The sequence below is a fragment of the Pituophis catenifer genome, unplaced genomic scaffold (genome assembly GCF_029215685.1).
Source record: "Pituophis catenifer annectens isolate HBS135680 unplaced genomic scaffold, rPitCat1.0.hap2 SCAF_2, whole genome shotgun sequence".
NCBI classification, from domain to species: Eukaryota; Metazoa; Chordata; class Lepidosauria; order Squamata; family Colubridae; genus Pituophis; species Pituophis catenifer.
The window spans coordinates 125,804,208-125,876,296 of NW_027256882.1; the positions used below are offsets into that span (position 1 = coordinate 125,804,208).

At 38.5% G+C, this 72,089-nt stretch overlaps 2 protein-coding genes across 2 annotated transcripts; both read left to right on the forward strand.

The window, feature by feature from the left end:
• Window positions 1–1,228: 1,228 nt before the first annotated feature.
• On the forward strand, window positions 1,229–27,681 carry LOC139312572 (cytochrome P450 2C20-like). The gene is given in 10 exon segments (XM_070937475.1): window positions 1,229–1,330; window positions 1,333–1,530; window positions 2,033–2,195; window positions 10,071–10,220; window positions 11,564–11,724; window positions 16,812–16,988; window positions 19,296–19,437; window positions 20,616–20,803; window positions 26,920–27,061; window positions 27,190–27,681. Coding segments are annotated over 10 exon segments (1,623 nt in total). The 5' UTR covers window positions 1,229–1,231; the 3' UTR covers window positions 27,393–27,681.
• A 12,449-nt stretch (window positions 27,682–40,130) lies between these two features.
• LOC139312573 (cytochrome P450 2C20-like) lies at window positions 40,131–61,997 on the forward strand. The gene is made up of 9 exons (XM_070937476.1): window positions 40,131–40,407; window positions 40,910–41,072; window positions 42,864–43,013; window positions 44,648–44,808; window positions 49,928–50,104; window positions 58,106–58,241; window positions 60,721–60,908; window positions 61,235–61,376; window positions 61,503–61,997. Exons 1-9 carry the CDS (start codon window positions 40,234–40,236, stop codon window positions 61,703–61,705), a joined length of 1,494 nt encoding a protein of 497 aa, XP_070793577.1. The 5' UTR covers window positions 40,131–40,233; the 3' UTR covers window positions 61,706–61,997.
• The last annotated feature ends 10,092 nt before the right edge of the window (window positions 61,998–72,089 follow it).

A 72,089-nucleotide genomic window follows, 5' to 3' on the forward strand; every position in this document is an offset into this window, starting at 1 on the left:
GCAGGCATGGGTCTACTCATTTTTTTTTTAACACTGATCAGCTGTAGGTCAGCCCTTTGAAGCCCCGCGGCAAGAGTTTAAACAGTTTTTTTTCCCTCTAGCCATCAGCGGGGACTCAGGAGGCAGCCGGGCCTCAGGAGGCAGAATGAAAAATCGGGACTTTTTTAAAATGCCGCGGGACGCGGGACAAATTGCTCAAAAACAGGACTGTCCCGCCAAAAGCGGGACGTCTGGTCACCTTACCTTAAGATATAGATGACTGCAAATAGCTCAATTACAGTATGGGGCCCTGCTTTCTGGGACAATGCTCTCCAAATGAGAATTCCCTGCATCACTACAATTATGCTAACCTCCCCTGGTTTGTCTTTTTAGAGCAGAAAAAATCAGCCTAGCAACTTCATAGCAATAGCAATAAGCATTTAGTCTTTTATATGGCCCATAGTGATCTACAACACTCTCTGGGTGGCTTACAATGTAGAACATTATTTGCATATTGCCCCCAACAATCTGGTCCTCATTTTACTTATCTTGGAAGGATGAAAGACTGAGCCAACCATGAGCCCCATCAGGGTCAATTCTAGGCTGTGGGCAGAATTTGCCTGCACTACCAGGGCTCCTTCATCTTACATTGCATGATTATGTAATTAATCCTAATGTATAATCATCCTAATAACACTCAAGAACCACCTGTCGTTAACTTAAATGATTCAATTACATTAAGAACCATTTTCACCCCTTACATTGTAAATTCACCCTTTTAGTATCTCTTTCAATTTTGACATTAAACTATTCACAGGAACTTTACCAACAGGGAAAAGAAAAATGTGGGGGCAGTGCTCATCTCCATTTCAAAGCTGAAGAGCCAGCACTGTCCGAAGACGTCTCCATGGTCATGTGGCCAGCATGACTAAATGCCAAAAGCGCATGGGACGCTGTTACCTTCCCACCAAAGGTGGTCGCTATTTTTCCACTTGTATTTTTATGTGCTTTCGAACTGCTAGGTTGGCAAAAGCTGGGACAAGTAATGGGAACTCACATCTTTATGCAGCACTAGGGATTTGAACCACTGAACTGCCGAACTTTCAATCGACAAGCACTCCATATTTTCCTTCAAAACAAACAAACTGTAACTTACCTTTGTCCACAGTCCGAAGGTAAGAATGTTGATAAGTAACTTTCCTACACTAATAGAGGTGAAAGAATAATTTGAGCTGAATGTAAACAAGGAGGTATGAAAAGATTAGAGGAAGTGAAGAATTTATATGTGATTGGGGATCCAGTTGTCCCCCTTCTTTCAATCTTGTCTAATTTAAACAGCTTCTTGGATTTTTGAAGAGGAAAAGAACTCAGAAGAGGATGGAGCTGACATGGGCAGGAGTTCTGCTTCTTCTCTCTATAATTTTCACCCTTATCTCATCTTTCCGAATGTACAAGAAAAAAGGGCAGCTGCCCCCTGGACCTACTCCATGGCCTATTCTGGGGAACCTATTTCAACGAGATGTTTTACCTCTAAACAAATCCTTTAGAAAGGTAAGATTGGGTCACTGTTGTACTTTTTTGCTGTTTCAGGTGATTGTTTTGAAAGATAACTGCACATTTCCCTGATTTAAAGAGTTTGATTTATTCTATAAGAGTCCAATTTTATTAGGGGCTCATGTGCATCTTCAGTAGGAATTTTTACTTAAAGTCACCTTGTAACAATCTGATAAATAGACAATGGAGGTTACAAAGTTCATTAAAAGATGTGGTAACAAGAAAAACATGTTACCATATATTTTGAAGAACCAGATTACTTACAGAAATGTATTATACAGTCAAAATTTTGATTATCTCATTCCCATCACCTCATCAGCTAGCAATATAGCTAATCTAATTGATGTACTCGGTAGATATTAAGAATTATTAAAGCTTTGATTCAACATGTTCTCTCTATAGCAAATTTAAGAACTATTTCAAGCATGCTTTAGAATAAATTCATCAAAAAATGCTTTATCATTTAATTCACTGGGTTTCCATCTAATTTTACCTTTAGCTTACAGCGAAGTATGGACCTATATTTACTGTCTGGATTGGATCAAAACCAATGGTTGCTCTTTGTGGATATGAGATGGTAAAAGATGCTTTGATCAATCAAGCAGAAGAATTTGGTGCACGAACTCTTACGCCTTTGAACAGACGAGTATTCCAAAATAAAGGTTGATTCTCTTTAAATTATTTAAAATTATTTGAATTCTGTTAATATTATTGATAATTATGAAAGTTTTACTTGAAATGAAGTTTTGTTAAGATGTTGATTTGGTCATGTTTTTTGAAGAGGTCAGAACACATTTTTTTTCACCATTTTGCTTCTGCTGGTCACTTGTGAAATCTATGCTGGTTGTTCCTTACATGCAAGAAAAATAATCCCACTTCTAACCCATTCCCTTCAGAAGGAGACAAAAAGCTTTTGAAAGAGGAGAGTTCAACGATTTGGATTTTGAATAAGGAGGATAGAAAGAATATTAACCCCTCTGAGCTTTAATGTTGAACAAGACCCCTGAGAATATTGTGGACAGCCAAGAAGAACAAACAAATAGCTCATTGAGCAAATCAACTCAGAGTTCCCACTCAACACGGAAATGACCACAGTTGTTTCAATTTGACAGTCACAGTCAAATGATCATTCTTCAGACAGCTTCAGACCGATTCTACAAGTCTAGCTCCCTAGAGAAGGCTATAATGGCAGGAAAGATGAAGGAAAAGAAAGAAGATGGCCAGCTGCAACATCAATGGACTCAGTTAAAATGATGACAAATGTACCCTCACAAATCCTGAAGAATTAGGTTAGGGATAGATCATGTTGGATGAAATCTTATGGTTGCTAAGTGTTAGTAACTAAGTGCTAAGTAATTTGTTAGCACACAAGCAAGCAAGTAGCTAAGTAATTGCAAGTGACCTATTTTTGTCAATAAAGCCTCTACAGGAAAAAAAAATCCAGAATTCAAAACAACTCCCATTTTCTTTTGCTTACTGAAAATTGAATCTCAGTAAAGAAGTCTATGTAGATTCTCAGACTTTCAGGTCATGGTTGTCCCAAAGGTGCTTTTTCAGGAGGCAACTGGACTTTTCTTGTTTTTTCTTTGAAGACATTTCACTTCACAACCAAGAAGCTTCTTCAGCTCTGACGGAATGGTGGAGAATGAAAGGATTTATATTCCTTTGAGAAAACTGGTAATTTGCATTCTTTTAGAGAATCACTGAGGCACTTGTGGGTTTATCTGTGTCCTTTTGGGGCAACCATGACTTGGATGACTGAGAATCTTCACAGACTTTTAGCCTTGCATTTTGGGATGAACACCCTTCGAATGGTGTGGGAGTATGAATGGATTTCCAGAGGGAAAAAAATGTAGATTACAGGAACATTCACTCTACTCAGGTGAGGACACAGGTAAACCTCCAAGTACCTCAATAACTTTCTAAAAGGATGCAAATTACCAGCTGTCTGCAAGGAATATAAATTCTTCCATTCCCCACCATCCAGTCAGAGCTGAAGAAGCTTCTTGGATGAGAAGTGAAACATCTTCAGAGAAAACAAGAAAAGTCCAGCTGCCTTCTGAAAAAGCACATTTGGAATCTCAGTGTAGAGTTCCATATCTAGTGGAGGGATTTCTTTCTATCTAAAACACACTTACAGAAACTTGTGACATGATTTTCATAGCCTCATTCATTCTTCTAGTTGTATGACAGCAGTCAAGAATGGAAAGATGGAAATTGTGAAGTTTCCTTCTTTAGTATGTCATGGTAAATGTCTAACTACTACATCTCCCTGATCACCCGGACCTGCAAGGGTTAACTGACCACATATCCCATAACCCCTGTAACCACTCCTTACCTCTTTGCCCCTCCTCCTGGGTATAAAGGCTCCGACCATGTGGTCCACAGGGTATTCCAGATGTATACCTGAAAGAGAAAGGTACAAGGTCAGTGACCTCCAGTACCATTAAATCTATAATAAAGTTACAGAAAAGAATCGAAGTCTGTCTTTGAGTTATTGGGCTAGATCCAGCTTTCAACAAAATGGTAGCAGAGGTTGGTTGCCCATAACTCCAGATAATGACCTACCCTGAAGAAACAGACAGAGTACAGACCAGAGCTCTTACCAAGAAGATGGCTGAGAAACTTGCAACCAAAGCCACAGCCATGGAGGAGACAGAAGCTGGAAGCGAGCAGGACTCCAGCCTGGACTCACAATCAGATGAAGAGGGGCCATCCAAGGAGATCACCGCCCTGGAAGAAGAAACAGCACAGAAAATGAATAAATTCAAACTCTCCATCCTGAAACTGATGGAGGCAAGCAGCGACAAAGAAAACCTCATTGCGGACCTTCAAAGCCTCTTCGAGCAGCAAGAAGCAGTGATTGAGGCCCCAAAGACCACCGAGAGAGAAAAGCCAGCAAAAAAGGGTAAGCCACCCCAACCCGATGATCCTGAGCTGGCAGAATCCATTTTCGCGCCCTCTTCCCGGTGGCCATCTTGGGACGAGCACCAGCCAATGGGAAGCCAGGATTTGAATCCCTTGGCGCGAAAATGCCCGAACCCCGAAACAGACGAGGGGGACTCAGAAAGCGACAATGAAGAGCCCAACTCTGAAAGCGACCACGAAGAAACTACAATCACTAAGAAAAAAACACCTACCAATCTCGAGTTGCAAAAGACAATCGAGACCATCACCGCTGCCCTGGGCTCTGCTTTCGAGCCTCCTGCAGCACTCAAAAAATCAAAGAAAAATCCTGGAAAACACAAGAAGGCCAGGACAACCAACAACGACCAGGCAACCGAGTCACAGCCAACTAAAGACACCGCACACACCAACAACTGGCACAAAAGACCGCCCACCTGCTGGAAGGATCAACCGCAGGACTTGAACTTGCCACTCGCTACACCAACTATGCGAGGCCCGAGGGAGAAGAGAAGAACCGGCTACTCACCAACGCCACGACATCCACCAGGCCGATCCACGCGACCAGGGACCAGTGACCACGAGGGAGGATCCGCCACCGCCACCGCCTTTACCGCCGAGCCGCTGGGTGCAGGGAATCCTCAACCTACAACCTCTGCTGCTGCTGCGCCGCCGACCCGCGGAAGTCCTTGACTTACGACCGCGTCGCCTCCTCACCTTCTACCCTTCTTCGCCGGGGATCCGGCCATCCAGCAGTGGTGTCCACCTTCAGGAGGAATCTTCAGACCCACCGGGGGTGGGTCCAGCCTCCCACCAACAGGCCTAGGCCTAGGCCTGGGAGCTCCAGCAACAGGAACCTCACCCGATGGACTCCAGCGCGGAATGAATTTCGCGCATGCCCAGTACCTGCCTGTAACAAGAGAAGCAAGCTACATAGATCCAAGCAAGTACAGAATGGCCACAGACATCCCAAAGCCTTATTGTGAGTTCAATCACAGTTTGGACCATGGACAGCTCCCCCCAGTAAGTAACCTTACTAACATTTCTGGGGCAAATTATGCCAATTTGCCAAAATTACAGTTAGATGGGGGTAATGTTATAGAATGGAGTCAACAATTAAGAGTTGCTCTCATGAGAGAGAATGCACTGTTCCTAGCTAACAGACCTCCCCAAAAGCCCTGGTCACTGGAAATTGACTGTATTCATCACAGGGCATTTTGTATCATGTTAACCTCCATTCCATCTGCTATGTATTGAGGACAATCTGACTGTTTATGATGTTATGCAAAAACTATGTAACCTGTTTTATAGCCAGAGTAGAGCCACTACCACTAGAATATCTAGGGAGTTCCACTCCACCAAGCACAAGGCAGGGGTCCCCATGAGTGAGCACATTTTAAAGATGAATGCTACAAGGGCAGAGCTCATGCAGAGGGGGGGAATCATCACTGAAGAGAGCATGATAAGCATAATCATAAACTCTCTTGATAGCAGTTGGGACAGCTTCATAACCCAACTAAATAGCCTCAGCTTGCAATACCTAACACTAGGCGCATTGACCAGTCAGCTCGTTGCAGAGGACACTCTGAGGAGGGAACGCCAACTATCCAAAAGGGATCCTAGACCCACGAAGAGGGTGGATTTCCAAGATAGGGCCAGGGATACCTCAGAATGTTATTCTTGTGGGTCAAGGAACCACTTAAAGAGGGATTGCCCAGGAACCATAGGGACAGGGGACAGCACGACAGTAGAGGGGGGAAGTCACCTGAATGCAGGTACCCAAAGGAAAGGGGGCGAGGATGGTCACCCAACCCCAGGAAACACCACGAGCGCAGAGACCACTCCAGGGACAGTAACTCTGGCTCCATGTACGGGATCAGGCACGATGACCCAAATGACAAACATAAGGCAGAGAGAAACACATGGCTCCTGGACTCAGGGGCCACAAGTCACACTACTTGTAACCCAGAGCTGCTAGACTCACTCACAGAAGTAGACTCAGAAATAAAGGTGGCAAACCAAAGCAAGGTCAAAGTAGTGGGGAAAGGAAACGTACACATCACACAGATAGGGGATTTAAAAGGGGTACTGTACGTGCCAGAGATACCCCACAACGTGCTAGCCATCACAAAGCTGACACGGGACACAAACATAGAGCTAAAATTCAAAGATGGAAAGGCACACTTGATCAAGCAAGGGAAAGAGATAGGAAAGGTAACCATACACGAGGGACTCCCCTACTTCACACCCAACGCAAGGGAGGAAGAAGGCATTGATACCAACACGAACCACAAAGTAGATGAGTATCCAGAAATAGAGGGGGTGCAGCAAGAGGCAGGAAGTGGCCATGAGAAGGCCAACAAGTCTGTATCTATCGGTAAACCATTGCATGATAACTGCGCCCACCTCCTCCACAGGAGGCTGGGACACATAAGTTTCCCCATTGTAAAGAAAATGACGGAATGTACCGAGGGTCTCAAAGTAAAGAACTGCAAAAACTACTTGGAGTGTTCGGTCTGTAAGCATTCTAAGATCAAGGTTAAGGCCATCCCCAGGGGATCCAAACGAACCACAGAGTCCCCCTTCCAATTGGTGCATATGGACTTGGTAAGGCATTGAAACCCTCTGTAGGGCATAGGAAGCGATTCTTCCTCACGATTGTGGATGACTACACCAGATACGGGTATGTCTACTCCCTCAGACACAAAAATGAAGTATTCCAAAGGTTTAAAGAATTCCACAGAAGAATAGATATGCAACATAACATGAGAATAAGGCAGATAATGACAGACAGGGGCTCAGAATTCATGGCCAAGGAATTCACAAGGTGGCTGAGAGAACAGGGCATAGCGCATTACACCTCTTCACCTTTCTCCCCCTTCCAAAAGAACAGGGTATTGCAAACCATGATGAGGTGCGCCCTGGAGGATGCTGGGATGGGGCAGCATTTCTGGTCAGAGGTACTACACTACGCTAATTACACCCTGAATAGACTGTGGTCAAGCTCTATCAATAAGACACCATACAAGATGCTATACAACAGAAAGCCCAACATCGCACACTTACACATATTTGGCGCCCCAGCCGATGTCCACATCCCCAGACAATTAAGAAAGAAAGGGGAGAAATTATCAAAAAGACTGAGATTCGTGGGTTACGAACCAGGCACAAAGGGCTACAGATTTGTCGACAACAACAACCATTTTGTGGTTTTCAGGTCAGCCAGTTTCCACGAAAATGCAAACTGGTCGAGGGTACACTCCAATGACATTCCCACCAATAGGGTCACATTCGAACATGACCAAGGGGAAAAGGAGATCAGAGAGGTCGGAGGGCATAAAGTCAACAATCGCAAGGCGAGCATCAAAGAGTGGAAAGAAGGGCACCCTTCCCTGAAGATAGATGACCTGACAGACAAAGAGGCAGACAACATGCAGGAAACCGAGCCAACCCCCAGCAGGCCAATCAGAGAAACCAGAAACAAGCTGCCAAGGAGGCTGGAGGACTACGTTATGGCCATCCACAACACCCATTTCACGCCCAGCTCATACGAGGACATCCTCGGGCTCCCCCAGAAAGAGAAAGAAAAATGGATGTCTGCCATGGAGAAGGAGATGGAGAGCCTAAGAAACCTCCAAGTATACTCACCTGCCCAAATTCCAGAGGACAAAAAACCAATAGGAACCAAATGGGTGTTCAGAGTTAAGACATTAGAAGACAACAAGGTCCTGTACAAGGCAAGACTAGTCACACAGGGTTTCGCCCAAAGATACCCCGAAGACTATACAGACACCTACCCGCCAACCGTCAGGGCGGAGAGCGTCAAAAGCACCCTGGTGGTGGCCACCATCCTGGGCTTGGAGGTTTTCCAATTCGATGTACAAACAGCGTACCTGCACACCGAGTTGGACAAAGAGATATACGTTAAAGCACCGCCTGGGTACAACGAGGGCGGGAACCAAACCTGGCTGCTGAACAAAAGCCTGTACGGGCTCAAGCAGTCGGGCAAAAAGTGGTATGACTGCCTAGCCAAAGCTCTCAGATCCATGGGCTTCGAGGCCACCTCAGCCGACAAATGCTTCTTCACGAAGAGAGAAAACAACACATTTGAAGGTGTGCTCGTTTACGTGGACGACATCTTGTACATCAGCAAGCACAAGGACAGATGTGACAAGTTCGCCACTGAGCTGGGTAGCCACTTCTCCCTAAAGTCACTTGGAAAGATCGATAAATACCTAGGGGTCCAAGTGATAAAAACCAACAAGGGTTTCCGCCTCTCCCAGAGAGAAAAGATCATCGAGCTGCTGTCCAAATGCAACATGTCCGAAGCAAAACCCAGCGAGACCCCCATGCAACCAGAGTTCCTGAAGACCATGTACGAGGAATCTGAACTTTTCACAGACAATAAGTTGTATAGATCAACGATAGGGTCACTGCTGTATATATCCAACTGGACCAGGCCGTCAATCTACTGTCCAGACATGTAAGCAAACCCACGGTAACACACTGGAACGCCATCAAAAGACTACTTAGATACTTAAAATTCAGTGCGGATGCCCTACTCTGCCTAGAGCCAGAAACATCCCAGAAACCAAAGCTAACCTGCTATGCTGACGCTGACTGGGCTGGGGACATAGAGTGCAGAAAAAGCACCTCTGGCTACGTGCTACTACTCAACAATTGCCCCATCCATTGGTACATTGGAAAGCAAAAACTGGTGGCCACATCAACTATGGAAGCAGAATTTGTTTGCCTATCCAAGGCCGCAAACAACTTAGTATGGTTCGATGACCTGCTCTGCAACATCTGGGCTGAACCCTCATATCCAATAGTCATCCACGAAGACAACAAGGCAGTGATAGAGATCTCAAAGGCCGATGCTATAGGTCAGCGGTCTAGGCACATTGACATTAAATACAAACACGTCAGGCAGTTTTCAGAAATAGGTTTCATTAAGGCAGTACACTGTGACACAGAGGAGCAAACAGCAGATATTCTCACTAAACCCCTACCACATAAACAGCATGCGTACCTCATGTCTAAAATGCGTGTTTACATGTAATTCGTGCCTGTGCCTGTATATTCTCTGTTTGTATACAACTACTTCCCCAGGTACCCAGTTAGACATTTAGAGGGGGTTTTGTCATGGTAAATGTCTAACTACTACATCTCCCTGATCACCCGGACCTGCAAGGGTTAACTGACCACATATCCCATAACCCCTGTAACCACTCCTTACCTCTTTGCCCCTCCTCCTGGGTATAAAGGCTCCGACCATGTGGTCCACAGGGTATTCCAGATGTATGCCTGAAAGAGAAAGGTACAAGGTCAGTGACCTCCAGTACCATTAAATCTATAATAAAGTTACAGAAAAGAATCGAAGTCTGTCTTTGAGTTATTGGGCTAGATCCAGCTTTCAACATAGTATTTCAAACATCAAGCCTGGTTTACATTAAATATGAGGAAGGAACATTCTGTGATGCATAATTTATTGCAATGCAGTGACCTGTTTCGAACATGATTGAGACAAAGAATTGAAAAAGGAAAGTGCCTGTAACATCACATTATATCTAAATATCCTCCAAGCTGAGATTTGATGGACATTGTGATCCTTTTGATGTCTTTTATTTCAGGATTCGATACTACCGATGAGAGGAAATGGAAGGAGCTGCGACGGTTCACACTGTCCACCTTGAGAGATTTTGGGATGGGGAAGAAAAGAATGTCTGAGAGGGTTCAGGAGGAAGCCCTTTGTCTGGTGGAGGAAATCGCTGCAAAAAAAGGTTCTCTAAAGAAACTGAAAACTGTTCTCTCACACAAGAATCTTAGTAGGAAGAGTATTTAAAATATGAAAATGGAAAGGGCTTGTTGTACTATGTGAAGTTACAGGACAACTAGATTCTGAACTGAAACTCAAGTCCTCTGCACTTAAGTGCACAAAATAAAGAAAAACTTAGATAGGCAGTGAGTATCCCCAGGCCCTTTTCACAGTGGCATTCAAGAGAGAAGGCAAAAATACACACAGGAAATATAAAAGCTTTCAAGTTGTGTCTTTCTTTTCAATCCAGTGTCAGCCCTTGGCTTTGTAAAATTTGCTCAGAATTAGTGAAACCTTATTGTGGTTGTAGTAACTGAAGGAACATGCAATAGATTCTAGGGAATTAATTAATTTAGTAATTATACACAGAAAAAAAACATTTTAGTCCTGAATTCTTTTTAGAATGATCATGTTAAACCAGGCTTGAACATAATGTTAAATCATATATCAAGCAAATTCAGGAACCAACAAAATACATAACTGATAAATGAAATAGGTAAACGAAGTGAGGTAAGGAAAATATGGATAAGAATCGGCTGCATGAGTGATGGAAATCTGTGATGTGCCGTGGATTTGAATTAAGGTTATTGTAGGAGATGACTAGGTTGAACCTGAGGGAGGGGTCAAACAAATCATCAGTCATGAATCCCTTCATGCCCACAAGAGATCTAATTCCAGCCCACATTGAATTCCTGGATGGATGGATGGTTGGATGGATGGATGATGGATGGATGGATGGATGGATGGATGGATGGATGGATGAGAGATAGAATAGAAGGAGGAAGTGCTGAGGGAATAGAATCAGCAGCCAGAAAAGGAATTTATGGATGAATGAGATAGGAAATCTAAGGGCAAAAAGGAAAACATGGATAACAACTGCTCTTATAGGCATGGAGAGACAACAATAGGCAGTTTCTATGAGGGTGGAGAACTGAAATCCACTGTGGATCTGAATTAAATGGTCATAAATTAGTGTCCCTTTAGAGATTTGTGGCTCTTTTGAATTTAATCTTTAATGGACAAATCTCTGGAATCAGAAGGGAAAAGAGTGGGGAAAAAAGTGAGAAAACAATTCTTGACAGAAGAAAACAGCAATAAGGTTTCGAAGAAACCCTAAAGATCTAGGTTTTAATTTAATTACATATAAGCTCCCCTACTTAATATTATTTATCAAAAATTACCAGTAAAATCTTTGCATAACTTCTTTGACCCATATCATTTTTCCTTGCAGTTTTGTGGTGAGGATTGTGGAAGGGGAGATCCATATTCTGTAATCTCTCTCATAAATTTCTGTGGCTTCTGTTGCAGGGCAACCTTTTGACCTAAGAAGAAATGTTGCAAGTGCTGTTTCTAATGTGATCTGTGCAGTCGTCTTTGGCAATCGATTTGATTACAAAGATCACACCTTCATAGAAAACCAGCAGACTGTGGAGTCTCAAATAAGATTTTTTACTGGTTTCCTAGGACTGGTATGTTTTTCCTCTCTGATGCTCCTCCTGCCATAAACATTCATTTTTACTAGTGGGTTTTTTTTTCTCTGTGTGTAAATGTTAAAATAAAAGATGTGGAGATTAGATGTGATGAGCTCCTCAATTTCTGCCAAGATCTTCTTTTTCCATGTTTTTTGATCATATCTTAATATTTCTATGCTTATTTATATAAACAACAACTTCATTTGCCCTCAAATTCTAATTTTTCTATTTTTACTCATATTTATTCTCCTTTCTTTTTTAATAATTCATTCTTTATCCTAGTACATTTACACATGTTCAAGGTTGCCTTTCTTCCATTTCATCTTTCTTCTCATTCTCTTCCATCTCCCTCCCTTCTTTTATCCATCTTACATTCTTCTTCCTCCTCTCCTACTCCTTCAATACTTCCTCTTCCTTCTCCCCCTCCTCCTCTTTCTCCCTCTCTAACCTTCTCTCCTACTCTTATTTCCCCTCCCTTCCTTCCTCCCCTCTTCACTTTCTTCTATTCCTCTCTCTCCTTCTCCCTTCCTTCCATCCCTCTACTTCTTCTTTCATCTCTCTCTATTGCTGTATTTATTTTCCATTTACTATTTTCCACTGTGGTGTCCAGGTAACCCCGACTTTTCCTCCATTTATTAAATATATTTCTCAGAATTCCCCTCATAATTATTAACCATGTTTTTCAACTTATTCCTTTTATCTTAAAGCCTTTGCTAAGTTAGCCTTCCAACCCTTAGTCTATTTTATCTTTAACAATATATTTCTTCTATTTTACTTCTTACTTATATTTCATTTCATTCTTACTTACTTCATTTACTAACATTTCAATTTTGTTCAATTTTACATTTCAATTTTTCATCATAATTTCAATTAATTCCTTTGTTGTTCTCCATCTTTAAGACATACTTCTTTACCATCCACTATTATTTCTCTCCAATATGTACATCTTCAAACAGCAAAACATATAACCCGTTCTGTCTTTCACATTGTATCTACTGATCTATTTTACATTAAACCACATATTTCTTCTTTTTTCTTACCCACATTTCATTTCATCCTTATTCATATCCCTTTTACAATAATCTATATATTTCTTCTAATTTACTTTTTACGTACAATTTCTACTGCTAATATTCTTCTCTTAAATCAGCATATTAATATTTTAATTTTCTTTCTGCGCTCCTCTTTTAACCATTTTCTTTTAATCTCTCCAAAATTCCCATTCTTAATATTTTCCTCCCTTTCTCCCATTCTCTTATCTTCTTCTTTTTCTTATATCTCCCTTTTTGCCCCCTTTCTCTAGTTTTTACTTTTTTAATTTTCCTTCTCAATATTTCCCATTTCCTTCTCTCTTCTTCTTTTTTGAGAGAAATTCCCCCTTATCCATTTTTATTCTATCACTGTCAATCCCAGTGTAATCATCTATATCTTTATTTCAGGGGTGAAATCTACAAGTTTTCGCTACTGGTTCTGTGGGTGTGGCTTAATTAGTGGGCGTGGCTTGGTGGTAAGGTGACTGGGTGGGCATGACTTTTTGGTCAGGTGGGCGTGGCTAGGTTGATGTCACTTCTTTGCCCTTTTTTAACCTACAAAACACAACACAACACAACTGGCTCACCCACAATGTAAAAGCAGCTGTGCTAGACCCAAAATGGTCCCTGCAACAAGCAGGAACCTCACATAGCCACAAAAATTCCAAAAAATCAACTTTCACACTTTACACACACAGCACAACACAACTGGCTCACCCACAATGTAAAAGCAGCTATGCTAGACCCAAAACGGCCCCTGGAACAAGCAGGAACCTCACACAGCCACAAAAAGTTCAAAAAACCAACTTTCACACTTTATACACACAAAATTCCACATATAGCTTTGTGAGATTTTGTATGTTTGTGTAGTTAGAGTGAAACCCTACAGAAACACACAAAATCTCAGAAACCTGCACAAATATTATTTTATTTTATTTTATTTTTATTTTTATATAAAAGCAGCTGTGAGATTTTGTATGTTTGTGTAGTTAGAGTGAAACCCTACAGAAACACACAAAATCTCAGAAACCTGCACAAATATTATTTTATTTTATTTTATTTTTATTTTTATATAAAAGCAGCTAAATTTAAAACTTCCTAAACTTTAAATGGCTAGGTCTAAAAAAAGAACAACTAAAAAAAACCCCAATTAACTATTTTTTTTTTAAGCTCCCAAAGGGGGAAAAACTTACCGGGACAAGGCAAGCAGGCAGGCAGGCAGGCAGAAAGAGCTGCTGACTGATGAGTTTGATTGCAGGCAGGGAGATTCAGTTGCTTGCTGATGCAATAGATTGCAGGGATTACAGCAAGCGAATCAAGGCAGGTGTGCGAAGGTAAGCAAGCTGGAGGCTTGGGGGGGGGAGGGATTTTTGCTAACAGTTCTCTGAACTGCCCGCTGCCATCGCTACCTACTCGCCCGAGTCGGGAGCATTTCACCCCTGCTTTATTTTCAATTATTTCCTTTTCAATATTGTCTTCTTGCTTCTCTTGTTTCTCATTCATATTTTCTCTTTCCTTTTTTTTTTTGCATTCTAACCAACCCTCCACTTCTTTATTTCCCTTAAATGCTTCTCTTATCTTTTGAAACATCTCCCTTAGTTCCTCATACTCCTCCTCCCAGTTCTCCATGTTATCAATTTAAAGGGCAAAGATTTTTAAATTTATTATTTTCGTTTGCATATAGTTCAAATTCCAGTCCTTATAATTTCTCTTTTTTTCTTTTTTCTTTCCAAATAATGTCCAATTCAAATATTCATTTAGACCATTCCAATTCCAGTCTATATTCTTTCCACTTCTTTTGAAATCGTGCTCCAGCTGTTTAGAGAAACACTCCTCCAGTATTTTCTCACGATGGCCTATATAAAGTTAATGCGATGCTTTCTTTTCACCACTAGATATCTCTCTCCAATTCACAAGTCTCCCAACAATAAAGTATCCATTGTAAATCCACAAAAATAATTACTTCCTCTTCTCCAAATTAAATCCTTTTGTTGTTTAAAGAATACTACTCTGTTTCTTTTTCTTATCTTATTTTTAGTTTCTTACAAGTCCAGTTTTAAATTCAGGTGGAAGGTTCCTTTTAGAGCTTTAGTTTTAAAGTTCCTCTTTTTTTCCCCTCTCCACTTGAATTCCTGAGTGCCAATTAGCTGCTAATTACTCATTGGGACTTCTTTCAAGCTTTAAAATTTTTTTCTTCTTACCTGTGAGCTGGCCAATCACTCACCCGATAACAATACTCTGTTCAGTCTTCACTCCTGCTCAAATCTTAGTCCAGTTGCTCCAGCTTGTAGCAGTTGTAATGGCCGCCTCCCCCACCGCCGGGTCAAAGAGCTGCCTCCAACCTTCTGAGGAAACTTGCCTGTTCCTCTTGGTCTTCTGAAGTGCCTCTCTCACTCCCCTGTCCCTTCAAGATTTGGTTCATACCTGAGTGGCCTAGTGCTTTTCCCTACTTTCTTCAATTTAAGTCTAAATTTTGCAACGAGGAGCTCATGATCTGAGCCACAGTCAGCTCCTGGTCTTGTTTTACTGACTGTATAGAGCTCCTCCATCTTTGGCTGCAGAGCACATAGTCAATCTGATTTCTGTGTTGACAGGTGATGTCCATATGTAGAGTCGTCTCTTGGGTTGCTGGAAAAGAGTGTTTGCTATGACCGTCATATTATCTTGACAGAATTCTATCAGCCTGTGCCCTGCTTCATTTTGTATTGCAAGGCCAAACTTGCCTGTTATTCTGGTTATCTTTTGGCTTTGTACTTTAGCATTCCAATGCCCCATGATGATAAGGACATCATTTTTTGGTGTTAATTTTATAAGGTGCTGTAGAACCAGTCAATTTCATCCTCTTCAGCACCAGTGGTTGGGGCATAGACTTGGACTACTGGGATATTGAATGGTTTGCCTTGGATTTGAACTGAGATCATTCTGTCATTTTGGGAATTGTATCCCAGTATTGCTTTTCCTAATCTTTTATTGATTCCTCTCTTATATGAAGGCTACTCCATTTCTTCTGAGGGATTCTTGCCCTCAGTGGTATACCTGATGGTCATAGGAATTAAATTCACCCATTCCTGTCCATTTTAGTTCGCTGATTCCTAAGTTGTTGATGTTCAGTCTTGTCACCTCTTGTTTGACCACATCCAGTTTTCCTTGATTCATGGATCTTACATTCCACGTCTCACCGTGATGCTGGCCATGCCTCCCCTGACCTTTCACATTTCTTAAGAGGTCCCTACGTGGGCGTGCATAAGCGCACCAGCATGCCTACCGTCTCTGTCCTACTGTTCCCATTTATATGTACTCATTTTATGTGTTTATGCCTATGTTTTGCTTATTTATATCCTTTTATTTCTGCCAATTTTTTTTCATGTGTCCATCTCTATATCTATACTGTTACTTGTTTCCTTGTACTTGCTGATAAATAAATAAATAAATAAATAAATAAATAAATAAATAAATAAATAAATAAATAAATAAATAAATAAATAAATAAATAAATAAATAAATACCAACCCACCTTCCATTGAGGACCTGTATACTACATGAGTCAAAAAGAGGTCTGTGAAAATATTTACAAACCCCTCACATCCTGGACATGAATTGTTTTGACTCCTACCCTTAAAACAATGCTATAGAGCACTGCACAGCAAAACAACTAGACACAAAAACAGTTTTTTCCCAAACTCCATCACTCTGCTAAACAAATAATTCCCTCAACACTGTCAAACTATTCACTATGTCTGCATTACTATTGCTATTAGTCTTCTCATCGTTCCTATCACCCATCTCCTCCCACTTATGACTGCATGACTGTAACTTTGTTGCTTATATCCTTACGATTTATATTGATATTGTTTCCTAGTATGACTTGATTGTTTATTTGTACCCTTTTACTATAATTAAGTGTTGTACCTTATGATTCTTGATGAATGTATCTTGTCTTTTATGTACACTGAGAGCATATGCACCAAAGACAAATTCTTTGTGTGTCCAATCTCACTTGGCCAATAAAGAATTCTATTCTGTTCTATTCTATTCTATTCCTCTCTGCCACAGGTCTACAATACTTTTCCAAAAATAATGGAATGCTTTCCTGGGAAACACATCAAGATTTTTGCTGAGACTGAAAAACTCCATGGTTATATCCGTGAGGAAGTAGAATTACACAAGAAAACATTGGATCCTCAGAACCCACGTGACTATATTGATTGCTTCCTTCATAGAATGGAGAAGGTAGATATAGATACTGTCTCTGCATAAATGTCTAAATATCTCCAATGTGTATCTAAGATGAAACAAGTTCACTGCATATGAAAGAATATGAAAATATTGATTCCCCATTTTTTGTTTACTTTAAATTGCTATTTGTTGACATAAATTACTATTCCGACATAATTGTTTCTAAAGTTATCTCTCTTCAAAAAATGTGTATGTATAGAAATTTGCTTTACATGCTAATTTACACACCTTCTACATCTTATTAGGTGAAGATAATTATTGATCTTGCAACAGCAATTTCTGCTAGGATTGTTGTTGTTAGTTGTGAAGTCATGTCCGACCCATCACGACCCCATGGACAATGTTCCTCCAAGCATTCCTGTCCTCTACCATCTTCTGGAGTCCATTTAAGCTCACACCTACTGCTTCAGTGACTCCATCCAGCCACCTCATTCTCTTTTGCCCTCAATCTTTCCCAGCATTAGGTTCTTCTCCAGTGAGCCCTTCCTTCTCACTAGGTGGCCAAAGTATTAGGATTAGACTATTAGGATTACCGTATTTTCGGGCGTATAAGACAACTTTTTTAACACATGAAAATCTTCTCAAAAGTCGTGGGTCATTTTATATGCTGGGTGTCGTTCTCCTGTAACCAGGCAGACCAGCCTGAAAGGCTCTGATGAGCTTTAAATGGCTCTTGCAATCCAAGCTCTGACGATCCCAGTTGAGTTGCCTGCTAATCAGGCAACTCAGCTGGGATTGCCAGAGCCATGTAAAAGAAAAAAACTTTTTTCCTTTCACATGGCTCTGGCAATCCAAGCTCTGACAATCTGCTAATCAGGCAACTCAGCTGGGATCACCAGAGCCATGTAGAAAGAAAAAAAATTTTTCTTTCACATGGCTCTGGCGATCCAAGCTCTGATGATCTGCTAATCAGGCAACTCAGCTGGGATCGCCAGAGCCATGTAGAAAGAAAAAACTTTTTTCCTTTCACATGGCTCTGGCGATCCAAGCTCTGACGATCTGCTAATCAGGCAACTCAGCTGGGATCGCCAGAGCCATGTAAAAGAAAAAAAGTTTCCCCCCTCCAGCTTGCTTACCTTAGCTGCTAGTCGCAACGCTTGCCTTGCTTCGCTTGCCTGAATCCATTCCATCAGCAAGCAACTCCCTGCCTGCAATCAAGCAGGCAGGGAGTTGTGGACTTCAACTCCCAGAATTCCTCAGCCAGCAAAACAAAGCTGGCTGAGGAATTCTGGGAGTTGAAGTCTACAAGTCTTAAAGTTGCCAAGGTTGGAGACCCCTGTTCTATTGGGTAAGTTTTTTCCCCCTTTGGGATCTTTAAAAAAAATTGTTAATTGGGGTTTTTTTTAGTTGTTCATTTTTAGACCTAGCCATTTAAAGTTTAGGAAGTTTTAAATTTAGCTTTCATATAAAAATAAAAATAAAATAAAATAAAATAATATTTGTGCAGCTTTCTGAGATTTAGTGTGTTTTTGTAGTGTTTCACTCTAACTACACAAACACACAGAATCTCACAAAGCTGTATGTGGAATTTTGTGTGGGTAAAGTGTGAAAGTTGGGTTTTTGGGCTTTTTGTGGCTGTGTGAGGTTCCTGCTTGTTGCAGGGGCCATTTTGGGTCTAGCACAGCTGCTTTTACATTGTGGTGAGCCAGTTGTGTTGTGTTGTGTGTGTGTAAAGTGTGAAAATTGTTTTTTTTGGACTTTTTGTGGTTGTGTGAGGTTCCTGCTTGTTGCAGGGGCCATTTTGGGTCTAGCACAGCTGCTTTTACATTGTGGGTGAGCCAGTTGATGTTTTTTAATTTTTATTTGGTGTGCATTGGAAGAGGGATAGTCTTATACAGTGAGTATAGCCCAAACCCTATATTTTAACAGGAAAATTCGGGGGTCGTCTTATACGCCCAGTCGTCTTATACGCCGGAAAATACGGTAGTCTCTCAGATATAACATTCAGGCTTCTATGCTCAGATCTAATTTTTTCCAATCATACACCTTAAGGCCTGCTGTAGTCCAGTTGTAAAAAACAACCTTAGTCAAATTCAGAGTGTCCAATCTTTAATTCTGGCTGTTTCTTGTGGTAAATATTTGATGGGTAGGCCAGATAGTCAAGCTGTTTCCTCCACGTATCAGATGTTGTTCCCAGAAATACCTTAGAATTGAAAATGTTTTGTTATATTCTAAAGTCAGTCTGATCGAGTTAAGTTTCCTTTAATTGAAAGAGACACTATGGAGATTTTCATGAATTACTTTAATTCAATTCCAAGTAGAATTTTTATTCTTCCAGTTCCCTTTCTATTTTCTTTTCAGGACCAGAACTCATCTGAGGGTATCTACTCTCCTGAAGAACTTGTGATTACTGTGTTTGGTCTCTTTACTGCTGGGACAGTAATTACAAGCCATACTTTGTTCTGCAGCCTCCTAGCAATGGCTAAATTACAACACATTCAAGGTAAAGAAATATCCAGAAATATATAAAGATATCAGTACTCTTAGAGCTTTCAGCATTAATCATGGAAAAAATAAACTAAATAACTGTTGTACTCAACAGTACAACTCATTGCAGTTGCTTTAATACTTGCTGAAATACTGAGTCAAATACATGTTTGTAGTCAATGAAAGCCATGCACAAAGGCAAGGTGTAATTCATTGTGCCTTTCAATGATTTGCGGAACAACTGGGACTTGTATTGTACTGGGACTTTTCTTTGTCTTTAAGGCAGACCACATTGCCATAAACTTCCTTGACATCATCGTCACTATAGCTTATTGTTGGTGCATAAGCTTGAATGATTTGAAACTTGTATTGTTTGTTCAATTGAATAATGCATTGGGCTACTCTGGTATATTTTCAAATTTTACTACAGAGTGTTTCAGCTTTTGGTTGACGAGAAAACCAACTCTACCACATCGACCATCTTCAGTACCTCTAGCATAGAATAAATGCCCAGTCCTATCAAGTTCAACTAAACGTTTGCCTTATTGTCATGTTTCACATAATCTAATGATATCAAAATGAATATTATTGAGTTCAATCGGCAGTTCTTCTACTCACACTTCTGTTTTCATTGTTTGAATGTTGATTGTTCCTATGTCCAAAGTCCAAAGGCAGCCTGATTTAACCTGGTGATTCTTAGCACCCTCTGCCTTTTGGGCACGTCTTCCTGCTGCTGTGGTAGGGATCTGTTCACCTTAGGAGACCCTTCTGGAAATATAGATGTTCGACAACATAGCCCATGAGTTCATTTTCCCACACAATGTAATAACAGTTTAAGAAATTAATTTAAGTACATTAGTTTTTTCTCCTGATTACTATTTATTCCAACTTTGGGTAGGGACTATAATCTTCTAAAATCTCCTATGGAAACACTTTTCACTTTGTGGTTTTCAGCTTATCAAGAAAGACACAAGACAGAGATAAACAATAAGTATCTCCTCTTCTTGCACTAGAAAAATTAAAATGGTCTCTATTAAGAAATGACTTTGAGGAGGAGCCATTGTCCTGACTAGAAGGGTCTTCCCTGAATATGCTTTGGAAAACATGTTTCTATTCAAGTGGTAGTTGACTGCAGATGCTCAGTATGAGAAAGTAAAAGGCTGTCAATCACATCTCAATATGTTTGTCTCACAGCTAAGGTGCAACAGGAGATTGATGAGGCAGTGGGTACAAATCGAACTCCAAGCATAGAAGACCGGTTGAAGATGCCTTTCACAAATGCTGTGATCCATGAGGTTCAACGTTATCGGATTGGGAGTGCTGAGAGCTTTCCACGGGCAACAACCTGTGACGTAAAATTCCATGGTTACAACATTCCCAAGGTGTGCCAGTAATACTGTCAGATGTAAATGCCTTATTCTCTAATGTGTAAATAATGTATATATGGAACATCAGGGGTTAACTTATTCTTTGGACTTTAATGTATTCATAATTTACCACTCCCATTCCTGGCTCCACCCCTTGTATATATAAGGAGCCATCCTCCCCATTTTCCTTGCTTCTATCTTGAATATTCAGCGAATATAGAATGCCTATTATGATTAAAGAGAGATATATTTAAATCTCTAACTTCTATTATCTTTATTGAGTCTGATCCTGAAAATATTGCAACAAGCTGGTAGCAGAGGATGGTTTATTGACTCAATAAGTAATTAAAAATGTCCAAGAAAGATAAGCCCAACACCAGGGCCTACAGCAAAGAAATAGAAACTGATCAAGAGATGATCAACGAATCCACTAATGCGATTTCGAGAGAATCCGAAGAATACACTACTGAAGAAGAAGAACTGATGAGTGAAAACAACGACCAGGAAGAAATTGAGATAGAAAATAACGAACTCAGGTCAGAGATATTAAAGATACTAAAAAGCCAAAAGAATGATGAAAGCCTCATCGCGGACCTCCAGGAGATGCTGAGGAACAGCGGAGCAGCGAGAGAGAAAAACGTCATTAAAGAAAAACCCAAAGATCAAAAAACTGTGAGTGAAATGACTACTGAGAAAATAGTTGTAAAAAAGAAAAGATGTGACCTCGCGCGAAATTTTGAATGGCAGCCATCTTGGTTTCAACGAACTTCAAAAGAGAGTGAAGCAGAGCCAATCAAAACGCTCAGTTCAAAATTTCTGGCGCGAAAAACGCTATCAGACGAAGAAAGTGAAAAAGAAGTCTCAAACTCTTCAGATGAACCAAAATCAGAAAGTGAAGACGATTTAACAAAGTCTCAAGTAAAGTCAGCAATAAAAACGCTTTTTGCTGCTTTTGGGCCAAGATTGAAAATTTCCAAGACATCAACGAAGAAGCGAGAAATCAAACCGACAACTCAAGACCTGCACGCTCCCATCCTGACTTCGAAAACGACGACACCCGAGCCCAGAGAGCCATGCCGATTCCGTCCTACACCGCAGACAGAATCGAGTGCCAGCGCACACAAGAGAAAGAGAAGAACCGTCGCCATCACCAAAGCCCCAAAAACCGAGCCAGAGACCGACTCATCTGAAGAGGAGCGGATCGAGAGAGCTGAAATGGAGAGAACCTTCCACAACGGCGCCAAAGAAGAAATGAGCAACGCGCATGTGCAAAACTACGTAGACGGCCCCGAAAGACTTGAACTGGCCAGAGAACCGCGCAGACTCGTTACAAGCATCCCAATGCCGTTCTGTAATTTCCTGCACTTGAGAGACCACGGACTGCCTCAGGTTGTAAGTAATGGACAAAATAATGTGGGGAACTTACCCAGTGACTTCCCAAAACTTAGAGTTGATGGCATTAATTTACAAGAGTGGTACCAACAGCTTCAGGTTATTTTCATGAAAGAAAATTTACTATTCTTTATAACTAGTCCTCCAAGAAGACCTTGGACTTTAAAAATAGATTGTTTACATCATAGAGCATTTTTCATAATAATTTCTAGCGTGTCTCCTGCAATGTATCATAGCATCAAACCAAACCTAACTGTATCAGAAATAATTCAATGCATGTTTAATCTATTTCACAGCGATAGCGTAGCCACAACCACAAGAATGTCTAAGGATTTCTTTTCTTCTAGAGTGAAACCAGGGGTTTCTATAAGTGAGCATTTGATATCTCTAAACAAAATAAGAGCTGAGCTGCAATTGAGGGGGGAAGTGATTTCAGATCAAACAATGAAAAGTGTTATTATCAATTCACTTGATTCATCATGGGATAGCTTTATGTCACACTTAGATACTATTAATTTAGGATATTTAACCATAGAAAGTCTATCTAACAAATTGATAGCAGAAGACAATTCAAGAAAAAATCGTTCCAGTAATCAAACTGAACACAAATCTTTTAGGAAAGTAGCTTTCCAAGAAAAATATAATGAAGCCTTTAGATGCCACAATTGTGGGTCCAGGGAACACAGTAGAAGAGACTGTCCCAAAGTCTCAAGGGAGAGACATAGGCCAGAATATAGGAGCAAATACAATTATAGACAGTCTTCCACAGATAGACACAAATATAGAAGCCCACCAAATTACAGAGAAAGTAGAGGGGGTAGAGAAAATTCAAAAGAGAGAAAATCTGGGTCACTAAATGGACTAAACAAACAAGAAAGCACCAAAACACAACAAAATGAGAACAATAATTGGCTTATTGATTCTGGTGCAACCAATCACACCACTAACAACAAAAGTATATTATCTTCATTTACAGAAGATAAGTTTGTGATAAAGGTAGCTAATCAAGAAAAGGTTCAAGTATTAGGCAGAGGAAATGTGACCTTGCCTGGTTTAGGGAAAATAGAGGGGGTATTATTAATCCCAGAAATACCTCACAACATACTGAGTGCTATAAAACTAAGCAGAGAATCTGACATCAATATAGTTTTCTCAAAGGGGAAAGCAACTATAGAAAAGAACAAAACAAATGTAGGTACTGTGATGATAAAAGGGGGTCTACCCTATCTGATAACCAAAGAAAGATGGTTACATAACATTGATTCAAATATGGAAGATTGTATTGAAGCAGATGATGAAAATGTCAATAACAGTGACAATGATGAATGTAAAATAACTCATGATAACAAAAATACACACAATGAGAAGAAACCAAAAATAGGTAAACCAATTCATGATGAGTGTGCTCACATCTTACATAGGAAGTTAGGACATGCAAGCTTTCCCGTAGTACAAAAAATGACTGAACACGCAGAAGGTGTCAAAATAAAAAATTGTGAAAATTATTTGGAATGCTCAGTATGTAAATCCACCAAACTAAAAACCAGTCCCAGACCAAAAAAATCTAACAGATCAACTAACAATATTTTTGATTTGGTACATATGGACTTAGTTGGTCCATTAACTCCATCAATTACCTATAGAAAACGTTACTTCCTAACAATAGTGGATGATTACAGTCGCTATGGTTTTGTTTACACATTAAAACACAAGGATGAAACCTTTCAGAAATTTAAGGAATTCTACAAACGCATAGAAACACAGCATAATATCAGAATAAAACAAATTATGACAGATAGGGGATGTGAATTCATGTCTAAAGAATTCTCCCAATGGTTAAAGGATAGAGGGATGCTACATTTCACGTCCAATCCATTTTCTGCATTTCAAAATGGGATTGCAGAGAGAAAGAATTCCACACTACAAACCATGATTAGATGCACATTAGAGGATGCTGGTTTAGGCAAACAATTTTGGTCAGAAGCCTTACATTATTCAAATTACACTCAAAATAGAACATGGTCCAGTATTGTGAATAAGACACCATATGAGGTGATGTACAATAGAAAACCCAAATTAGCACACATGCACATATTTGGAGTTACTGCAGACGTACACATACCTAAACAATTGAGAAGAAAGGGAGAAAACGTATCCAGGAGATTAAGATTCATGGGATACGAAACTGGAACCAAAGGGTACAGATTCATTGATAGTAATAACAAATTTATAGTATCCAGAACAGCTGTGTTCCATGAGCAGGCCAATTGGTCTAAATTGCACCTTAATGAAATATTTCCTAATAAAAGCAAAGATAATATATCTTGCGAGGAAGGAACAACAGAAAATCAAAATATTAACAAAAGTAAGAACAAAACCAAAACTTGGACAAATAGTCAGCATAAAATAAAGACAGACACATTAACAAAAAAGGAAGCCAGATATTTGCATGACAACCATAGCAAACCTGAAAGAAATATTAGAAACAATAGAAACCAAATACCAAATAAATACAAAGATTACATAATGCATATGGATGGAGAACAAATAACACCTAATACATATGAGGAAGTATTGAAACTTCCCCGTGAAGAAAGAGAAAAATGGGAACTAGCTATGGAAAAAGAGATGGAAAGTTTACAAGAATTAAATGTATTCACACCTGCGATCGCACCTAAGGATAAAACAATTATAGGTACCAGGTGGATTTATAAAATTAAGAATTTGGAAGGAGGTAATACCTTATACAAGGCCAGACTAGTTGCACAAGGTTATGCACAAAAATATCCAGAAGACTATACTGACACTTATTCACCAACAGTGAGAACAGAGAGTGTCAAAACAGCTCTTGTAGTAGCATCTGCACTCAATCTGGACGTGTTTCAATATGACATACAGACTGCATACTTACACGCAAAATTAGATAAGGAAATATATGTAAGAGCACCACACAGTCAATACACTAATAAGAACGAAATTTGGTTATTAAATAAGAGTCTGTACGGATTGAAGCAATCTGGCAAAAGATGGTACGATTGTTTGGTAAAAGTACTTAAGACCATGGATTTCAACGCCACCACTGCTGATAACTGTTTCTTTGTAAAAAAGAGTAATGATCATATTGAATTTGTATTAATTTATGTGGATGATATTTTATATATTGGAAAGCATAAAGAGAGCAGGGAAATCTTTGTAAATAAGTTAAACGAACATTTCTCATTGAAATCACTAGGTAGAGTGAATAAATACCTTGGTGTACAAATTAACAAAACTAAAAGGGGATTCAAACTTACTCAGAAAGATAAAATTATTGAACTCCTAAACAAATGTAACTTAAATAATGCCAAAACATGTGACACACCTATGCAAACTGATTTTCTTAGAAACACTGATGAATCTTCCCCTGAGTTTAAAGACAACACATTTTACAGATCAGTTATAGGTTCACTCCTTTATATATCTAATTGGACTAGGCCAGATATTGCATTACCTCTCAATTTATTGTCAAGATATGTTAGCAAACCAACCTTGTATCATTGGGAAGCTGTCAAAAGAATTTTAAGATATCTGAAAAGTACATTAGATTTTTGTTTAATATTGGAACCAAATAATGACAAAGAACCAAAAATTACTTGTTATGCTGATGCAGATTGGGCTGGTGATACATCATGCAGAAAGAGTACCTCTGGTTATGTTTTTCTATTGAACGATTGTCCAGTTTACTGGTATACTGGTAAACAAGAACTGGTAGCCACTTCTACCACAGAAGCGGAATATGTTTGCTTGTCTAAAGCTGCAAATAACCTTGTATGGTTCAATGATTTGATCACAGATGTTTGGAAGAAACCTACTTTACCATTTATTATGCATGAAGACAATAAAGCGGCCATTGAAATATCTAGATCCGATGCAATTGGACAAAGGTCCAGGCATATTGATATAAAATTTAAACACGTGAGACAACTATCTCAAGACGGATTCATCAAAGCAATACATTGTGATACTTCTGAACAATTAGCTGATATATTAACAAAACCCTTACCTTCTAAACAACACAAATATTTAACTTCTAAATTATATGTATTATATTGTCCTGAATCTGAATGTAACTGGTGTTGTATAACGAACCGGCATTTAGAGGGGGATTTGTCAGATGTAAATGCCTTATTCTCTAATGTGTAAATAATGTATATATGGAACATCAGGGGTTAACTTATTCTTTGGACTTTAATGTATTCATAATTTACCACTCCCATTCCTGGCTCCACCCCTTGTATATATAAGGAGCCATCCTCCCCATTTTCCTTGCTTCTATCTTGAATATTCAGCGAATATAGAATGCCTATTATGATTAAAGAGAGATATATTTAAATCTCTAACTTCTATTATCTTTATTGAGTCTGATCCTGAAAATATTGCAACAAATACTAATCTACTAATCAAGATAGTGTGCAGAAGAAAAAAAAAAGATGACTGTTACTTGAGATGATATTCAAGGCAATTCAGTAGATATGTATTAATATGCCTTATTTATGGAATTGTAAGCCTAGAGTCACTATGGATAATGGGACGTATATACATTTAATAAATAAATAAATTAAACCAAATCTCTCTCCCTTCACTCCATTTCAGAATGTTTGCAGATTGCTCCCTGCTGGCCTATTTCATTTGAAACTCTTTCTTCTCTGCATGAAGCAAAACCAACTAATGTCATCTATTTCCTCACTTCCCTCTTCTAGTACATGGCTGTTGCGCCAGTCCTCTTCTCAGTACATTATGATCCTCTCCATTGGGAGACTCCAGAGAAGTTCAACCCAGATCATTTTTTGGATGAAAAAGGCCAATTCAGGAAAAAAGATGCTTTCATGCCATTCTCAGCAGGTACAGTCCTCTGGGATAGGTATTACAAATCCACATGCTGGTTTGATCCATGTTATTTTTTTTTATCAGGCACAATTCCATCAGGTGTACTTCCTAAATAAGCTTTATTTTCTTGTTTGCTATTGCAGGGAAGAGAGCCTGTCCAGGGGAAGCCCTGGCTAGGATGGAGCTCTTTCTGTTCTTCAGCACATTGCTCCAGAAGTTCACCTTCTATCTGGATGGGGACACCAAAGACACAGATCTAAAGTCTTTCTTTATGGTCTTCAAAAATAACAATCAATACCCCCTTATACGAGCTGTTAAACGTTCAGTGGACACTTGTGTTCAATAATTAGGACAAGGAAGGAAGTGATGATCCTTCCTTCCTTCCTTCCTTCCTTCCTTCCTTCCTTCCTTCCTTCCTTCCTTCCTTCCTTTCTCTTCTCTCTTCTCTCTTCTCTCTTCTCTCTTCTCTCTTCTCTCTTCTCTCTTCTCTCTTCTCTCTTCTGTTATTTTTTCTTTCCCCCCTCCCCTCTATTTCCATCTTCTCCCTTTCCTTCTTTCCTGGCACGTATTGTATCCTACAAATTGCTCCTTTTAACACCTAGAAAATGGATTGGTTGAACTATATTAATAAATATTCAAATAAAGCATGTGGGATAGCTTTTACTTTGAAAGAAAATGTTAAAACTGATGTGGAATACAGATACAATGATTGTGAAGGACATTTTATTTTTATGGCAAAATAATTACTATTATCTCTGCTCTGATAACATTTTATGGGCAAATTAAGAATATTTTTGAAATATTTCATACAAGTTTCTCTAAGCTATATTCTGCAAGTAACCAATGTATAATTCATACTAAAGATTTCGTTCAAGATTCTCTTTTAGAAGTATTATGAGAAAATGATGTTGTGGAATAACCTACATTTGAAACAGGATGCTGAACGTGTGTTGACCTATTAGCTCCTCTCTTCCAGTTTTATCAAAGAGCATTTGGCTGAACTTTCATTTTTCATTTTATTCCACAACATTTTGGTTTTATTTTGTATTAAGCCTTAGGATGTAAGAGATGTGGGAGATCTGGGGAGTGAGGCTGAGCAAGAACACTGGGACGTAGTGGGGAAGGGAAGATATGGTGGGATCTTGGAGTTGATCCTCACTTGCTGATGTTACATTCACTGGTTGAGAGTGATCCAATTGTCTAGTTTCATGATCTTCCCATAAGGCCAGGTTGTAGGTTCCTGTAATGGGCATTAGGAACAAACTTGATGAACAGGAAAAAGAGCCTCCTATTGTCAGTTGTCATCTGGATGTTATTGATGGTTTGGTGCAGGGGTGGGTTCTACTTACCTTTACTACTGGTTCATATTGCGCCCACGCGCACACTCTTCTGCACATGCACAGAAGCCCTAGTCCCCACACAGTCAGGTAGTGTATTCCAGGCATTGACCACTCTGTTGCTGAAGTCATATTTTCTGCAATCGAGTTTGGTGCGGTTTACCTTAAGTTTGTATCTATCATGGAAAATATGGACAGATTCCAAATCACTAGATACAACATTTACTAGGGACTACACACTAGCTTGTTTCTTATGACAGGTACGATAGATCTAGTTTTGGAGAACACCATTATCAGTCTACTGTCTTGGTGAAATCATTCTCTGGATGCTTTCTGGTTTGCTGGTGTCACTCATTTCATGGAGACCCAGGACCTGTTCAATCAGCCCATACAAGGTGGATGGAACTCGTTGGATATCAGAAGGAACTTGGGTTGTAGTATCTGGTGGGCCATCTGGCTGAGTCCTTAGTTGCATAAAACTCCATAAAGTTCCATAAAACTTAGCAGAAAGTCCTGAGTAGGGCCTTCTGCCAATGACAGGAGGCAAGTGGTTCTTTGCCAGCATTGCAGTTACAGCCAAGTAAGTGTAACGAGAGATACACCAGTTACCACCCCAAATCTTTCTGCTTACAAAGGACTGCTTCTCTTCCCCCCCCCAAAAAAAAGGTTTAATTAGTGTGTGTTGAGTTTTTGTAGGAGATGACACCAGGCAGAGCCAGAGGAAGGGTCCACATGTGTCATGAGTCCCTTTGTGCCCACAGTCCAGCCCATCTTGAATTCCTTCCACTCTTATCTACTGCCAATTTCCTTTGGCCATTAGTAGTTCAAATGCTTATAGAGAGTTTAAACTTTCAATAAATCTTTATACAGGGTCAGGTATGTGAATGTTCATTATTAACCAAGTTTATTTTGGCAGGAGAAATAGTCCATAGAAAATCAATTCATAATGAAGGAAGAAGTACCACAGGGGGCAACCAGAAATTTTTTTTAGGGTGGGCTTTCCAACCATTTCTCTCAGGTTTGGGGATTTTTTTTAGTTCACACAAAATTAGAATGTATAGATGCTGATTAATGAGTTGAGATTTCAGTCTCCGGAACCAAGGAATATAGATTTTAACAAGAACAAATTAGTAAATGAGGAGGGAAGTTCAACAGTAAAGTTAGAAAGTATTACTTTACAGAAAGAGCAGTGGAGGTAGGAGGTTAATCATCAGTAACTATGTTTAATCATGCTTGGGATAAACACATGTCCATCCTCCGACCAAAGTTAAAAATTAAATACAAATGGAAAAAAAAAATAAGTGAAAGATAATAAGTAAATAAATTAAAAAGGAAAAGAAAGCACCACAAGAAAAATTCAAAGGGCAAGCTTGATGGGCCACTAGAGAAGAAGAAGAAAGACCTATGGAGAAAAGGGCCAAAAGTGTTGGGTAAGGACAATGAAGCTTCTTGGATGAGAAGCAAGATGTCTTCTTCTTCCTCAACAAAAAAAACCAGTCCGGTTGCCTTTTGAAAAAGCACCTTTGAGAAAACTATGACCTGGATAACTGAGAGTCTCCACAGACATACTGCATATTCATGGAAAATTATATTCGTTTACCACCCTTGACACAGTTTTCATTCCTAAAATACAAACAACATGTAGCCAGAAGTTACAAGGTTGCAAGTTCACCAAACTACTCAAAATTTCCACTACCGGTTTTCCAGAACCTGTCAGAACCTGCTGGATTTCAGCCCTGCTTGAGACCCTTCCATGGGCAACAACCTGTGACATAAAATTCCATGGTTACCATATTCCCAAAGTTAGCTGATAATAACTACTAATCAAGATAGATTACAGAAGGAAAAAAGATGGTTTAGATAGTCAGAGTTCGTTCAAGGCAGTTTGAATAAATATGTATTAATATGCATTATTTATGACATTGTAAATTGCCTAGAGTCACTTTGGAGAGTGAGATGGGAAGTACAACTGGTGATGCAAAATGCCATGGTTACCACATTCCCAAGGTGTGGCAATAAAAACTACTAATCAAAATAGTCTACAGAAGAAAATAAAAGATGACTGTTATGTACTGAGAGATACTTCATATTCAAGGCATTAGTAAATATGCATCTATATGCATTATTTATAGAACTGTAAATTGCCTAGAGTTGCCCCTGGATAGTGGGAGGTGTATAAATTTAATAAATAAATTAGTTAAACCAAATATCTCTCCCTTCATTCCATTTCAGAATGTTTGCAGATTGCCCCCTCCGGCCTATTTTATTTGAGGCAAGTGAGGCTCTTTCTAATCTGCATGAAGCAACACCAACTAATGTCATCTGTTTTCTCAACACCTTCTTCTAGTACATAGTTGTTGTACCAGTTCTCTCTTCGGTACATTGTGATCCTCACTTCCTTCTTCTAGTACATGGGTGTTGTGCCAGTCCTCTCCTTGGTACATTGAGATTCCAGAGAAGTTCAACCCAGATCATTTTTTGAATGAAAAGAGCCAGTTTAGGAAAAGAAATGCTTTCATGCCATTCTCAGCAGGTACCATCTTCTAAAACAGATTAGATGTATTACCATGTGCTGGCCTGATCCATGTTTTTTTTTTTTAATCCGGCATAATTCCAGCAGGTGTACTTCCTAAATTGTACTTCCTATTCAATGACTGCAACACTTCAGAAGACTATTATAACACTTTTCTACTTGAAGTTCAAAGAGTCATTAATCTATATGTACCAATAAACATAACATAACATCCAAAGCCAAAAAGAACACATTACCCATGTCAATAAGGAAACTCCAATAAAAAAAAATCACTTTGGTGGAAAAATAAAACTGGCTATGTAGCTAACTTCAAAAACCGATACAAAACCATATGCCAATTATCACTGCAGACAGGAGGAAGAGTTGTTACACACAAAATCCAATCGTGCCTTCTATAATTTCATAAATGCCAAATTAAAAGATTCAAAATCCACCCCATCTCTAAAAGGGCCAAATGGTGAAGATTGTAATGATGATGCCATTAAAACTAATCTTTAGGTGAAAGATTTATAGGATCTGAAGAGAAACCAGAGTATAAAACTAATCTCTTCAACACTTTTTTCAATTCAGTCTTTGTCAACAGCAATGGCATCTCCCCCTCATTTCCTAGTCATACTCATCCAATTTCAATGATCTAATCCACATTGATTTTACTGAAGATACCGTCATAAGGGCACTACACAAACTTAAACCATCTCTATCTATTGGTCCTGATGTGCCTTCTTTCTTAAAAAGCTTTCCTCCGCCATAACTGAACCTCTAAGCACCATCTATGAACTATCTTTTAGAATGAGCCCCTTGCCTGACATATGGTCATTAGCAATAGTCATACCTATCTTCAAAAAGGTGACCTCAGCCTTGTTTAGAATTAAAGACCAATCTCTCTTTGCTGCATCACATGTAAAGTCATGGAATCCATCACTCTCCACTTAGCAACAAATAACCTACTCTCTAATAAACAATTTGGTTTCAGGGAAAAATTGTCCATGTAATCTGCAACTCATACACTGCAAAAACATTTGGACCTCTCAACTCAACCAGTTTGATTCAGTAATGCCCAACAAACTACTTATAAAACTAAAATTTTATGGCATTTCTGGACCCCTGTATAATTGGATAGCTGCATTCTTGTCAAATGCAGGGCATACAAAATTTTGCCAGACCTATACTTGAATACTGCTCACCTGCCTGGAACTCTCACTGTATTTCAGACATCAATACATTAGAGAGGGTCCATAGATATTTTTCTAGAAGAGTATCAAATCCTCTGCTCTAAATAAAATTCCCTATACCACTAGGCTTGAAATTTTAGGCCTTGATAGCCTCGAACCATGCTGTCTACATTCCGACCTAAGCTTAGTTCATAAGATTATTTACCAAAATGTCCTACCTGTAAATGAGTACTTTAATTTCAACCACAATAACACAAGGGCTATCAATAGATTCAAACTCAATGTAATTCGCTCTAATCTTGATTATAGGAAATATGACTTTTGCAATAGAGTAGTAAATGTCTGGAACACTCTACCTGATCCAGTTGTTAGTCTCTCTAATCCCCAGTTTTTTACCTTAAACTGTCTACCGTGGACCTTTCATGTTTCTTAAGAGTTCCATAAGGGGCTGTGCATAAGTGCACCAGCGTGCCTACCATCCCTGTCCTACTGTTCCCATTTATATGTACTCATTTTATGTGTTTATGGCTATGTTTTGCTTATTTATTTCGTTTTATTTGTGCCAATTTTTTTTATGTGTCCATGTCTATGTCTATACTTTGTCTATGTCTATACTATTCCTTGTACTTGTTGTCAAATGAATGAATGAATGAATGAATGAATGAATGAATGAATGAATGAATGAATGAATAAGCAAGCAAGCAAGCAAGCAAGCAAGCTTTATTTTCTTGTTTGCTATTTCAGGGAAGAGGGCCTGTCAAGGAGAGGCCCTGGCTCTTCCTGTTCTTTGACATCTTGCTCCAGAACTTCACCTTATATCTGGATGGGGATACCAAAGACACAGATGTAAAGTCTTTGTTTATGGACTTCCAAAATAAGTGTCACTACTCTCTGACATGAGCTGTTAAACGTTCAGTGGACACTTGTGTTCAATAATTAAAACAAGGAAAGAAGTCAGGATCATGATGAATTAAAGGTCTTTCTCTCCCTCTTTCCCTTTCTCCTTTCCTTTCCTTTCCTTTCCTTTCCTTTCCTTTCCTTTCCTTTCCTTTCCTTTCCTTTCCTTTCCTTTCCTTTCCTTTCCTCTCCTCTCCTCTCCTCTCCTTTCCTCTCCTCTCCTGGTGCAAACTGGAATTCTGTAAATGAAGACAATATATTTTTGTTATTAGTGGTGTGGTTGGTTGCCCCAGAATCAATAAGCCAATTATTGTTCTCATTTTGTTGTGTTTTAGTGCTGTCTTGTTTATTTAGTCCATTCAGTGAACCAGATTTTCTCTCTTTTGAATTTTCTCTACCCCCTCTACTATCTCTGTAATTTGGTGGGCTTCTATATTTATGTCTATCTGTGGAAGACTGTCTATAATTGTATTTGCTCCTATACTCTGACCTATGTCTCTCCTTTGAGATTTTGGGACAGTCTCTTCTATTGTGTTCCCTGGACCCACAATTATGGCATTTAAAAGCTTCATTGTATTTTTCCTGGAAAGCTACCTTCCTAAAAGATTTGTGTTCTGTGTGATTGCTGGAACGATTTTTTCTTGAATTGTCTTCTGCTATCAATTTGTTAGATAGACTTTCTATGGATAAATATCCTAGATTGATGGTGTCTAAGTGTGACATAAAACTATCCCATGATGAATCAAGTGAATTGATAATAACACTTTTCATTGTTTGATCTGAAATCACTTCCCCCCTCAAATGCAGCTCAGCTCTTATTTTGTTTAGAGATATCAAATGCTCACTTATGGAAACCCCTGGTTTTACTCTGGAAGAAAAGAAATCCTTAGACATTCTTGTAGTGGTAGCTACACTATCGCTGTGAAACAGATTAAACATGCATTGAATTATTTCTGAAACAGTTAGGTTTGGTTTGATGCTATGATACATTGCAGGAGACACGCTAGATATTATTAAGAAAAATGCTCTATGATGTAAACAATCTATTTTTAAAGTCCAAGGTCTTCTTGGAGGACTAGTGATAAAGAATAGCAAATTTTCTTTCATAAAGACAACCTGGAGCTGTTGATACCATTCTTGCAAATTAATGCCATCAACTCTAAGTTTTGGGAAGTCACTGGGTAAGTTTCCCACATTATTTTGTCCATTACTTACAACCTGAGGTAGTCCGTGGTCTCGCAAGTGCAGGAAATTGCAAAACGGCATGGGGATGCTCGCAACGAGTCTGCGCGGTTCTCTGGCCAGTTCAAGTCTTTCCGGACCGTCTACGTAGTTTCGCACATGCGCGTTGCTCATTTCTTCTTTGGCGTCGTCGTGGAAGGTTCTCTCCATTGCAGCTCGCTCGCTCCGCTCCTCTTCAGACGAGTCGGTTTCTGGCTCGGTTTTAGGAGTTTTGATGGCGGCGACTGCTCTTTTCTTTCTTTTGTGTGCGTTGGTACTTGATCCGGTCTGCGGTGTAGGGCGGAATCGACATGGCTCTCTGGGCTCGGGCGTCGTCGCTCTCGAAGTCAGGATGGGAGCGTGCAGGTCTTGAGGTATCGGCTTGTCCTCTAGCTTCTTCGTTGTCGCTTTGGAAATTTTTAATTTTGGCCCAAATGCAGCAAAAAGCGTCTTCATTGCTGACTTTACTTGGGATTTCGTTAAGTCGTCTTCGCTTTCTGATTCTGGTTCTTCTGAAGAGTTTGAATCTTCCTTTTCGCTTTCGTTGTCTGATAACGTTTTTCGCGCCAGAAATTTTGAACTGAGCATTTTGATTGGCTCTGCTTCGCTCACTTTGGAGGCTTGTTGGAACCAAGATGGCTGCCATTCAAAATTTCGCGCGGGATCACATCTTTTCTTTTTCATAACGACTTTCTCTGTAGTCATATCACTCACAGTTTTTTGGTCTTTGGGTTTCTCTTTAGCAATGTTTTTCTCTCTCGCTGCTCCGCTGTTTTTCAGCATTTCTTGGAGATTCGCGATGAGGCTTTCATCATTCTTCTGGCTTTTTAATAGTTTTAATATCTCTGACCTGAGTTCGTTATTTTCTATTTCGATTTCCTCCTGGTCATTATTTTCATTTATTAGTTCTTCTTCTTCAGTGGTGTATTCTTCGGATTCTCTCGAAATCGCGTTTGTGGATTCGTTGATTATTTCTTGTTCAGTTTCTATTTCTTTGCTGTAGGCCCTGGTGTTGGGCCTATCTTTCTTAGACATCTTTAAGTATTTATTGAGTCAATTAACCATCCTCTGCTACCAGCTTGTTGCAATATTTTCAGGATCAGACTCAATAATGATAATAAGAGTTAGAGGTTTAAATATATTTCTCTTTAATTATAACAGGCATTCTATATTCACTGAATATTCACAGATAGAAGCAAGGAAAATGGTGAAGGTGGCTCCTTATATATACAAGGGGTGGAGCCAAGAATGGGAGTGGTGAATTATGAATACATTAGGAACCAAAGAATAAGTTAACCCCCGATGTCCCATATATACATTATTTACACATTAGGGAATAAGGCATTTACATCTCACAATGAAATCATTCTCTAGTTACTTTCTGATTTGCTAGTGTCAGCCCATCTCACCAGGAGATAGAACCTGTAAAATCAGCCTATCCAACATGCCTGATGGACCTTGTTGGATGTCAGAGGAATCTTGGGTTTCTCATTGAGGATCTGGTGGGCCATCTGGCTGAGGTCTTACTTTGGGAAAAAACTCAATAAAGTTCCGTAAAGCTCTAGTTTTGCAAGAACTCCTCCCCAAGCTAGCCACTTCGGCTGAACTGTAGTAGTCTGGGTCACTAGGTGCCACCATAGTGTCCATTTTAGCAAAAGGTCCTGATGGTGGGGCCTGTGACCTATGACAAGAGGCAGGTAGTTCTTTCACAGCCATGCAATTATGGCCAATCAACTCTAGCAAGAGACATGCCAGTTCCCCCAACTTCTTCTGCTCACAAAGGAGTGTCTTTCTTCAAAAAAGCTTTAATTAACATCTGTTGAGTTTTGAGCTAGACAAGGTCCATATTAGTTAGTTTAATAATATTTCCATTTTTAAATTAATAATCATTAAAGTTTAACTATGTTCCAAATACATCCACAGAAGAAGGAAGCAAGTGGGGGAGGGGAGTGGGGAAATCTTATACTTTCCTTTTTTTCTCTGGTGAAAATCAATAAGGGCTTCCTTGTCAAAAGAAGGAGCAGTTTCAACCTTTTTTTTGCTAAGAAAGGATACACTTTCACAATAGAAGGTCACAACATGACCTTCTATTGCATTGTAAGGGATGAGCGGCATGTAGGGATAAGCAGAGCTGCCATGCTTACAGCTTTGATTTTCACAATTTCACAATTGTATATGCTTTGCTTGTAAGGAAGTTAATATTTTGTATCTATAGGTAGAAAGGGGATTTGAGGAAGGAATACCAGCTTTAAAAGGAATCAAAGGTGAGAAGTTATTGTTAAAATGTGTATGCTAAATTTGTTTTATTTTTCCTTGGAACCAAGGAAAAGGCAAGCTTTTATAAGAGGGACAGCTTGGTTTAGCAGTTAAGGCACCAGGCTAGAAAGTAAAAGACATGTGTGGGTTTAAGTTTTACCTTAGCCATGAAAGCCAGCTGGATGACTTAGGGCAAATCGTTCTCTCTGAGCCCTAAGAAAAAGGCACGTTTTTGCTTTCTCAGCTGTTATTGCCTAATCAGCTGTGCTGCCTCCAAGACAACTTTGCATTTCAGGCTCTATCAATAATCCCATCATCTTCCTTGCACAGAAACATCCCAGCATTGTAGGGTCCACGCAGGCCAGTAAGAAAAGTGTTAATGTGTGGGACTTTTTATCTGTTCTCTGTGTGTCTTATCTTTAAAAATCCTAACTGGGTCATGGGAGCATGTTTACTGGTTTTCAACTTTGTCCCTTAACATGACATCAGATAAGGGTGAAAGAGGAGGGGAGAAACAAGGTTTGGGCAGTTAGAGTCTATCTGAAACAAGGGGAAAAAATTCAAATTTTTGGCTCTAGAAGAAATACCAGAAATAAACACATTCTTATGTACCCTCCCAGCTCTGCAGGATCTCGTTCTGGGAAATTATTAAGAAATAGGAAAGTATTTAATCCTTTGCAGCTTAAATAAGGGACAGTCCAAATCCTGCCTTAAGATAAGGTGACCAGATTTTAACATTGGTAAAGAGGGACATTGTGGGCGTGGCTTATTTTGTGGGCATGGCTAGCTGGTCATGTGACTGGGTGGGCGTGGCTAGCTGGTCATGTGACCGGATGGCCATGGCTATGTGTATAGGGTAAGGTGAACAGATTTTAACATTGGTAAGAAGGACACCTTTGTGGGCGTGGCTTATTGTGTGGGCGTGGCTTGGAGGCCATGTGACTGGGTGGGCGTGGCTAGCTGGTCATGTGACCGGGTGGCCATGGCTATGTGTATAGGGACTACTCAGAGGGCTGAAAAGTCATTTCTGACAGGTCCTCACACTTTTGACCGGTCTTCACACTTTTGACCATCCTCACATTTATGCCCGTGCAGCATTCTTAACAACCATGTCACTCATTTCACAACTGCTTCTCTTCACCATGGTGACAAGATAGGGCAAAAATGTAAAATGTGAGGACAGTCATAAGTTCGAGGACTGGTCAAAAGTGTGAGGACCAGTCAAAAATCACTTTTTCAGCCCTCTGAGTAGTCCATATGCATAAAAGGATACAGCAATAGAGAGGGACGAAGGAAGGGAAGGGAAATTAGAGTAGGAGTGAGGGTAAGAGAGGGAGGAAGAGAGGAGGAGAAGGAGAAAGGAAGAGGAAGTAGGGAGGAGAAAAAGAGGGTGGGGGGAAGAGAAAGTAAGAAGGAAAGAAAAGAGAGAGGTGGTAGGTTTGAGGAGAAAGATTGCTGTACAATAAAAAAGATGAAAGGGAAGAAAGCCAACCCCAAGCAAATATAAAGATATTAAGATAAAGAATGAATTGTTAAACTTTAAGGAATAAAAGAGAACAAATATGAATAAATAGCAATAATTAGAAACACATATACAAACATACAATGTATTTTCTTTGAACAGAATATTTGGCTGGTTCACAAATTTAAACAGCGTTTAGTCATTTCAATTAAATTTACGATTTCTATATTTCCTTTTTGCCATATTTATTCCTCATCTATTTTTTTAAAAAAACAATATTACCCTTCATCCTCATCTCTAATCTTAATCAAATTCAATTTTTCCCTTCTATTCTATATTATACCCCTTCCCATTGTCATCTATTTTTATATCCATCCTCACATTGGTTAATTATGTAATTATGTAATACAGTTGTTTAATACAAATTCAACATTTTAATATAAATCAATTAGTTATATAACTATCTTTTTTGTATATTAATCAATATGAACATGAATATTCCAATTATTTCCATGCAATCCAATTTCTTACAAATCAATTAATTATATTTACCAATAATAATAAACCAAATAATTTCCCCCATATATTCCTCCAAACCACAACTTAACCATTTCTGCTTTCAACACAATATACAATTATTAATAGTATCTCAATTATTACAATTCCCTAGTTAAATAGAGCTTTTTTTCTTTTGTGTTTTAAAATCTTGAACTCTTCTCTTTTGCCCTAAATTTCCCATTGTTTGCAGTTTTGCACCTACCTTTTTTGGTGAGGAAAAAGAAAAAGAAAGAAATCTCTCTCTGCCTCATTTTGTCACGTTGCAGCTTTACTTTCGCTTTCGCCTTTGTTTTCAGCATAGCTAGGGGGAACAAAATCTGCTCCAGGAACTTTTTACAGCTAATTAACCTAGCGGAAGCTGTAGGGGCTGTTTTTTCTATTTTTGCAGGCATGGGTCTACTCATTTTTTTTTAACACTGATCAGCTGTAGGTCAGCCCTTTGAAGCCCCGCGGCAAGAGTTTAAACAGTTTTTTTTCCCTCTAGCCATCAGCGGGGACTCAGGAGGCAGCCGGGCCTCAGGAGGCAGAATGAAAAATCGGGACTTTTTTAAAATGCCGCGGGACGCGGGACAAATTGCTCAAAAACAGGACTGTCCCGCCAAAAGTGGGACGTCTGGTCACCTTACCTTAAGATATAGATGACTGCAAATAGCTCAATTACAGTATGGGGCCCTGCTTTCTGGGACAATGCTCTCCAAATGAGAATTCCCTGCATCACTACAATTATGCTAACCTCCCCTGGTTTGTCTTTTTAGAGCAGAAAAAATCAGCCTAGCAACTTCATAGCAATAGCAATAAGCATTTAGTCTTTTATATGGCCCATAGTGATCTACAACACTCTCTGGGTGGCTTACAATGTAGAACATTATTTGCATATTGCCCCCAACAATCTGGTCCTCATTTTACTTATCTTGGAAGGATGAAAGACTGAGCCAACCATGAGCCCCATCAGGGTCAATTCTAGGCTGTGGGCAGAATTTGCCTGCAATACTGCACTGCACTACCAGGGCTCCTTCATCTTACATTGCATGATTATGTAATTAATCCTAATGTATAATCATCCTAATAACACTCAAGAACCACCTGTCGTTAACTTAAATGATTCAATTACATTAAGAACCATTTTCACCCCTTACATTGTAAATTCACCCTTTTAGTATCTCTTTCAATTTTGACATTAAACTATTCACAGGAACTTTACCAACAGGGAAAAGAAAAATGTGGGGGCAGTGCTCATCTCCATTTCAAAGCTGAAGAGCCAGCACTGTCCGAAGACGTCTCCGTGGTCATGTGGCCAGCATGACTAAATGCCAAAAGCGCATGGGACGCTGTTACCTTCCCACCAAAGGTGGTCGCTATTTTTCCACTTGTATTTTTATGTGCTTTCGAACTGCTAGGTTGGCAAAAGCTGGGACAAGTAATGGGAACTCACATCTTTATGCAGCACTAGGGATTTGAACCACTGAATGCCGAACTTTCAATCGACAAGCACTCCATATTTTCCCTCAAAACAAACAAACTGTAACTTACCTTTGTCCATAGTCCAAAGGTAAAAATGTTGATAAGTAACTTTCCTACACTAATAGAGGTGAAAGAATAATTTGAGCTGAATGTAAACAAGGAGGTATGAAAAGATTAGAGGAAGTGAAGAATTTATATGTGATCGGGGATCCAGTTGTCCCCCTTCTTTCAATCTTGTCTAATTTAAACAGCTTCTTGGATTTTTGAAGAGGAAAAGAACTCAGAAGAGGATGGAGCTGACATGGGCAGGAGTTCTGCTTCTTCTCTCTATAATTTTCACCCTTATCTCATCTTTCCGAATGTACAAGAAAAAAGGGCAGCTGCCCCCTGGACCTACTCCATGGCCTATTCTCGGGAACCTATTTCAACGAGATGTTTTACCTCTAAACAAATCCTTTAAAAAGGTAAGATTGGGTCACTATTGTACTTCTTTGCTGTTTCAGGTGATTGTTTTGAAAGATAACTGCACATTTCCCTGATTTAAAGAGTTTGATTTATTCTATAAGAGTCCAATTTTATTAGGGGCTCATGTGCATCTTCAGTAGGAATTTTTACTTAAAGTCACCTTGTAACAGTCTGATAAATAGACAATGGAGGTTACAAAGTTCATTAAAAGATGTGGTAACAAGAAAAACATGTTACCATATATTTTGAAGAACCAGATTACTTACAGAAATGTATTATACAGTCAAAATTTTGATTATCTCATTCCCATCACCTCATCAGCTAGCAATATAGCTAATCTAATTGATGTACTCGGTAGATATTAAGAATTATTAAAGCTTTGATTCAACATGTTCTCTCTATAGCAAATTTAAGAACTATTTCAAGCATGCTTTAGAATAAATTCATCAAAAAATGCTTTATCATTTAATTCACTGGGTTTCCATCTAATTTTACCTTTAGCTTACAGCGAAGTATGGACCTATATTTACTGTCTGGATTGGATCAAAACCAATGGTTGCTCTTTGTGGATATGAGGTGGTAAAAGATGCTTTGATCAATCAAGCAGAAGAATTTGGTGCGCGAACTCTTACGCCTTTGAGCAGACGAGTATTCCAAAATAAAGGTTGATTCTCTTTAAATTATTTAAAATTATTTGAATTTTGTTAATATTATTGATAATTATGAAAGTTTTACTTGAAATGAAGTTTTGTTAAGATGTTGATTTGGTCATGTTTTTTGAAGAGGGCAGAACACATTTTTTTCACCATTTTGCTTCTGCTGGTCACTTGTGAAATCTATGCTGGTTGTTCCTTACATGCAAGAAAAATAATCCCACTTCTAACCCATTCCCTTCAGAAGGAGACAAAAAGCTTTTGAAAGAGGAGAGTTCAGCGATTTGGATTTTGAATAAGGAGGATAGAAAGAATATTAACCCCTCTGAGCTTTAATGTTGAACAAGACCCCTGAGAATATTGTGGACAGCCAAGAAGAACAAACAAATAGCTCATTGAGCAAATCAACTCAGAGTTCCCACTCAACACGGAAATGACCACAGTTGTTTCAATTTGACAGTCACAATCAAATGATCATTCTTCAGACAGCTTCAGACCGATTCTACAAGTCTAGCTCCCTAGAGAAGGCTATAATGGCAGGAAAGATGAAGGAAAAGAAAGAAGATGGCCAGCTGCAACATCAATGGACTCAGTTAAAATGATGACAAATGTACCCTCACAAATCCTGAAGAATTAGGTTAGGGATAGATCATGTTGGAGGAAATCTTATGGTTGCTAAGTGTTAGTAACTAAGTGCTAAGTAATTTGTTAGCACACAAGCAAGCAAGTAGCTAAGTAATTGCAAGTGACCTATTTTTGTCAATAAAGCCTCTACAGGAAAAAAAAATCCAGAACTCAAAACAACTCCCATTTTCTTTTGCTTACTGAAAATTGCATCTCAATATAGAAGTCTATGTAGATTCTCAGACTTTCAGGTCATGGTTGTCCCAAAGGTGCTTTTTCAGGAGGCAACTGGACTTTTCTTGTTTTTTCTTTGAAGACATTTCACTTCACAACCAAGAAGCTTCTTCAGCTCTGACGGAATGGTGGAGAATGAAAGGATTTATATTCCTTTGAGAAAACTGGTAATTTGCATTCTTTTAGAGAATCACTGAGGCACTTGTGGGTTTATCTGTGTCCTTTTGGGGCAACCATGACCTGGATGACTGAGAATCTTCATAGACTTTTAGCCTTGCATTTTGGGATGAACACCCTTCAAATGGTTGGGAGTATGAACGGATTTCCAGAGGGAAAAAAATGTAGATTACAGGAACATTCACTCTACTCAGGTGAGGACACAGGTAAACCTCCAAGTGCCTCAACAACTTTCTAAAGGGATGCAAATTACCAGCTGTCTGCAAGGAATATAAATTCTTCCATTCCCCACCATCCAGTCAGAGCTGAAGAAGCTTCTTGGATGAGAAGTGAAACATCTTCAAAGAGAAAACAAGAAAAGTCCAGCTGCCTCCTGAAAAAGCACATTTGGAATCTCAGTGTAGAGTTCCATATCTAGTGGAGGGATTTCTTTCTATCTAAAACACACTTACAGAAACTTGTGACATGATTTTCATAGCCTCATTCATTCTTCTAGTTGTATGACAGCAGTCAAGAATGGAAAGATGGAAATTGTGAAGTTTCCTTCTTTAGTATTTCAAACATCAAGCCTGGTTTACATTAAATATGAGGAAGGAACATTCTGTGATGCATAATTTATTGCAATGCAGTGACCTATTTCAAACATGATTGAGACAAAGAATTGAAAAAGGAAAGTGCCTGTAACATCACATTATATCTAAATATCCTCCTTCACCAAAGCTGAGATTTGACGGACATTGTGATCCTTTTGATGTCTTTTATTTCAGGATTCGATACTACTGATGAGAGGAAATGGAAGGAGCTGCGACGGTTCACACTGTCCACCTTGAGAGATTTTGGGATGGGGAAGAAAAGAATGTCTGAGAGGGTTCAGGAGGAAGCCCTTTGTCTGGTGGAGGAAATCGCTGCAAAAAAAGGTTCTCTAAAGAAACTGAAAACTGTTCTCTCACACAAGAATCTTAGTAGGAAGAGTATTTAAAATATGAAAATGGAAAGGATTTGTTGTACTGTATGATATTACAGAAAAACTAGATTCTGAACTGAAACTGAAAGTGCACAAAATAAAGAAAAACTTAGATAAGCAATAAGTATCCCCAGGCCCTTTTCACAGTTGCGTTCAAGAGAGAAGGCAAAAATACACACAGGAAATATAAAAGCTTTCAAGCTGTGTCTTTCTTTTCAATCCAGTGTCAGCCCTTGACTTTGTAAAATTTGCTCAGAATTAGTGAAATCTTATTGTGGTTGTAGTAAGTGAAGGAACATGCAGTAGATACTAGGAAATTAATTAATGTAGTAATTATACACAGAAAAAAAAAACATTTTAGTCCTGGATTCTTTTTAGAATGATCATGTTAAACCAGGCTTGAACATAATGTTAAATCATATATCAAGCAAATTCAGGAACCAACAAAATACATAACTGATAAATGAAATAGGTAAACGAAGTGAGGTAAGGAAAATATGGATAAGAATCGGCTGCATGAGTGATGGAAATCTGTGATGTGCCATGGATTTGAATTAAGGTTATTGTAGGAGATGACTAGGTTGAACCTGAGGGAGGGGTCAAACAAATCATCAGCCATGAATCCTTTCATGCCCACAAGAGATCTAATTCCAGCCCACCTTGAATTCCTTCTACTTTTATGTCCCGTTAATTTTCTTTAACCATTAGTAGTTCAGATTCTTGTAGAAAGCTTAAGCTTACAATAAATCTTTATACCCATTTGAACTGTCTGGATCTCCTGATTTCCTGGTTCTTGACAGGTATAAAGTGACTATTCCAGGGATTGTAACACCTTGGAAAACCATCTTCTGTGGACAAGTCTTTTCTGGAAGGAGATAAAAAAAATGTGTATGGAATAGATAGATAGATAGATAGATAGATAGATAGATAGATAGATAGATAGATAGATAGATAGATAGATGGATGGATGGATGGATGGATGGATGGATGGATGGATGGATGGATGGATGGATGGTGGATGGATGGATGGATGGATGGATGACAGATAGAATAGAAGGAGGAAGTGCTGAGGGAATAGAATCAGCAGCCAGGAAAGGAATTTATGGATGAATGAGATAGGAAATCTAAGGGCAAAAAGGAAAACATGGATAACAACTGCTCTTATAGGCATGGAGAGACAACAATAGGCAGTTTCTATGAGGGTGGAGAACTGAAATCCACTGTGGATCTGAATTAAATGGTCATAAATTAGTGTCCCTTTAGAGATTTGTGGCTCTTTTGAATTTAATCTTTAATGGACAAATCTCTGGAATCAGAAGGGAAAAGAGTGGGGAAAAAAGTGAGAAAACAATTCTTGACAGAAGAAAACAGCAATAAGGTTTCGAAGAAACCCTAAAGATCTAGGTTTTAATTTAATTACATATAAGCTCCCCTACTTAATATTATTTATCAAAAATTACCAGTAAAATCTTTGCATAACTTCTTTGACCCATATCATTTTTCCTTGCAGTTTTGTGGTGAGGATTGTGGAAGGGGAGATCCATATTCTGTAATCTCTCTCATAAATTTCTGTGGCTTCTGTTGCAGGGCAACCTTTTGACCCAAGAAGAAATGTTGCAAGTGCTGTTTCTAATGTGATCTGTGCAGTCGTCTTTGGCAATCGATTTGATTACAAAGATCACACCTTCATAGAAAACCAGCAGACTGTGGAGTCTCAAATAAGATTTTTTACTGGTTTCCTAGGACTGGTATGTTTTTCCTCTCTGATGCTCCTCCTGCCATAAACATTCATTTTTACTAGTGGGTTTTTTTTTCTCTGTGTGTAAATGTTAAAATAAAAGATGTGGAGATTAGATGTGATGAGCTCCTCAATTTCTGCCAAGATCTTCTTTTTCCATGTTTTTTGATCATATCTTAATATTTCTATGCTTATTTATATAAACAACAACTTCATTTGCCCTCAAATTCTAATTTTTCTATTTTTACTCATATTTATTCTCCTTTCTTTTTTAATAATTCATTCTTTATCCTAGTACATTTACACATGTTCAAGGTTGCCTTTCTTCCATTTCATCTTTCTTCTCATTCTCTTCCATCTCCCTCCCTTCTTTTATCCTTCTTACTTTCTTCTTCCTCCTCTCCTACTCCTTCAATACTTCCTCTTCCTTCTCCCCCTCCTCCTCTTTCTCCCTCTCTAACCTTCTCTCCTACTCTTATTTCCCCTCCCTTCCTTCCTCCCCTCTTCACTTTCTTCTATTCCTCTCTCTCCTTCTCCCTTCCTTCCATCCCTCTACTCCTTCTTTCATCTCTCTCTATTGCTGTATTCATTTTCCATTTATTATTTTCCACTGTGGTGTCCAGGTAACCCCGACTTTTCCTCCATTTATTAAATATATTTCTCAGAATTCCCCTTATAATTATTAACCATGTTTTTCAACTTATTCCTTTTATTTTAAAGCCTTTGCTAAGTTAGCCTTCCGACCCTTAGTCTATTTTATCTTTAACAATATATTTCTTCTATTTTACTTCTTACTTATATTTCATTTCATTCTTACTTACTTCATTTACTAACATTTCAATTTTGTTCAATTTTACATTTCAATTTTTCATCATAATTTCAATCAATTCCTTTGTTGTTCTCCATCTTTAAGACATACTTCTTTACCATCCACTATTATTTCTCTCCAATCTGTACATCTTCAAACAGCAAAACATATAACCCATTCTGTCTTTCACATTGTATCTACTGATCTATTTTACATTAAACCACATATTTCTTCTTTTTTACTTCTTACCCACATTTCATTTCATCTTTACTTATATCCCTTTTACAATAATCTATATATTTCTTCTAAATTACTTTTTACGTACAATTTCTACTGCTAATATTCTTCTCTTAAATCAGCATATTAATATTTTAATTTCCTTTCTGCTCTCCTCTTTTAACCATTTTCTTTTAATCTCTCCAAAATTCCCATTCTTAATATTTTCCTCCCTTTCTCCCATTCTCTTATCTTCTTCTTTTTCTTATATCTCCCTTTTTGCCCCCTTTCTCTAGTTTTTACTTTTTTAATTTTCCTTCTCAATATTTCCCCATTTCCTTCTCTCTTCTTCATTTTTGAGAGAAATTCCCCCTTATCCATTTTTATTCTATCACTGTCAATCCCAGTGTAATCATCTACATCTTTATTTCAGGGATGAAATTTAAAAATTTTCGCTACCGGTTCTGTGGGTGTGGCTTAATTAGTGGGCGTGGCTTGGTGGTAAGGTGACTGGGTGGGTGTGGCTTTTTGATCAGGTGGGAGTGGCCAGGTCAATGTCACTTCTTTGCCCTTTTTTAACCTACAAAACACAACACAACACAACACAACTGGCTCACCCACAATGTAAAAGCAGCTGTGCTAGACCCAAAATGGCCCCTGCAACAAGCAGGAACCTCACACAGCCACAAAAAGTCCAAAAAAACCAATTTTCACACTTTACACACACAGCACAACACAACTGGCTCACACAATGTAAAAGCAGCTGTGCTAGACCCAAAACGGCCCCTGCAATAAACAGGAACCTCACAGAGCCACAAAAAGTTCAAAAAAACAACTTTCACACTTTACACACAAAATTCCACATATAGCTTTGTGAGATTTTGTATGTTTGTGTAATTAGAGTGAAACCCTACAGAAACACACAAAATCTCAGAAACCTGCACAAATACTATTTTATTTTATTTTATTTTTATTTTTATATAAAAGCAGCTGTGAGATTTTGTATGTTTGTGTAGTTAGAGTGAAACCCTACAGAAACACACAAAATCTCAGAAACCTGCACAAATATTATTTTATTTTATTTTATTTTTATTTTTATATAAAAGCAGCTAAATTTAAAACTTCCTAAACTTTAAATGGCTAGGTCTAAAAAAAGAACAACTAAAAAAAACCCCAATTAACTATTTTTTTAAAGCTCCCAAAGGGGAAAAAAACTTACCAGGACAAGGCAAGCAGGCAGGCAGGCAGGCAGGCAGGCAGGCAGAAAGAGCTGCTGACCGATGAGCTTGATTGCAGGCAGGGAGATTCAGTTGCTTACTGATGCAATGGATTGCAGGGATTGCAGCAAGCAAAGCAAGGCAGGTGTGCGAAGGTCAGCAAGCTGGAGGCTGTGGGGGGAGGGATTTTTGCTAACAGTTCTCTGAACTGCCTGCTGCCATCGCTACCTACTCGCCCGAGTCGGGAGCATTTCACCCCTGCTTTATTTTCAATTATTTCCTTTTCAATATTGTCTTTTTGCTTCTCATGTTTCTCATTCATATTTTCTCTTTCCTTTTTTTTTTTTTTTGCATTCTAACCAACCCTCCACTTCTTTATTTCCCTTAAATGCTTCTCTTATCTTTTGAAACATCTCCCTTAGTTCCTCATACTCCTCCTCCCAGTTCTCCATGTTATCAATTTAAAGGGCAAAGATTTTTAAATTTATTATTTTCGTTTGCATATAGTTCAAATTCCAGTCCTTATAATTTCTCTTTTTTTCTTTTTTCTTTCCAAATAGTGTCCAATTCAAATATTCATTTACACCATTCCAATTCCAGTCTATGTTCTTTCCACTTCTTTTGAAATCGTGCTCCAGCTGTTTAGAGAAACACTCCTCCAGTATTTTCTCACGATAGCCTATATAAACTTAATGTGATGCTTTCTTTTCACCACTAGATATCTCTCTCCAATTCACAAGTCTCCCAACAATAAAGTATCCATTGTAAATCCACAAAAATAATTACTTCCTCTTCTCCAAATTAAATCCCTTTGTTGTTTAAAGAATACTACTCTGTTTCTTTTTCTTATCTTATTTTTAGTTTCTTCCAAGTCCAGTTTTAAATTCAGGTGGAAGGTTTTAAAGTTCCTCTTTTTTCCCCCTCTCCACTTGAATTCCTGAGTGCCAATTAGCTGCTAATTACTCACTGGGTCTTCTTTCAAGCTTTAATTTTTTTTTCTTCTTACCTGTGAGCTGGCCAATCACTCACCTGATAACAATACTCTGTTCAGTCTTCACTCCTGCTCAAATCTTAGTCCAGTTGCTCCAGCTTGTAGCAGTTGTAATGGCCGCCTCCCCCACCGCCGGGTCAAAGAGCTGCCTCCAACCTTCTGAGGAAACTTGCCTGTTCCTCTTGGTCTTCTGAAGTGCCTCTCTCACTCCCCTGTCCCTTCAAGATTTGGTTCATACCTGAGTGGCCTAGTGCTTTTCCCTACTTTCTTCAATTTAAGTCTAAATTTTGCAACGAGGAGCTCATGATATGAGCCACAATCAGCTCCTGGTCTTGTTTTACTGACTGTATAGAGCTCCTCCATCTTTGGCTGCAGAGCACATAGTCAATCTGATTTCTGTGTTGACAGGTGATGTCCATGTGTAGAGTCGTCTCTTGGGTTGTTGGAAAAGAGTGTTTGCTATGACCGTCGTATTATCTTGACAGAATTCTATCAGCCTGTGCCCTGCTTCATTTTGTATTGCAAGGCCAAACTTGCCTGTTCTTCTGGTTATCTTTTGGCTTCGTACTTTAGCATTCCAATCCCCCATGATGATAAGGACATCATTTTTTGGTGTTAATTTTATCAGGTGCTGTAGGGCTTCATAGAACCAGTCAATTTCATCCTCTTCAGCACCAGTGTTTGGGGCATAGACTTGGACTACTGTGATATTGAATGGTTTGCCTTGGATTTGAACTGAGATCATTCTGTCATTTTGGGGATTGTATCCCAGTATTGCTTTTCCTAATCTTTTATTGATTCCTCTCTTATATGAAGGCTACTCCATTTCTTTTGAGGGATTCTTGCCCTCAGTGATATACCTGATGGTCATAGGAATTAAATTCACCCATTCCTGTCCATTTTAGTTCGCTGATTCCTAAGATGTTGATGTTCAGTCTTGTCACCTCTTGTTTGAACACATCCAGTTTTCCTTGATTCATGGATCTTACATTCCACGTCTCACCGTGATGCTGGCCATGCCTCCCCTGACCTTTCACATTTCTTAAGAGGTCCCTACGTGGGCATGCATAAGCGCACCAGCATGCCTACAGTCTCTGTCCTACTGTTCCCATTTATATGTACTCATTTTATGTGTTTATGGCTATGTTTTGCTTATTTATATCCTTTTATTTCTGCCAATTTTTTTTCATGTGTCCATGTCTATATCTATACTGTTACTTGTTTCCTTGTACTTGCTGATAAATGAATGAATGAATGAATGAATGAATGAATGAATGAATGAATGAATGAATAAATAAATAAATAAATAAATAAATAAATAAATAAATAAATAAATAAATAAATAAATACCAATCTGCCTTCCATTGAGGACCTGTATACTACATGACTCAAAAAGAGGTCTATGAAAATATTTACAAACCCCTCTGATCCTGGACATGGATTGTTTTGACTCCTATCCTTAAAACAATGCTATAGAGCACTGCATACCAAAACAACTAGACACAAAAACAGTTTTTTCCCAAACGCCATCACTCTGCTAAACAAATAATTCCCTCAACACTGTCAAACTACTCACTAAGTCTGCATTACTATTACTATTAGTCTTCTCATCGTTCCTATCACCCATCTCTTCCCACTTATGACTGCATGACTGTAACTTTGTTGCTTATATCCTTACGGTTTATATTGATATTGTTTCCTAGTATGACTTGATTGCTTATTTGTACCCTTTGACTATAGTTAAGTGTTGTACCTTATGATTTTTGATGAATGTATCTTGTCTTTTATGTACACTGAGAGCATATGCACCAAAGACAAATTCTTTGTGTGTCCAATCTCACTTGGCCAATAAAGAATTCTATTCTGTTCTATTCTATTCTATTCCTCTCTGCAACAGGTCTACAATACTTTTCCAAAAATAATGGAATGCTTTCCTGGGAAACACATCAAGATTTTTGCTGAGACTGAAAAACTCCATGGTTATATCCGTGAGGAAGTAGAATTACACAAGAAAACATTGGATCCTCAGAACCCACGTGACTATATTGATTGCTTCCTTCATAGAATGGAGAAGGTAGATATAGATACTGTCTCTGCATAAATGTCTAAATATCTCCAATGTGTATCTAAGATGAAACAAGTTCACTGCATATGAAAGAATATGAAAATATTGATTCCCCCTTTTTGGTTTACTTTAAATTGCTATTTGTTGACATAAATTACTATTCCGACATAATTGTTTCTAAAGTTATCTCCCTTCAAAAAATGTGTATGTATAGAAATTTGCTTTACATGCTAATTTACACACCTTCTACATCTTATTAGGTGAAGATAATTATTGATCTTGCAACAGCAATTTCTGCTAGGATTGTTGTTGTTAGTTGTGAAGTCATGTCCGACCCATCACGACCCCATGGACAATGTTCCTCCAAGCATTCCTGTCCTCTACCATCTTCTGGAGTCCATTTAAGCTCACACCTACTGCTTCAGTGACTCCATCCAGCCACCTCATTCTCTTTTGCCCTCAATCTTTCCCAGCATTAGGTTCTTCTCCAGTGAGCCCTTCCTTCTCATTAGGTGGCCAAAGTATTAGGATTAGACTATTAGGATTACCATATTTTCCGGCGTATAAGACAACTTTTTAACACATGAAAATCTTCTCAAAAGTCGTGGGTCATCTTATACGCTGGGTGTCGTTCTCCTGTAACCAGGCAGACCAGCCCGAAAGGGTCTGACGAGCCTTAAATGGCTCTTGCGATCCAAGCTCTGATGATCCCAGTTGAGTTGCCTGCTAATCAGGCAACTCAGCTGGGATCGCCAGAGCCATGTAAAAGGAAAAAACTTTTTTCCTTTCACATGGCTCTGGCGATCCAATCTCTGACGATCTGCTAATCAGGCAACTCAGCTGGGATCGCCAGAACCATGTAAAAGGAAAAAAGTTTTGTCCTTTCACATGGCTCTGGCGATCCAAGCTCTGACGATCTGCTAATCAGGCAACACAGCTGGGATCACCAGAGCCATGTAGAAAGAAAAAACTTTTTTCCTTTCACATGGCTCTGGCGATCCAAGCTCTGACGATCTGCTAATCAGGCAACTCTGCTGGGATTGCCAGAGCCATGTAAAAGGAAAAAAGTTTTCACCCTCCAGCTTGCTTACCTTAGCTGCTAGTCGCAACGCTTGCCTTGCTTCGCTTGCCTGAATCCATTCCATCAGCAAGCAAGTCCCTGCCTGCAATCAAGCAGGCAGGGAGTTGTGGACTTCAACTCTCAGAATTCCTCAGCCAGCATAACAAAGCTGGCTGAGGAATTCTGGGAGTTGAAGTCTACAAGTCTTAAAGTTGCCAAGGTTGGAGACCCCTGTTCTATTGGGTAAGTTTTTTCCCCCTTTGGGATCTTTAAAAAAAATAGTTAATTGGGGTTTTTTTTAGTTGTTCTTTTTTAGACCTAGCCATTTAAAGTTTAGGAAGTTTTAAATTTAGCTTTCATATAAAAATAAAAATAAAATAAAATAAAATAAAATAAAATAAAATAAAATAAAATAAAATAAAATAATAAAATAAAATAAAATAAAATAAAATAAAATAATATTTGTGTTTTTGTAGTGTTTCACTCTAACTACACAAACACACAAAATCTCACAAAGCTGTATGTGGAATTTTGTGTGGGTAAAGTGTGAAAGTTGGGTTTTGGGGCTTTTTGTGGCTGTGTGAGGTTCCTGCTTGTTGCAGGGGCCATTTTGGGTCTAGCACAGCTGCTTTTACATTGTGGGTGAGCCAGTTGATGTTTTTTAATTTTTATTTGGTGTGCATTGGAAGAGGGGTAGTCTTATACAGTGAGTATAGCCCAAACCCTATATTTTAACAGGAAAATTTGGGGGGTCGTCTTATACGCCCAGTCGTCTTATACACCGGAAAATACGGTAGTCTCTCAGATATAACATTCAGGCTTCTATGCTCAGATCTAATTTTTTCCAATTATACACCTTAAGGCCTGCTGTAGTCCAGTTCTAAAAAACAACCTTAGTCAAATTCAGAGTGTCCAATCTTTAATTCTGGCTGTTTCTTGTGGTAAATATTTGATGGGTAGGCCAGATAGTCAAGCTGTTTCCTCCACGTATCAGATGTTGTTCCCAGAAATACCTTAGAATTGAAAATGTTTTGTATATATTCTAAAGTCAGTCTGATCGAGTTAAGTTTCTGTCAGATGTAAATGCCTTATTCTCTAATGTGTAAATAATATATATATGGAACATCAGGGGTTAACTTATTACTTGAGCTTTAATGTATTCATATTTTACCACTCCCATTCCTGGCTCCGCCCCTTGTATATAAAAGGAGCCATCCTCCCCATTTTCCTTGCTTCTATCTTGAATATTCAGCGAATATAGAATGCCTATTATGATTAAAGAGAATTATATTTAAACCTATAACTTCTATTATCTTTATTGAGTCTGATCCTGAAAATATTGCAACAAGCTGGTAGCAGAGGATGGTTAATTGACTCAATAAGTAATTAAAAATGTTCAAGAAAGATAGGCCCAACACCAGGGCCTACAGCAAAGAAATAGAAACTGATCAAGAGATGATCAACGAATCCACTAATGCGATTTCGAGAGAATCCGAAGAATACACCACTGAAGAAGAAGAACTGATGAGTGAAAATAACGACCAGGAAGAAATCGAGATAGAAAATAACGAACTCAGGTCAGAAATATTAAAAATACTAAAAAGCCAAAAGAATGATGAAAGCCTCATCGCGGACCTCCAGGAGATGCTGAGGAACAGCGGAGCAGCGAGAGAGAAAAACATCATTAAAGAAAAACCCAAAGATAAAAAAACTGTGAGTGAAATGACTACTAAGAAAAGATGTGACCCCGCGCGAAATTTTGAACGGCAGCCATCTTGGTTTCAACGAACTTCAAAAGAGAGTGAAGCAGAGCCAATCAAAACGCTCAGTTCAAAATTTCTGGCGCGAAAAACGCTATCAGACGAAGAAAGTGAAAAAGAAGTCTCAAACTCTTCAGATGAATCAAAATCAGAAAGTGAAGACGATTTAACAAAGTCTCAAGTAGAGTCAGCAATGAAAACACTTTTTGCTGCTTTTGGGCCAAGATTGAAAATTTCTAAGACATCAACGAAGAAGCAAGCAATCAAACCGACAACTCAAGACCTGCACGCTCCCATCCTGACTTCGAAAACGACGACACCCGAGCCCAGAGAGCCATGCCGATTCCGTCCTACACCGCAGACAGAATCGAGTGCCAGCACACACAAGAGAAAGAGAAGAACCGCCGCCATCACCAAAGCCCCAAAAACCGAGCCAGAGACCGACTCATCTGAAGAGGAGCGGATCGAGAGAGCTGAAATGGAGAGAACCTTCCACAACGGCGCCAAAGAAGAAATGAGCAACGCGCATGTGCAAAACTACGTAGACGGCCCCGAAAGACTTGAACTGGCCAGAGAACCGCGCAGACTCGTTACAAGCATCCCAATGCCGTTCTGTAATTTCCTGCACTTGAGAGACCACGGACTGCCTCAGGTTGTAAGTAATGGACAAAATAATGTGGGGAACTTACCCAGTGACTTCCCAAAACTTAGAGTTGATGGCATTAATTTACAAGAGTGGTACCAACAGCTTCAGGTTATTTTTATGAAAGAAAATTTACTATTCTTTATAACTAGTCCTCCAAGAAGACCTTGGACTTTAAAAATAGACTGTTTACATCATAGAGCATTTTTCATAATAATTTCTAGCGTGTCTCCTGCAATGTATCATAGCATCAAACCAAACCTAACTGTATCAGAAATAATTCAATGCATGTTTAATCTATTTCACAGCGATAGCGTAGCCACAACCACAAGAATGTCTAAGGATTTCTTTTCTTCTAGAGTGAAACCAGGGGTTTCTATAAGTGAACATTTGATAAATCTAAACAAAATAAGAGCTGAGCTGCAATTGAGGGGGGAAGTGATTTCAGATCAAACTATGAAAAGTGTTATTATCAATTCACTTGATCCATCATGGGATAGCTTTATGTCACACTTAGATACCATTAATTTGGGATATTTATCAATAGAAAGTCTATCTAACAAATTGATAGCAGAAGACAATTCAAGAAAAAATCGTTCCAGTAACCAAACAGAACACAAATCTTTTAGGAAAGTAGTCTTTCAAGATAAATATGATGAGGCCTTTAGATGCCACAATTGTGGATCCAGGGAACACAGTAGAAGAGACTGTCCCAAAGTCCCAAGGGAGAGACATAGGCCAGAATATAGGAGCAAATACAATTACAGACAATCTTCCACAGATAGACACAAATATAGAAGTCCACCAAACTACAGAGAAAGTAGAGGGGGTAGAGAAAATTCAAAAGAGAGAAAATCTGGGTCACTAAATGGGCTAAATAAACAAGACAGCACCAAAACACAACAAGATGAGAACAATAATTGGCTTATTGATTCTGGTGCAACAAATCACACCACTAATAACAAAAGTATATTATCTTCATTTACAGAAGATAAGTTTGTGATAAAGGTAGCTAATCAAGAAAAGGTTCAAGTATTAGGCAGAGGAAATGTGACCTTGCCTGGTTTAGGGAAAATAGAGGGGGTATTATTAATCCCAGAAATACCTCACAACATACTAAGTGCTATAAAACTAAGCAGAGAATCTGACATCAATATAGTTTTCTCAAAGGGGAAAGCAACTATAGAAAAGAACAAAACAAATGTAGGCACTGTGATGATAAAAGGGGGTCTACCCTATCTGATAACCAAAGAAAGATGGTTACATAACATTGATTCAAATATGGAAGATTGTATTGAAGCAGATGATGAAAATGTCAGTAACAGTGACAATGATGAATGTAAAATAACTCATGATAACAAAAATACACACAATGAGAAGAAACCAAAAATAGGTAAACCAATTCATGATGAGTGTGCTCATATCTTACATAGGAAGTTAGGACATGCAAGCTTTCCTGTAGTACAAAAAATGACTGAACACGCAGAAGGTGTAAAAATAAAAAATTGTGAAAATTATTTAGAATGCTCAGTATGTAAATCCACCAAACTAAAAACCAGTCCTAGACCAAAAAAATCTAACAGATCAACTAACAATATTTTTGATTTGGTACATATGGACTTAGTTGGTCCATTAACTCCATCAATTACCTATAGAAAACGTTACTTCCTAACAATAGTGGATGATTACAGTCGCTATGGTTTTGTTTACACATTAAAGCACAAGGATGAAACCTTTCAGAAATTTAAGGAATTCTACAAACGCATAGAAACACAACATAATATCAGAATAAAACAAATTATGACAGATAGGGGATGTGAATTCATGTCTAAAGAATTCTCCCAATGGTTAAAGGATAGAGGGATGCTACATTTCACGTCCAATCCATTTTCTGCCTTTCAAAATGGGATTGCAGAGAGAAAGAACTCCACACTACAAACCATGATTAGATGCACATTAGAGGATGCTGGTTTAGGCAAACAATTTTGGTCAGAAGCCTTACATTATTCAAATTACACTCAAAATAGAACATGGTCCAGTATTGTGAATAAGACACCATATGAGGTGATGTACAATAGAAAACCTAAGTTAGCACACATGCACATATTTGGAGTTACTGCAGACGTGCACATACCTAAACAATTGAGGAGAAAGGGAGAAAACGTATCCAGGAGATTAAGATTCATGGGATACGAAACTGGAACCAAAGGGTACAGATTCATCGATAATAATAACAAATTTATAGTATCCAGAACAGCTGTGTTTCATGAGCAAGCCAATTGGTCTAAGTTGCACCTTAATGAAATTTTTCCTAATAAAAGCAAAGATAATATATCTTACGAGGAAGGAACAACAGAAAATCAAAATATTAACAAAAGTAAGAACAAAACCAAAACTTGGACAAATAGTCAGCATAAAATAAAGACAGACACATTAACAAAAAAGGAAGCCAGATATTTGCATGACAACCATAGCAAACCTGAAAGAAATATTAGAAATAATAGAAACCAAATACCAAATAAATACAAAGATTATATTATGCATATGGATGGAGAACAAATAACACCTAATACATATGAGGAAGTATTGAAACTTCCCCGTGAAGAAAGAGAAAAATGGGAACTAGCTATGGAAAAAGAAATGAAAAGTTTACAAGGATTAAATGTATTCACACCTGCGATCGCACCTAAGGATAAAACAATTATAGGTACCAGGTGGATTTATAAAATTAAGAATTTAGAAGGAGGTAATACCTTATACAAGGCCAGACTAGTTGCACAAGGTTATGCACAAAAATATCCAGAAGACTATACTGACACATATTCACCCACAGTGAGAACAGAGAGTGTCAAAACAGCTCTTGTAGTAGCATCTGCACTCAATCTAGACGTGTTTCAATATGACATACAGACTGCATACTTACATGCAAAATTAGATAAGGAAATATATGTAAGAGCACCACACAGTCAATACACTAATAAGAACGAAATTTGGTTACTAAATAAGAGTCTGTACGGATTGAAGCAATCTGGCAAAAGATGGTACGATTGTTTGGTAAAAGTACTAAAGACCATGGATTTCAACGCCACCACTGCTGATAACTGTTTCTTTGTAAAAAAGAGTAATGATCATATTGAATTTGTATTAATTTATGTGGATGATATTTTATATATTGGAAAGCATAAAGAGAGCAGGGAAATCTTTGTAAATAAGTTAAACGAACACTTCTCATTGAAATCACTAGGTAGAGTGAATAAATACCTTGGTGTACAAATTAACAAAACAAAAAGGGGATTCAAACTTACTCAAAAAGATAAAATCATTGAACTCCTAAACAAATGTAACTTAAATAATGCCAAAACATGTGACACACCTATGCAAACTGATTTTCTTAGAAACAATGATGAATCTTCCCCTGAGTTTAAAGACAACACATTTTACAGATCAGTTATAGGTTCACTCCTTTATATATCTAATTGGACTAGGCCAGATATTGCATTACCTCTCAATTTATTGTCAAGATATGTTAGCAAACCAACCTTGTATCATTGGGAAGCTGTCAAAAGAATTTTAAGATATCTGAAAAGTACATTAGATTTTTGTTTAATATTGGAACCCAATAATGACAAAGAACCAAAAATTACTTGTTATGCTGATGCAGATTGGGCTGGTGATACATCATGCAGAAAGAGTACCTCTGGTTATGTTTTTCTATTGAACGATTGTCCAGTTTACTGGTATACTGGTAAACAAGAACTGGTAGCCACCTCTACCACAGAAGCAGAATATGTTTGCTTGTCTAAAGCTGCAAATAACCTTGTATGGTTCAATGATTTGATCACAGATGTTTGGAAGAAACCTACTTTACCATTTATTATGCATGAAGATAATAAAGCGGCCATTGAAATTTCTAGATCCGATGCAATTGGACAAAGGTCCAGGCATATTGATATAAAATTTAAGCACGTGAGACAACTATCTCAAGACGGATTCATCAAAGCAATACATTGTGATACTTCTGAACAATTAGCTGACATATTAACAAAACCCTTACCTTCTAAACAACACAAATATTTAACTTCTAAATTATATGTATTATATTGTCCTGAATCTGAATGTAACTGGTGTTGTATAACGAACCGGCATTTAGAGGGGGATTTGTCAGATGTAAATGCCTTATTCTCTAATGTGTAAATAATATATATATGGAACATCAGGGGTTAACTTATTACTTGAGCTTTAATGTATTCATATTTTACCACTCCCATTCCTGGCTCCGCCCCTTGTATATAAAAGGAGCCATCCTCCCCATTTTCCTTGCTTCTATCTTGAATATTCAGCGAATATAGAATGCCTATTATGATTAAAGAGAATTATATTTAAACCTATAACTTCTATTATCTTTATTGAGTCTGATCCTGAAAATATTGCAACAGTTTCCTTTAATTGAAAGAGACACTACGGAGAGTTTCATGAATTACTTTAATTCAATTCCAAGTAGAATTTTTATTTTTCCAGTTCCCTTTCTATTTTCTTTTCATGACCAGAACTCATCTGAGGGTATCTACTCTCCTGAAGAACTTGTGATTACTGTGTTTGGTCTCTTTACTGCTGGGACAGTAACTACAAGCCATGCTTTGTTCTGCAGCCTCCTAGCAATGGCTAAATTACAACACATTCAAGGTAAAGAAATATCCAGAAATATATAAAGATATCAGTACTCTTAGAGCTTTCAGCATTAATCATGGAAAAAATAAACTAAATAACTGTTGTACTCAACAGTACAACTCATTGCAGTTGCTTTAATACTTGCTGAAATATTGAGTCAAATGCATGTTTGTAGTCAATGAAAGCCATGCACAAAGGCAAGGTGTAATTCATTGTGCCTTTCAATGATTTGCGGAACAACCTGGATGTGATCCATTCTACTGTAGCCATTTCTGGACTTTGCCTGCTCCTTTGGCTCTGCCATCGTTTAATGTTCCCACTATTCTTTTTCCTATTATCTTGGTGAAAACCTTGTAGGTGACTGAAACGATTATTGGATGATAGTTCTTTAAATCATCTCTTGTGTATAAGAATCACTTCAGCATTTTTCCATGTATTCGGTATTTTTTTCTTTTCTGAGGCATCTCAAGTACAGTTTTCTTACTATCTTTTATAAACTGTGGCCACCAGCTTTCATGATTTAAACTGTAACAGTCATTTCCTGAAGCATATTTGGCATTTCCTCTTTCATGGGTTTTGTTACTTTTGAGTGAGCTTGATCTTTGCATAGCTCTGAATAGAATTTTATTTCTATTAATTCTTAAACTAATTAATTACTAATCTAATAATTCTGTTTGAATTATTTTTAACATTTCCTGTCTTGTTCTTCACACAGAGCCATCTTCATGTTTTCATACAAAAACTTTCTCTCTTGTATTTATAAGCTTGCATTTGCTCTATTAATCCCTTTGTTTTCTTCAATTGCCTTTTTTACAAGCTTCATGTTAAACTGATGAGTTTCTTCTTGGATATGTTTTCTTGTGGTCTTGCAAAGTTCAACGTACTTCAGTTTATTAGTGAAACTTCCGGCATTCTTCACTGTCCATTGTTTTTTTCATTAATTCAATAGTTTCATCAAAGATTTTTGATTGTATAAATTGTTTTTCCAGTTGTGCTATATATATAGTTCAAGGAGTTTTTAACTATTTGTTCATTTTGATCCATAATTTATTTGTTCAACTTGTATGCCGCCTTTATCCAAAGACTCAAGATAATGTTCATCTCTTCCAAATCTTGCAATAGAGCAAAGTGATTTGATAGATTAATCTAAAATTGCTGTTCTTGTCTAACAGCTTATCTTCATTTTTGTTTTTTGTTACATCTTTAGCATTTTTATATGATCTTTTTGACAGTTTATCTTCATTTTAGCTTGTATTATTAACTATCATAACTTCCAACATTAAAATGTGTGATGACAGTACAATTGCAGAATATGGTTTATTACTTGGCATGATGTAGTCAATTTTGCTTGTGTACCCAGATGGACTCTTCTGTGTCCATTTTCTGCTAGCCTTTTTCTTGTAAAATGAGTTCATGATATAAAGTTCCTGTCCTTCAGCAAAATCCACTAGTCTGCACCACTATTATCTCGTTCACCATTTCCATATGGGCCGGTCACCTTTTCATCAGTTATTGTTCTTCCTATTCTTGCATTAAAGTCACCCTTTAGTATTTTGTACTGGGACTTTTCTTTGTCTTTAAGGCAGGCCACATTGTCATAAACTTCCTTGACCTCATCGTCACTATAGCTTATTGTTGGTGCATAAGCTTGAATGATTTGAAACTTGTATTGTTTGTTCAATTGAATAATGCATTGGGCTACTCTGGTATATTTTCAAATTTTACTACAGAGTGTTTCAGCTTTTGGTTGACGAGAAAACCAACTCTACCACATCGACCATCTTCAGTACCTCTAGCATAGAATAAATGCCCAGTCCTATCAAGTTCAACTAAACGTTTGCCTTATTGTCATGTTTCACATAATCTAATGATATCAAAATGAATATTATTGAGTTCAATCGGCAGTTCTTCTACTCACACTTCTGTTTTCATTGTTTGAATGTTGATTGTTCCTATGTCCAAAGTCCAAAGGCAGCCTGATTTAACCTGGTGATTCTTAGCACCCTCTGCCTTTTGGGCACGTCTTCCTGCTGCTGTGGTAGGGATCTGTTCACCTTAGGAGACCCTTCTGGAAATATAGATGTTCGACAACATAGCCCATGAGTTCATTTTCCCACACAATGTAATAACAGTTTAAGAAATTAATTTAAGTACATTAGTTTTTTCTCCTGATTACTATTTATTCCAACTTTGGGTAGGGACTATAATCTTCTAAAATCTCCTATGGAAACACTTTTCACTTTGTGGTTTTCAGCTTATCAAGAAAGACACAAGACAGAGATAAACAATAAGTATCTCCTCTTCTTGCACTAGAAAAATTAAAATGGTCTCTATTAAGAAATGACTTTGAGGAGGAGCCATTGTCCTGACTAGAAGGGTCTTCCCTGAATATGCTTTGGAAAACATGTTTCTATTCAAGTGGTAGTTGACTGCAGATGCTCAGTATGAGAAAGTAAAAGGCTGTCAATCACATCTCAATATGTTTGTCTCACAGCTAAGGTGCAACAGGAGATTGATGAGGCAGTGGGTACAAATCGAACTCCAAGCATAGAAGACCGGTTGAAGATGCCTTTCACAAATGCTGTGGTCCATGAGGTTCAACGTTATCGGATTGGGAGTGCTGAGAGCTTTCCACGGGCAACAACCTGTGACGTAAAATTCCATGGTTACAACATTCCCAAGGTGTGCCAGTAATACTAATCTACTAATCAAGATAGTGTGCAGAAGAAAAAAAAAAGATGACTGTTACTTGAGATGATATTCAAGGCAATTCAGTAGATATGTATTAATATGCCTTATTTATGGAATTGTAAGCCTAGAGTCACTATGGATAATGGGACGTATATACATTTAATAAATAAATAAATTAAACCAAATCTCTCTCCCTTCACTCCATTTCAGAATGTTTGCAGACTGCTCCCTGCTGGCCTATTTCATTTGAAACTCTTTCTTCTCTGCATGAAGCAAAACCAACTAATGTCATCTATTTCCTCACTTCCCTCTTCTAGTACATGGCTGTTGCGCCAGTCCTCTCCTCAGTACATTATGATCCTCTCCATTGGGAGACTCCAGAGAAGTTCAACCCAGATCATTTTTTGGATGAAAAAGGCCAATTCAGGAAAAAAGATGCTTTCATGCCATTCTCAGCAGGTACAGTCCTCTGGGACAGGTATTACAAATCCACATGCTTGCCTGATCCCTGATATTACTTTATCAGGCAGAATTCCAGCAGGTATACTTCCTAAATAAGCTTTATTTTCTTGTTTGCTATTGCAGGGAAGAGAGCCTGTCCAGGGGAAGCCCTGGCTAGGATGGAGCTCTTTCTGTTCTTCAGCACATTGCTCCAGAAGTTCACCTTTTATTTGGATGGGGACACCAAAGACACAGATGTAAAGTCTTTCTTTATGATCTTCAAAAATAACAATCAATGCCCCCTTATACGAGCTGTTAAACGTTCAGTGGACACTTGTGTTCAATAATTAGGACAAGGAAGGAAGTGATGATCCTTCTTTTCTTCCTTCCTTCCTTCCTTCCTTCCTTCCTTCCTTCCTTCCTTCCTTCCTTCCTTCCTTTCTCTTCTCTCTTCTCTCTTCTCTCTTCTCTCTTCTCTCTTCTCTCTTCTCTCTTCTGTTATTTTTTCTTTCCCCCTCCCCTCTATTTCCATCTTCTCCCTTTCCTTCTTTCCTGGCACGTATTGTATCCTACAAATTGCTCCTTTTAACACCTAGAAAATGGATTGGCTGAACTATATTAATAAATATTCAAATAAAGCATGTGGGATAGCTTTTACTTTGAAAGACAATGTTAAAACTGATGTGGAATACAGATACAATGATTGTGAAGAACATTTTATTTTTTATGGCAAAATAATTACTATTATCTCTGCTCTGATAACATTTTATGGGCAAATTAAGAATATTTTTGAAATATTTCATACAAGTTTCTCTAAGCTATATTCTGCAAGTAACCAATGTATAATTCATACTAAAGATTTTGTTCAAGATTCTCTTTTAGAAGTATTATGAGAAAATGATGATGTGGAATAACCTACATTTGAAACAGAATGCTGAACGTGTGTTGACCTATTAGCTCCTCTCTTCCAGTTTTATCAAAGAGCATTTGGCTGAACTTTCATTTTTCATTTTATTCCACAACATTTTGGTTTTATTTTGTATTAAGCCTTAGGATGTAAGAGATGTGGGAGATCTGGGGAGTGAGGCTGAGCAAGAACACTGGGACGTAGTGGGGAAGAGAAGATATGGTGGGATCTTGGAGTTGATCCTCACTTGCTGATGTTACATTCACTGGTTGAGAGTGATCCAATTGATAGTTTCATGATCTCCCCATAAAGCCAGGTTGTAGGTTCCTGTAATGGGCATTAGGAACAAACTTGATGAACAGGAAAAAGAGCCTCCTATTGTCAGTTGTCATCTGGGACAGGGCTCGGGACAGGGGTTGCTCCTCTGTTCTGGTCCTGTTAGATCTCTCAGCGGCTTTTGATACCATCGACCATGGTATCATGCTGCACCGGCTGGAAGAGTTGGGGGTGGGAGGCACCGTGTTGCGGTGGTTCTCCTCCTTTCTCTCCGACCGGTCACAGTTTGTGTTGGCAGGGGGGCAGAGGTCAACCTCGAGGCCTCTCATCTGTGGAGTGCCACAGGGATCGGTCCTCTCGCCCCTTCTGTTCAACATTTATGTAAAGCCGCTGGGCGAGATCATCCGTGGCTTCGGGGTGAGATACCACCAGTATGCTGATGACACCCAGCTGTACATCTCCACCCCAGGCCACCCCAATGATGCCCTTGAAGTGATGTCCCAGTGCCTGGAGGCTGTGCGGATCTGGATGGGGAGGAACAGGCTCAAGCTCAACCCTTCCAAGACTGAGTGGCTGTGGCTCCCGGCATCCCGATATAGTCAGTTGACTCCATCACTGACTATTGGGGGCAAGTCTTTGGCCCCCACAGAAATGGCTCGCAATCTGGGAGTCCTCCTGGATATGCAGCTGTCCTTGGAGGAACATCTGACAGCTGTAACCAGGGGGACCTTTTGTCAGGTTCGCCTGATTCGCCAGTTGCGGTTCTTTCTTGATCGGGATTCCCTGTGCACAGTCACTCATGCCCTCGTCACCTCTCGCCTTGACTACTGCAACGCTCTCTACATGGGGCTCCCCTTGAAGAGCACCCGGAGGCTCCAACTGGTCCAGAATGCAGCAGTGCGGGTAGTGATGGGAGCAGCATGGCGCTCCCATGTAACACCGCTCCTGCGTGAGCTGCACTGGCTCCCAGTGGTCTTCCAGGTGCACTTCAAGGTCCTGGTTATCACCTTTAAAGCGCTCCATGGCATTGGGCCTAGCTATCTTCGAGACCGCCTGCTGCTACCGATGACCTCCCATCGTCCCGTGCGCTTCCACAGAGAGGGCCTCCTCAGGGTGCCATCAGCCAATCAATGTAGGCTGGTGACCCCCAGGGGGAGGGCCTTCTCTGTGGGGGCACCTACCCTCTGGAATCAGTTGCCCCCAGAGATAAGGAGAATCCAAGACCTTAGTGCCTTCTGCCGTGCCCTTAAAACCCACTTTTCCCAGCAAGCCGGGCTGGCTTAAGAAGAAATTTTAAATGTTTTAATTGGTTTGTATTTTTAATTTTGGGCCAAATTTATATATATTTTAATTGTTTTTTAATATTTGTATTTTATGTTTTTTAATTCTGGCTGTACACCGCCCTGAGTCCTCAGGAAGAAGGGCGGTATATAAATTTAAAATAAAATAAAATAAAATAAAATAAAATCTGGAAGTTATTGATGGTTTGGTGCAGGGGTGGGTTCTACTTACCTTTACTACTGGTTCATATCGCGCCCACGTGCACACTCTTCTGCACATGCACAGAAGCCCTAGTCCCCTTTTACTAGGGACCACACACTAGCTTGTTTCTTTTTTTTTATTGAAAAAGTTTTACAAATACATTTTCTCCCCAGTTTCCCCCCCCAACCCTCCCTGCCCCTCCTAACCCTCCCTAACCCCCCTAACCCTCCCCTCCCCCCATGACTTCCACAAAATATAATCCAAATCAAAATCACATTTTATAAAACTTGAATCCCTCCACCCCCTGTATATTATTCAAATCTTCACAAAATTCAATTATTCTATCCCTATATAATACATTCAGTTAAAAGCTATCTGATATTTCCTAGTTTGGTATTTATTCTGCACATAATCTATCCACTTTTTCCACTCCCATACATAAGTCTCTTGAGTCCGATCTTTTAGATATGCTGAAATCTTCGCCATCTCTGCAAAACTGGCCATCTTCAAAGTCCATTCTTCAATAGTGGGCATAGCTTCATTTTTCCAATATTGACCTATCAGTAATCTCGCTGCTGTTACCATATACAATATCAGCTTTGTTTCACCCAATGTAAAACCCTTAACTATACCCAATAAAAACAATTGTGGAGAAAACTGAAGTTTTTTCTTCAAAACATTTTGCATAACCCACCAAATTTTTATTCAAAAAGCCTTCACTTTCTTACAAGTCCACCACATATGGTAATATGTGGCATCTGAGCAATCACATCTCCAGCATTTTGGTTGAACATTAAGATACATACACGATAATTTCTTAGGATCTAAATGCCACCTATAAAACATTTTATAAAATTTTTCCCTCAAGTTCTGCGACTGTGTAAATTTAACATTCTGGACCCATATTTTTTCCCATGTTTCCAACATCACTGGTTCTGCAAAATTTTGTGCCCACTTTATCATACAATCTTTAACCAATTCATTTTCTGAGTCCCTTTCTAGCAAAACATTATAAACCCTTTTAATGTGCATTGGACCTTTCTCTTTTATATGTCTAACCAATTCTTCTTCATGCATCATTATACCAGTTTTTGGGTCCTTTTTCCTTCTCAATTGAAGTTGATTATACTGTAACCAAGTTAAATTAATCCCTTCTTCCAACAGCGTTTCTAATGTCTTTAGTTGACATCTGCCCGCATCTATAAAAAGAACTTCTTTATATAAAAACCCCCCAAGTGACATTATATTTGTATTCCACATGATATGACCAAGATCCAGCCATAACGGTATTTTATAATCCCATTTGAATTGGTGCTTCTTCCAAACTCTCACAAAGAGTTTCTCAGTATGTGGCTTTTGAATACTTTATCCACTTTATTCTCATAAAATAAGTATGCATGCCAACCAAATTCAAGATCATAACTTTTTATATTCAATATTCCAGTTTTTTTTCCTTCCAAATCAATCACTTGCTTGCATCAAAGCTGCTGCTTCATAGTATAATTGTAGGTTTGGAAGTTTAAGGCCTCCCCTTTCTGGAACATCTTGCATAATTTTCAGCTTAACTCTCGGCTTTTTCTCATTCCATACAAATTTATTGACTCCACTTTGCCATTCTCTCAGTTGTTTATCACTTTTAAGCACCGGAATCATTTGAAACAAAAAAAGAAATCTAGGTAGAACATTCATCTTAACTGCTGCTATTCTTCCAAGTAAAGACAGCTGCAGTTTCTTCCAAGTTTCCATATCCTTTTGTACCTCTCGCCACAACACCTCATAATTATTTTGGAACAATTTTATATTTGAGTCTGCAACTTGAACTCCTAGATATTTAACCTTTGATACTATTTCAAAACCTGCCTTACTTTCAAGTTCCTGTTTTCGATCTTGTGTCATATTTTTAACTATCATCTTAGTTTTTTTCTGGTTCAGTCTAAATCCTGATACCATACCATATTCTTCTATAATGTCTTTCATCTGGATTATTGATTCCATCGGCTGTGTTAGGGTAACAACCAGATCATCTGTGAATGCCCTTGTTCTATAACCCTCTTGCCTTATCACTATTCCCTTCAAAGTACTTGAGTCCTGTATTGTGTTCAACAAGACTTCTAATGTTAAAATAAATAACAATGGGGATAACGGACAACCTTGTCTTGTTCCTTTTTCAATACTAAAATTTGTAGTCAAACTTCCATTAATAATAATTTGTGCCATTTGTTCTTGATAAATTGCTGAAACCGCCTGTATAAACTGATCCCCAAAGTCCATTTTTCTTAAAGTCTTTAGTAGAAAGTTCCAATCCACTCTATCAAAGGCCTTCTCTGCATCCAAAAAAAACCAACACTGCAGGGATCTATTTATTCTTCTCCAGATATTCCAATAAATCTATAATTTGCCTTACATTATCCTTCATATATCTGCCTTCTATAAATCCCGCTTGATCATAATGAATCACCTCTTGAATAACTGGCATTAACCTGTTGGCTAATACTTTTGCAAATATTTTATAATCATTATTCAGAAGAGATATTGGTCTAAAATTCTCAGGTTTTTTAGGACCTGCTTGCTCTTTCAATGAAATATAAGCTTATATCAATGAAATATAAACTGCTTTCCATGAAGGGGGTATTCTGCCCCCTTGTTGTATACTACAAAATAGATCTTTAAGATGTTCAATCATTTCTGCTTGTAAAGTTTTATAATACACCGCAGTTAAACCATCCGTCCCTGGTGCTTTAGCTGTTTTCAATTGTTTAATTGCGGCAATAATCTCCTCAGCTGTTATAGGATGATTCATTCTCTCCTTTTGTTTACTAGAAATTTTTGTAACTCTTCTTTTTTCTAAATATTTCTCTATAAGTCCATTCTGTATATCATCTTTAGCATATAATTTGGTATAATAATCTAAAAAAGCTTCTTTAATTAATTTTTGTTGAAAAATTTCCTTCCCTCCACTCTCAATATTATCAATGACCCGTGTACTCTGCCGCTTCCTTAGTGTATAAGCCAACCATCTGCCCGGTTTATTAGCGTTACAAAATGTATTATGTTTCGTAAATTGTAAATTTGTTGCTGTTTGTTCCGCCATAAGCATATGAAATTGATCTTTCAGAAGTTTTATAGCTCCTTGTATTCTTTCATCTGTTGGATTTTTTATAAGTAGCTGTTCTTTGTTCTTTATTTCTGCTTCCATTTCAAATCTTTTCTTTTGTCGATTTAATTTATGTTTAGAGTTCATATAAATGAGCACCCCTCTCATATATGCCTTACTCACGTCCCACACAATTTCAATAGGGGTACCCTTGTTCAAGTTCATTTCAAAAAATTCTTTCATCTGCTTTTTAAGTTCTGTTATATTCTTTTCATATCTAAACAAATTTTCATTTACTCTCCATGATCTTCTCTCACTCTTTCCCATCTCAATTTCTATCCATACCGGGCTATGGTCAGTTAAAGTCCATGGAAAAATCTTTGTTCTTTTTGTTTTTACAAGTAAATCAGATGATAGTAAAATAAAGTCAATCCTAGAGAAAGATCTGTGTCTATCTGAAAAGAAAGTAAAGTCCAAATCTTTTGGGTTATGTATTCTCCAAATACCTTTTAATTCCAAATCTTCTTTCATATCAAAAAAAGTCTGTGGTAATCTAATCTTTGACTTTGCCAAACTCTTTTTGTCTATTTTAGGATCAATTACTCCATTCCAGTCTCCCATGATTAAAATAGATCTATAATCCCATTGCAATATTTTAGAATGCAAAATTTTGTAAAAATTTTCTTGTTGTTGATTAGGAGCATAAATTCCAATCACCAGAATTGGGCCATTTGTTGTATAGAGTTCAATTGCTATAAACCTGCCAGTCATCTGCTTCTATAATTTTGGCTGACAGTCTTTTGTTTATATAAATCACTACGCCATTCTTTTTTTCCAAATTCGAGGCTATAAATTGTGTTCCTAATCTTGAATTTATCAAGTATTTTTGATCTTGTATTCGGATATGAGTTTCTTGTAAACAAATAATATCGTTGTTAAATTGTCTCAAATAATTAAATAATTTCTTCCTTTTCTGTGGTGAGTTTAATCCATTCACGTTCCAAGATAAAAACGTAATTGTCATCTAAACTTTCTCGAAGCGATAAGAACATATGCTGAAGGCTTTCCGAGTGGGTAGTCTTCGGCTTTGCTCCTCCCATGGCTTCACATTCTTGTGTATTGCCCTTGACTCCTTTCTTGTATTGCTGTGGCTTGGTCCTTTCCTGTGGTTGTTTTTCTTTGATTTGCTTAGAAACTGCTCGAGTTATACGCTGAACTTTGGCTTCACACATCTGGGCTAGGTCCAAAGCCACTTCTCTTGTAGTTTTAGGTGATCCAGTTACAATTTCCGAAGGAAGGTCTATCAGGGGCACATCCAAAAATCCTCCTGTAGCTCCCTGCATTTCCATTGCCTCCAATTCCAACTGCTTAGACTGCTCTTCAGTCTCTTGCTCAAGTTGCTTCTCCTTATCGCTCTCCTTTATCTCCAACACAGAAGATGTACGTGGGGATGTTGAACTTGCTTTGAAAAAGTTAGAATAAAATTCTTCTGCCTTCTCAACAGTATTTAATCGATATCTTTCTCCTTTAAACCTCAAAATTATGCCAGTTGGAGCATCCCACCTGAATGGAATTTGTTGTTTTTTTAATTCATTCACTAGAAATCCAAAATCCTTCCTGTCTTTTAACATCTTAGGTGGCAGCTCTTTATATACTCCTATTTCCTTTCCATCCACTTGCACAGCAGAGACAAAGAACCTTTGCAGAATATCATTTCTTATTTTTCTATCTGTAAAATATATCACCACATCTCTAGGCAGTTGTCTTTGTATGGCCACCCAAGAATTCACTCTGTACACTTTATCCATTTTGCAAAAAATCTCTTCAGGACTAATCTTTAACATCACAGCTAACGCATCAGCGCATATCTTTCTCAGGTCTTCCCTAGGATTCTCTTTTAAGCCTCTCAGCCTTATAGCAAACTCCATAGACCTGAATTGCATCATTGTCATCTCATTTTCAAGTCTTTGCATTTTATTGTCAACATTAAAAATTTTATAATCAGCCTCCTTCATTTTGACATCCACTTCTGATCTAAGTTCCTCCACTTTTTTTATCAGTTTTGATAACTGCTTCTGACAATCCAGTCACCACTGTCATTAATTTTTTGGTCACCTTGTCATATTTTTCTTGCACCACCTCTTTAATTTCTTTAATCTCCTGCTTAATTTCCTGTTGTGACTTTTTAAACTTCTCATCCAAATATTCATCTTGCCTCATCAAAGCCTGAGCAATAAAATCCTTTAAGTTTTCAAGATCAATCTCTTTTTTCTGGCTCTGCTGGCTGGGAGACTGTTGTTAAGGCTTGTGTGGGGGGGATTTCCCCCCCCCGCCGCCTTCACATCCTGTTTAGTCTGTTTAGAAGCCATTCTGCCACGTAGTCTAACTTTTTCAAAAAAGGAAGTCTTTTTTCCCTTTCCTCCTCCACCAAGTCCTCTGAAAAATTTCCCCAGGTTTAGTCAGATTAAAGATGAAGTTAAATCAGAATCAGGCTTGTTTTAAAAGAATTTCCCTTTTCCTTCACTTGTTACAGACAATGCTACTTTGTAACGTGTTGAAATAGCTATGCAAATCCACTCTCGCTTTCAGCTCTCGTTAACGCTGAAGCCGGGCACCATTTTCAGGAAACTTTCAATCTTTTGTTTTAAAGTTAGTCACAGGGCTAGTACAAATACTTGCAGTTTCGTGGTTCAAGTCCTGATTCCACCCTGTTTGTTTGGAAATTTCACTTTATTTTCAATAGGAAGGTTGGTCCCGCTGCCTTGTTCTACGAAGTGTAGAATTGTCCTTGCTGTCCGGAGCCTTGGTGAGCTGGATAGGGAGCCTCGCCTGTTTCCTCCCCAGAAGCAAAGGGGTGCTATCTGGGGGCTTCACAGGGGCTCTACCTGACTCTCGCCAGCTCTATTCTCGATTCCTGCAGGATTCGGAATTTTCTGAGCCGCTTCTCCTTGTTCGAAGTGGCTCTTTACAGGCAACAGGGCTGACAGTCCAAAAAAAGACCGTCTGTCGGCGACGGAAACCAAACCAGAAGTCTCACTAGCTTGTTTCTTATGACAGGTACGATAGATCTAGTTTTGGAGAACACTATTATCAGTCTACTGTCTTGGTGAAATCATTCTCTGGATGCTTTCTGGTTTGCTGGTGTCATTCATTTCATGGGGATCCTGTTCAATCAGCCCATACAAGGTGGATGGAACGCGTTGGATATCAGAAGGAACTTGGGTTTTAGTATCTGGTGGGCCATCTGGCTGAGTCCTTAGTTGCATAAAACTCCATAAAGTTCCATAAAACTTAGCAGAAAGTCCTGAGTAGGGCCTTCTGCCAATGACAGGAGGCAGGTGGTTCTTTGCCAGCCTTGCAGTTACAGCCAAGTAAGTGTAACGAGAGATACCCCAAATCTTTCTGCTTACAAAGGACTGCTTCTCTTCCCAAAAAAAAAAAAAGGTTTAGTTAGTGTGTGTTGAGTTTTTGTAGGAGATGACACCAGGCAGAGCCAGAGGAAGGGTTCACATGTGTCATGAGTCCCTTTGTGCCCACAGTCCAGCTCACCTTGAATTCCTTCCACTCTTATCTACTGCCAATTTCCTTTGGCCATTAGTAGTTCAAATGCTTATAGAGAGTTTAAACTTTCAATAAATCTTTATACAGGGTCAGGTATGTGAATGTTCATTATTAACCAAGTTTATTTTGGCAGGAGAAATAGTCCATAGAAAATCAATTCATAATGAAGGAAGAAGTACCACAGGGGCAACCAGAAATTTTTTTAGGGTGGGCTTTCCAACCATTTCTCTCAGGTTTGGGGATTTTTTTTAGTTCACACAAAATTAGAATGTATAGATGCTGATTAATGAGTTGAGATTTCAGTCTCCAGAACCAAGGAATATAGATTTTAATAAGAACAAATTAGTAAATGAGGAGGGAAGTTCAAAAGTAAAGTTAGAAAGTATTACTTCACAGAAAGAGCAGTGGAGGTAGGAGGTTAATCATCAGTAACTATGTTTAATCACGCTTGGAATAAACACATGTCCATCCTCTGACCAAAGTTAAAAATTAAATACAAATGGAAAAAAAAAAGTGAAAGATAATAAGTAAATAAATTAAAAAGGAAAAGAAAACACCAGAAGAAAAATTCAAAGGGCAAACTTGATAGGCCACTAGATCTTTTTTTGCCAGCAATCTTCTATGTTTCTAACTTAAGAGGAGAAGAAGAAAGACCTATGGAGAAAAGGGCCAAGAGTGTTGGGTAAGGACAATGAAGCTTCTTGGATGAGAAGCAAGATGTCTTCTTCTTCCTCAACAAAAAAAACCAGTCCGGTTGCCTTTTGAAAAAGCACCTTTGAGAAAACTATGACCTGGATAACTGAGAGTCTCCACAGACATACTGCATATTTATGGAAAATTATATTCGTTTACCACTCTTGACACATTTTTCAGTCCTAAAATATAAACTACGCATAGCCAGAAGTTACAAGGTTGCAAGTTAGAAGAAACAATGTTGCAGAAGATCACTTTATGTTCCTTTCATCTGTTTAAGCTGAAAGTGATAAAAAACACACCTTGCCTCAAAAATAGTGAACACTGACAACTTAATTAAGTTTAAATGCCCTCAGAACACAGAGATTTTCTGAACACACAAATGTGGCTCTGCAGATTCCACACATAGGCACACACAATAGGGCAAGAATCCACATATCCAGCCAGGTGAGAATATAACATCTTTCCCACCACCAGAACTGATCATCCACAAGAATAAACATTTCAAATGACACACACATTCACTCACTTCACCAAGGACCAATTTTCCTATAAATATTAACAGCCTCGTTGGCTCAAATTTGTAGCTAACTTTGATTGTTGTCTTCCATGATATCAAATAAACTTACCTTCTTTTCAAGCAGCCCATCCAATGTATTTCTTCCTCAGCCTGGTTCAGAACTGGACCAGAATTTTATTTTATTTTATTTTATTTTAT

Bases quoted from the DNA above. Each gene is read 5' to 3' on its own strand.
- LOC139312573 (XM_070937476.1), top strand. From the start codon at position 40,234: ATGGAGCTGACATGGGCAGGAGTTCTGCTTCTTCTCTCTATAATTTTC. The intron at 41,073-42,863 runs GTTGATTCTCTT...CTTTTATTTCAG, and splicing joins ACGAGTATTCCAAAATAAAG to GATTCGATACTACTGATGAG. The intron at 50,105-58,105 runs GTAGATATAGAT...TTTCATGACCAG, and splicing joins TCCTTCATAGAATGGAGAAG to AACTCATCTGAGGGTATCTA.